The 72,089-nt window shown below is 44.7% G+C and overlaps 1 pseudogene; it reads left to right on the plus strand.

Moving 5' to 3' along the window:
* Window positions 1-27,107: 27,107 nt before the first annotated feature.
* Window positions 27,108-27,708, plus strand: LOC131508091 (transcription factor BTF3-like; annotated as a pseudogene).
* The last annotated feature ends 44,381 nt before the right edge of the window (window positions 27,709-72,089 follow it).

Below are 72,089 nucleotides of genomic sequence, written 5' to 3' on the forward strand. Positions count from 1 at the left end.
TAGGGGTCAGGTAATAGGATCAAAGATAAATAAGAGAATCCCTATTATGTCAAAGACCTGAGAAGCTCACAGTCAGGTATGTGTATGAAAGGAAAGATAGACATTTCATTCATTCATTCATTCATGCTTTGTTATTTCATAATTTCTGCCACCATCAAATGCTGGTTCTATAACCTCTGGTGTGGCTAAATTGTTAAGAAAACAGTTTGTTCAAGAAGCTCTTGCCTCAAAAAATTAAAATCAAGTGAGTTTATGAATAATTTCATACTTCCCATAATATAGCTTCCAGGAACTGGTAAATGTTTTAAAATTTACACAAAGGTGTTCCAAAATGTGTTTGCAATGGGGAAGTGGAACGTCACGGGAGAGATTGGGAACAAGCTTCCTGACATGGAAAGCAGAAAGCCTAGAAATGTGGAGGTTCAAATTATGGAGGAGCACATTCTCAGGGCATTATTACCAATCCAGAAGGTAAAAGATGATAAGATTTTAAAGTAGTCTCTCTAACTGGGACAAATTAGTGCTATATAGCCAAAATTGATTGGGCCCTTTTACTATGACACAATAAAAGGAGAAAAGGAAACCCATCCCTTGGAATTACGTTCTAATTGAGGAATCTGATCGGTGATATGTGAGATAAGTAAAATATGTCACGTGTTAAGCATTGGTAAGCGCTAAAGGGGTTAAGAAAGCAAGTAGGGTGGAGATGACTTTTCAGTAAGGACTTGAATGAAGTGAAATAATTATACAGTTATCTGGGGTGAGAGGACCCCTGGAAGCAGAAGGGTTTGGGGGAAACGGTGTGTGTGGCTTGTTTCAGAAATAGCAAGAAGGTAGTCTACTAAGGCCAGAGTAGACCGAGGGAGAGAATAGAAGAAACTGTAAGAGATGTGATAGGGGCCATAGCATGCAGAATGTTACAGATCATGGTAAGAACTTTAGCCTTTCCCTCTGAATGAGTTCAGAAACCAGTGGAAGTTTTTGAGTAGCGTCAATGCAATCAGGCATACTTTTTTTTCTTTTAATTTAAAATTCAATTAGTTAACATACAGTGTACTGTTGGTTTCAGGCGTACAATATAGTGATTCAGCACTTCCATACCACCCCCAGTGCTCGTCACAAGTGCCCTCCTTAATCCACATCACCTATTTCACCCATCCCATCCCCTCCCCCACCTCCACAGGCATCCTTTCTTTATTGCTTTTTCATGGCAGGAACAGGAACAAGAGTTAGGAGCCTCCTGCAATAACCCAGACAAGAGATGATGGAAGTTCGGGTCAGAATAGGAGCAGAAGTGATGGTTAAAGTGGTGGAATTCTTGGTAAATCTTAAAAGGAAGAATCAACAGGCTTCCCAGACCAACGAAATCCGATGTGTCAGAGAGCAACACGAAAGATAATGCCGAAATGTTTGGCAGAAGCGTCTGGAAGCATAGAATGGCCTCCCGTGGGGGACATTGTGAGGAGAGTGGGTTGGGGGCAGGTGGTGGTGGTGGTGATGGAGGTTTAGAAGCTTATTTTGGAGTAGGTTCAACTGGAGGTGCTATTAGGCATCTGGCAAAAATGTCAGTGGACAGTTTGATAAACAATCCTGGAGTCCAGAGGAAAAGCCCAAGCTGAAGATTTCAATTCAGGAGCCATCAGCATATAGACTGAATTTAACACCATGAGATTATTCACGTGTTCTCTAAATGTGCCCTTTCTGTATTGTTTTTCATGCACTAAGCAGGTGCAGATAGGAAGAGTAGTACTTATCACAGCAAGGAACACATTTATCGGCTTCACTACCCATAGAGGTAGTACAGAATAAAATAAATATTTAAAGAACTGCAAAGAAGGAATTTAGTTAAACTAATGATCAAATGATCCCAAGTGACTCTATTAAAGGAAATTCAGTAGGTCAGGTTTACACACTTTGCACCCCTCAGCCAAAGCTTGAGATGTCAAAGAGTATACTTCAAAATAAAAGGAAAACTCTTGGCAACCAGTCAATCCTGGTATTGGTCTACATTTTTTTTTTTTTTTTTTTTTTGCCATTGAAAAACCAAACTATGTGTCTGTATTCATTTGCCAGGGCTGCCGCAACAAAGTACCACAGACCTTATGGGACAAAAATTTGGCTTATGGGACAAAAATTTGTCGTACAAATTCTGAAAGCCAAAAGTCCAGGGTCAGGGTGTCAGCAGGGCTGGTTCCTTCTGAGGACTGTGAAAACAGGTTCTGTTCCCCATCTGTTTCCTTGGCGTATAGATGGACATCTCCCTGTGTCTCTTCACATTGTCTTCCCTCTATGGATATGTCAATTTCCCCATTTTTTTAAGGACACCAGTCAAATTGAACCAAAGCCCACCTTAACAACCTCGCTTGAACTTGATTACCCCTGCAAAGGCTCTATCTCCAAATAAAGTCACATTCTGGAGTACTGGGGGTTAAGACTTCCCATGTGAATGGGGGAGGGCACAATTCAACCCATAACAAGGCCTATCTATGTAAAATAATAAACCTAAATTATAAGACTCTCTTGAAGCTTAAGTACAGTATTTAAGACAGTCCTGGCACTGTCTTGGTAGACAATCAAATGTAGAGTGGCAGAAAATATGGTTTAAAAAGCAATAGTGATCTAAGTGCAATCCCTGAAAGAACCTTCCATTAACATGATAGCATGCATGAGTTGGCTATAAAAATAATGAAAATGGGGGCGCCTGGGTGGCTTGGTCGGTTGAGCGTCCGACTTCGGCTCAGGTCATGATCTCACAGTCTGTGAGTTCGAGCCCCGCGTCAAGCTCTGTGCTGACAGCTCAGAGCCTGGAGCCTGTTTCAGATTCTGTGTCTCCCTCTCTCTCTGCCCCTCCCCTGTTCATGCTCTGTCTCTCTCTGTCTCAAAAATAAATAAACGTTAAAAAAAATTAAAAAAAAAAAAATGAAAATGTCCCTTAGCTTCAGAGCCAACCAAAAGTTGCAAATGTAAGTGTGTTGGGTGATCCTAAAACCTGGGAAATTATTTAGGTTTTAGAGTTGACATGATATAGCTTCAGAGGTGCACCCAAGAAAAAGAGAATCTTTTTTTTTTTTAAGTTTATTTATTTTTGACAGAGACATAGTGCGAGCATGAGCTGGGAAGGGGCAGAGAGAGAGGGAAACACAGAATCCGAAGCAGGTTCCAGGTTCCAAGCTGTCAGGACAGAGCCTGACACGGGGCTCGAACTCACAAATTGTGAGATCATGACCTGGGCCGAAGTGGGACGCTTCACCTACTGAGCCACCCGGGCGCCCCCAACAAAAAGAGAATCTTAATTTTTCCAGGTGCTTATTATTTTTTTTATTTCTCCAAATTTTTATTTAAATTCCAGGTAACTAACATTCCATGTACTAATTAAAGCTCTCTTGTTTGGAAAGGACATTAATTCAGCTGCTCAGGTTTACACCCTTTGTCTTACTAATTACACAATTACTCATTGATTACAAATCAATCAATTATAATTCCTAACTGATTACTAGTGCCAGTCACTGTGCTACTTGTTGGACATCAGAAGGTTAAAAAAAAAAAAAAAAAAAAAAAAGCAATTGGCAGGATGCTCAGTCAATTGTGGAGCTCAGTCAGTTAAACCTCAGGCTCTTGAATTCTGCTCAGGTCATGATCTCACAGTCCATGAGATTGAGCCCTGGGTGGGGCTGCCTGCTGACAGCCTGGAGCCTACTTGGGATTCTCTCTCTCCATCTCTCCCTGCCTTTTCCCTGCTTGCACCCGCACATGTACACACACACACACACACACACACACACACACACACGTGCACACGTGTGCACGTGCGTGTGCTCTCTCTAGCTCTGTCTCTCAAAATAAATAAACTTTTAAAAAAAAGAGAGGGATTGATTGCTCCCAAGCAGCTTTCCATCTAATGATGGACACATATGTATAAATAATTTACAGACAAAAATGAGATGATACAGGTAAAACTAGAATGCTCCCTAACCACAGCCCTTCCTGGGGCACCAGGGAAGACTTCTTAGAGGAGACGACAACTGAGATGGCTTTGAAGGACAAGAAGCTGTTAGCAAACCAAAGACTAACTAGACAAAGGGGAAGAGAAAGACATTCTAATCGCAGTAATATCATCTGAACTTTTATTAAATGGAGAAAGCAAAAACTTTCTTAAAAAACAGTAAATATGCACTCTTTGGAGAACCATCATATTTTGCTCGACAATATCATGTAAATAATTGAATAATAGAGCTTGGCATTGTGAGGTCTCAAACTCATGATGTGTGTGTGTGTGTGTGTGTGTGTGCGCATTTTATATCAAACCACTTCAAAAGCTCTTAGCACCCCCTATTATAATTTGAAAGATCTAAACCTAGAAATTTATTTCTACCTAATGAGCAATGTGGTCAGACAGATGGAAGAAAGCCATAGTGATGTACACCCACAGGAGCAAAAATGGGTGGGAGGGGATCTTTAGAAAAGCTAGTGGCCTATTATTGTCAAGAAAGAGAAGGAAGTAACAATGGCAACAAGACGTCTGAGAACTTGACAAGCGGTATTCATTCTTTGGCCACCAGGAAGCTCAAAGTGATACTTGCTATTCTACCAAAATGGTGGTTCTGTACATAGAACTGAAGAACTAAAGAGGAGGGGCAATTGAATTTAAGATAGAGTTAGTTTGAAATGTCTTTAGTATATGCAGGTGCAAAAATGCAGTAACAATTTCAATATATGACAGAGCTCCCAGAGCACGGGGTGTAGACCTCTTCTCTACCTACACTGACACTTTGGTAATTTCATCCGCTTTCATGGCTTTAAATGCCATCATCTTTTGTTTCCTCCCAAATCCATTTCTCCAGCTCAGAGCTATCATGTAAACTCCAGACTCATATTGACATCTCCACTTGAATATCTAATTAACATCCCAGATTCACATGTTCAAAAACCATGCTCCTGATATTCTCTCCCAAACCTGCTTCTCTCTACGTTCCCATCTCAGTCAGTGACTGAGAGACCCTTCCTCTCATCCCTACGTCTAGTCACCCAGCAAATCCTATTGACCTTAACTTTGAAATAGAAAAATAATCTGACCATTTTTTATCACCTCTGCAGCTACCGCTCTGGTCCAAGCAACCCTGAGTTGCTTGGGTCATTGCACTTGCCTCTTAACCGGCTTCCCTGCTTTGCCCTTGCCCTCCAAATTCTATTCGCGACACATCTGCCAGAGGTCATGTTATTTCTCTTCTTAATACCCTCAAATAGCCCATTTTTCTTGGAGGAAAAGCCATTAAATGGTGACTGGGTCCTGTGTTATCTGGCTCCAATTACACCTCTGACCTTGCATCTTGTTGCTCTCTCCTCCTTTAATTTGGGGGAGCCGTGGGGTCTCCTCATTCCTGAAACAAACCAGATACAGCATTGCCTCAAGGCTTTTGCATTTGCTTTTCCTTCTGAAATGTTCTTTCAACGGATAACCACATGTTTGCTCTCTCGTCTGTCTCCTTCAGCTCTTTGCATAAATGTCTCCTCCTCAGTGGGGCTTTCCCTGACCACTTGGTAAAAAACTGCAACCCCCACATCCACCCACAGACACGTTTGAACTTCCTTGCCTGCTTTAGTTTTCTCCATAGCTCTTATCTTACCTAAAAAAAATACTGTACATTGTATAGACTTACCATATTGCCGTTCTCACCCACAAGTATGAGCCCAGACAAGTGCCTGGGAGAGTAGATGTTCAATTACTATTTGGTGGATATTGAATGAATCCATGACTGAGCACATAGACCTGGAACCCAGGTAGAAGCGTCTGCCAAAGGTTTTAGAAACAAACGGCAGGGCATCATTTGCAAACGGATCCAAGAGGCAGATTACTCAGAAAGAATGTGTAACCTAAAAAGAAGAAAGGGTTGAAATTGATCTTAGAAATGGATAGAGAAAGAGGAGGTGCAGTGAAGGAAGCTGAAAAGAAATAACAAAAATGTACAAGGAAAACCAGGAGAGAGTGAGCAGCCAAAAAGTAGACGAACTTTGAAAAGAAGTGGTTAGCAGCAGTCAAATGTAGCAGAAAGGTGGACAAAGGCTAGCAATAAAAAGAGTCCGTAGAAATCGCTTAGCTATTTAGAAGGAAATAAATTGCTGTTCATCTTACACCATATGTCCAACTCCAGACAAAGTGTTGAATGCAAAACATCAGTGAAGAAATATGCTCTTAGTAGAAAACACTTTTCTAAGCTTAAAATAAGTTGTATCATTTACAAACATACTAACGGATAAATTTGACTCCATTAAAGTGAAAAATATTCTTTAGATCCAAAAAGAAGCCTAGCCAAAATGAAAATGCTAAAATAAACTGGGATAAATATGTGTAGTAAATCTGATGATTGGAAAATTATCTTCTATTAAAAAAAAAACCTCTGACTATAAGAAAAATCTTAAGATTTTAATATATAGAAGGGTGAACATATAAATAGACATTTCACAAAAGTAGAAATATAAACAGTTGAAAATGGCCTACATGACTAATGAATGAAGAAATACCAGTTAAAAGGATGCTAGAATTTTTTTCTACTATTAACTAACACAGTTTAAAAATAATTATGGCAAGTAAACTGTGAAAAAGAATTACTTAAATTCTGTCAATAGACCTAACCAGGTATAATCCATTTTAGAAATCTGTTTATATGTATTTTACCACAATTAAAAAAATCTCAAAAAATATATAGAACAGGAACCTTAATATGACCCAATAATTCCTTTCAGGAATTACTCTTATGGAAATAAACCCCAAATGAAGCAACATGTTTATTAGAATATTATTTATCGTTGCAAAATAACTGTCCGGAAACAAAATAACAGTTAAAGAAATAATGGCAGACTTTACTAAACTGACAGCTCCTAGACACCGGGAACCAGCCCATTCTTTTTTTTTTTTTTTTTTTTTTTTAACATTTATTTATTTTTTTTTTAAATATTTTTTTTTTTCAACATTTTTTAATTTATTTTTGGGACAGAGAGAGACAGAGCATGAACGGGGGAGGGGCAGAGAGAGAGGGAGACACAGAATCAGAAACAGGCTCCAGGCTCCGAGCCATCAGCCCAGAGCCTGACGCGGGGCTCGAACTCACAGACCGCGAGATCGTGACCTGGCTGAAGTCGGACGCTTAACCGACTGCGCCACCCAGGCGCCCTAACATTTATTTATTTTTGAGAGACAGAGTGTCAGCGGGGGAGGGGCAGAGAGAGAGAGAGGGAGACACAGACTCCGAAGCAAGGCTCCAGGATCCTAGCTGTAAGCACAAAGCCTGACGTGGGGCTCGAACCCATGAACAGTGAGATCATGACCTGAGCCAAAGTCCGTTGCCCAACCGACTGAGCCACCCAGGCGCCCCAGAACCAGCCTATTCTTGCTCTCCACTTCATCTCCATCATCTTCCTGTGCTTCGCACATAGAAAATCCCCCAGAAACATTTGTTGAATTAATATGGTGAAATGTTACGTATAAGAATATTTGTAGAGGGATTAATGACATAGGAAATGGCTTGATATAATAAGTATAAAAAGCAGGATAAAACTTGTGTATACAGTTTGATTTCAACTATGTAAAACACGGATGCTTTTTATGTGAGATCATGAATTCCCTTATTGTCTAAGTCAGTCTGAGTTGTGGCTTTTTATTACACCTGAAAGCATCCCAACTCATCCTCGCACCCACGCAAAAACTTTACTCATAAAGATTTCCCTCCCCATGCTTTCCCAGAGCTTATTAAAGACGAAAGCAGAAAGTAGGAAAAGTAATGATACCATTAATAAAAGTTACCTGACAGCAAGGAAGAAAACAGGAAAATTATTTAAACAAAACACCAAAAAAGCTATTGCAGTACCATAAAAACACAGCCAGCTGGAACATTTAGTGGAGGTTTACAGGCTTCCTAACTTTTTAAGCTATTCTTACAATAATGGATACTTGTAATAATGATCCTGAGTCACCAATAATGATGCCCCATTTGTGCAATGTATTCTGTTTGGGAAGATGGTGAATTATATAACACAGCGTAGAAGGATTTTCATTAAAATGTTTAAAACATTTAGAAGTTCTAGAACTTATGAAATTCTTCTGGAAAACTGAAATCTTCTGGAAAACTCACTTAAGCTAGAACTCCTAATTCTGCCAATGATGTTGAAGAGAGATGAAAAGTTGTTTTCTTCGACGATCTCAAATTATTGTATCTATGTTGGAAATTGGGTTTTCCTAAAATCTGGAGCAGCTAATGGTCACTTGGGACGAAATGGAGAGCTTGTTAAAAATGTAGCTTCCTCAGCCCTTCCTCCAAAGGTCCTAATTTAGTGGGTCTGGAGTGGGGCTCACATAGTGGCATTTGTAACAGACACCCAAGATGATTTGATCTAGACATTCTGAAACAGTAGAATCGAGCTATAAAGATTTAATTTAGGAATTGCTACAGAGCTCTCTACTTTACCACGCCTCCAGCTCAGACCAGGTCAATGCCTATTACTCTGCCCAGAAAGTGGTAGATAGCCTCATTTCCGAAATTAAAAGAAAGTACTGACTTACCAAAAATAATCCGCTGCATTTTCAGGGGAGTTGTGGATCATACCTGCACTGACTTTAGTTAATTTTTTATGACTCCATATTTAATAAAGAACTCCTGCTCTGCCATTACTCACATTTAAAATTTGGGTTAACAATAGACCGTGCCCCAGATTTCATATTTCATATTGATAAAAATGCAATATATGTTATTAATGGTCTCTGGTGTCGGTACAACATTTTTTTCATAGTATTTTCACCAGAGTGCTTTGGCACCTCATCTCCTTTCTCTGACTCCTCAAGCTATTTAGTCCCAACATCTGATACGTGGATGGAGGACAGGTTATTTGTAAGACACAGAAAAACATGTAATGAACATAGAGCAGTCTCGATCCAATGTATGGTATGACTAAAAAGTTTGGGGACACATGAATACTGGGACGTGACTTTGATACTGTTTAAATAAGCATGAAGCTTTAAAAAGTGTCGTGATACCACTTACATGATGAAGAGAAAATAGTCAAACTCTTCGAAGCAGAGAGTAGAGTGAGTAGTACGGTGCTTGCCAGGGGCTGGGAGGAGGGGGAAACAAGGAGGTGTTATCAAAGGCACGGAGGTTTCAGTTATACAGGATGAGTAAGTCCTAGAGATCTCCTGTACAGCGTAGTGCCTGTGGGTAACAACACTGTATTGCATACTTAAAGATTTGCTAAGAAGGCAGACCTTATGTTGAGTGTTCTTATCACAGAATAAGAAGAAGCAGGAGAAGGAGGAGGAGGAAGAGGAGGAGGAGGGAATATAAGAGGTAAAAGTTTTGGTGATGATGGATAAGTTTACATCAGACATGATAGTGATCCTTTCATGGGTATCTCCAAGCCCATCAAGATATATACATTATGGACAGCTTTTTGTATGTCAAAACATTTTTTTTTTTAATTTTTTTTTCAACGTTTTTTATTTATTTTTGGGACAGAGAGAGACAGAGCATGAACGGGGGAGGGGCAGAGAGAGAGGGAGACACAGAATCGGAAACAGGCTCCAGGCTCCGAGCCATCAGCCCAGAGCCGGACGCGGGGCTCGAACTCACGGACCGCGAGATCGTGACCTGGCTGAAGTCGGACGCTTAACCGACTGCGCCACCCAGGCGCCCCTCAAAACATTTTTTAAAATATAAAGGGTCATGTTAACAACTTTCCAAAAAATAATTGTTTAAGTACAGGAATTATCTTATAACGCATTGATTTCCATTAAATCATGTTTTTGTCAGAAGCAAAGAATTTTTTTTTTTGGCTGCTTCCTTCTCTTCTTCTTCTTTATAACAAGTCTGTGATTGAAATGAACATCCAAGATGTTCAACCCAGATATGGGGGGGTCTACCTTCATTTTATGCACCCCCCCCCGGCCCCTGAGCTCAAGTATCCCTAGCAAATAGATTTACCCTCCGTGAGAATCTGCTTTTTCTTTTTTTTTAAGGCTATTTTTTAATGTTTATTTCTTTTTGAAAGAGAGAGAGAGAGACAGAGCACAAGCAGAGGAGGAGCAGAGAGAGAGGGAGACAGAGAATCCCAAGCAGACTCAGCTCTGTCAGTCCACAGCCCGATGTAGGACTCAAACTCACAAACCATAAGATCAAATCAAGACTCAGATGCTTAAGTGACTGTGCCACCCAGGCGCCCCAAGAATCTGCTTTTTCTGGTACCTGTAAATTCTGTCTTATTTTTCCTGTACCATTTATCACTTACTGAAAGTCTACAACAAACTATGCTAGACATAAAAAGTATACAGATAAATAAATATACCCTATCTTTGATTTGCTCACGGCCTAGTAAGGGAGACAGACATATAAGTGAATAATTACAATAAATATTGTAAAAACAGGCTGTTGGATCACCGAAAAAAGAGTGATTAATTCTGCCTGCTCGGTTACAAAAAGGCTTTTTGGAGGAGATAATATATGATCTGGGTTTTGAACAGGTTTTGAACAGGTAGTTCAGGCACCACATACCCTACCCAAGCACGGAGATACCAGAGGGCTTGGAACGTTCAGTACAACTGATGGAACTTGGTGGCCAACTGGATATGGGAAATTGAAGAAAGGGAGAGACTTGAAATTGTTTCCAAATGTCATAGAGGTTTTTATTTGCTATTTAACGTTGTTCTAAATAAATAAAAGTTTAAACTTATTGGCATGAATTTTACCATTAATCTTTGTACTGTGCAATGTCAGTTCCAAATGCAAATATCAGAACATTTAACTTGGAATCACTAAAATTATGCAACAGATTTCTTGGCTTGACCCTGGACGGTGACTCAAGCTGGTCATAAGAAATGAACACAAGCCAGACTCAGGGAAGTTAGAAGGAGGAAGAAAAGATTCCCCCAGGCACGGTGTGGGCCCAAAGGATTTGGGGATACTTGCAGGGTGAATTCAGAGCCTTGCAGGTGCCAGGGGTCCCACCCTGGGACTGGCAAAGTCCTCATGCAGGTGGACCTAACCGCTGCCATGTTTCCTCTCCCACCAGCAACCCCCCCCCCCCCCCCCGCACCCCCACCACCAATGTGCCACACCTCAGCAGGGAGCCAGGAAGTCAAATCGGGCATTTCCCCTTTATACAGGCCAGCTGTCCCAACCCACAGCAGATGGGCCTCCCCAAGTGTGTTGCAACCTCCGTGCCAGGATGTGCTAGGTGTTTGGATCAACGGTGGCTAGAGGCTGGCCCTGGCCAACTAGCCCACTGATGGAGCTGTATTGCTGTTAACCTGGGGGTGGAGTGAGTGAGGCGACAGCCACCGCTGCTGGGCTTTGCCCCCGGATGCCACTGGTTGTGACCTCCACTCTCCTCGAGCCTGCGCTCAGATTCCTGCCAGGGTGAAGGGCAGCAGTTTGGACAGGGGTAGGGGAGGCGTGGCGGGGGCTGGGGGGGGGGGGTGCAGGCAGGACCCAGGGGTGCAAAGGTCGAAGAGAAGGAGCCCAGAACCCTTCCCAGGGAGGTGGGGAGAGTGCACAGAATTGAGATGCCAAACCTCCAGAACGTGCTCCATTGTCCCATTAGGCTTCACTCATAAAACACACATTCAAAGATATTTTAAGAACTTGAAGACAGCAGCTGCACGGCATTAAACCCCAAGCACGGAGGCCTTCTGAGCGTGGGCTCCTGTGTCACCACATCGGATGCAAAACCATGGCGCCAGCCCTAGGCTCCCAACGTCACCCAGGAGGCGGAGGGAGAAGAGAGTCGAGGGGAAAGACTAGGGACAGAGAAGGACTGATATCATATGTTTTCACTCATATGTGGATCTTGGGAAACGTAACAGAAGACCAGGGGGGAGGGGAAGGGGGAAAAATAGTTACAAACAGAGAGGGAGGGAGGCAAATGGCAAGAGACTCTTAAATACAGAGAACAAACTGAGAGTGGATGGGAGGGGTGGGGAGAGGGGAAAATGGGTGATGGGCACGGAGGAGGGCACCTGTTGGGATGAGCACTGGGTGTTGTATGGAAGCCAATTTGAACAATAAATTATATTCATAATAAAAAAAAAGAAGGACGTAGACTAGGGAGCCTCAACAGGAGAAAGGTGGGTGGGGAAAAAAGCGAAAGTAAGGCAGAGATGAACAGGCAGAAGAGACAGGGGTAGCCCAGAAGCTGGCAGAACTCGGGAATCCTCTGCAGCACAGGCTTCCCCTAGCAGGTCTGGAGAGATGTTTGCTTGTCCCGCAAGCATTGAAAAAAAATCTGAGCCAGGGGCGCCTGGGTGGCTCCGTCGGTTAAGCGTCTGATTTCAGCTCAGGTCATGATCTTGCAGTTGCTGAGTTTGAGCCCCATGCTGGGCTCTGTGCTGACAGCTCAGAGCCTGGAGCCTGCCTCGGGTTCTGTGTCTCCCTCTCTCTCTCTCTGCCCCTCCCCCGCTCATGCTCTGTCTCTCTCACTCAAAAATAAATAAACGTTAAAAAAAATTATAAAAAATCTGAGCCAATATCTAAAAATTGGAAACGGTCTCACAAAAACTGAGCTTAAAAAAAAAAAAAAATCAAGAGATTTAACATGTTTCCATGGCCAAAATCGAGCCAGAGCTGAGCAGCAGCTGGTCTCCTAGAAGGGGCACATGCCCACCATGTGACCGCTTTCCAGGGCTCACAAGGCATCCGTAAGCGCCGCTTCACTGAACCCGGTTTTGCCCCTTACTGTAGGCACGTGAGTTCAGAAACTCGGGTCTGCGCCGCTGGGTCCAATGCTGCCAAAAGGTCAAGTAAGAGGGGCCTAAAAATAGGTCATCGGATCCGGCAAGTGGGAAAACCTTGGTAACATCTGACTCGGAACAGCCTGAATGGAGAGATGGAATGGAAGCCAGATGGCAGTGGGCTGGGCCGTGAACGGGAGGTGATGAAGCTGACAGCAAGGGGAGGCGCTCGTTGTTCTCAGAGGTGTCTTGTCCTAAACGAGGGTGACGGGACCGTGGTTCGAACCCACCTAGCCACCCCTCCGGACGTCTCCCGCATCCTCCTTCCCACACACCTTACAACCAAAGAAAGTTGGAAAGCAACATGACTCGAAGGAGGATCTCTGTTTAAAATTTTACATTTTAGAAAAAAAATCGATCAATCAGTTCAAGACCAGCAGTGGAAATTAACTGGGATTTCACCGTTGCAGATGATCATGTCAAACTCAAAGATGCCAGTCATGAGTGTGTATTGCTGTCGGCATTGGTCGTTAGGAGAAATAAAATCAGGCTGTTTCAGACTGATTCCGAGTGTTGTTTTTTTTTGTTTTTTTTTTTAAAGCTACCTTAAAATACTTTATCTTAGGGCAACGGAATTTTTTACAGCAGGTTTCGGGGAAGACCCATTATGTTTGTGTCGCAGAACAACACAGAATTCCGCGTGGAGGCACTACTTCCAAAATCTAGAAAACTATTTGACAGCCCTATATTTTTTTTTCAATAACAAGTAAACTGTTCAAATCCGAAGCTGTTGTGTAGAATAAGCAACATTCCTCTTTTCAATTGTTGAATAAACGAATCTGAAAATAAATGATGACATCTGTTTCCACCCACCGCACCGTTGTTTGGATGTTTTGCAGTCGTGTTTGTTCATACGGAATGTAATTTAGAAGGCTGGTATTTTGTCAGGCACAGAGTTAGCTCTAGATTTAGCAGGGCTCTGCATGTTATGAAAGGTTCAACTGGGCGAAGTATACCCCATCCGCGAAGGGGAACGTACCAGGATTTTGAAAGCTGGATGCCTCTTGCTTGGGGCCACCAGAGATGCTCTGTTCTGATTTGTTAACGGATTTCTGCGGGGCGATTTAGGTCAAGGTTGGGAACTCTTGCAAAGTAATCAGATTGTAACCTGGGCTTCCGCTCGTCTGTCAAAGCACAGGAAGCCTGCTCACTCCCGCTGCGGCCTACCTCGCTGACGATGCAGAGTGTGGTCTGCGGAGTTTACCAGGGTCTTGTGAGACAGGCGGCTTTCAACACTTAAGGTGTGCATTGATGTGATTTTGTGACTTTGAGTGAATGCCAAGTACATGAGACAAGCTACATTTATTAAAAAGGGCGGTGGGGGGTGGGGAGTGGTATAATTCTTTCCTGATGGTTTCTAGTGAAGTTATGGAAAGCAGTTAGCCTTCATTTAATAAACTGCTAGACATCCTTAAGAAAAAACCCTGAGCCTAACTGTAAACCCCCTTAATCTACAACACTGAGCATCACACTTTGACGCTAATGATTAACTTCAGCCTGCACAATAGGCTGCAATTGCAAGTCAGCAAGCTAGCTCTGTACACACAATCCCAGCAGTTGGCCCATCCTAGACTTGGATGAAGACGGGATGGGGAGTTCATGGGTGTGTCGCTGAGGGTGTGAGAAGGGAAGGGCTTTGTGTCAGGCAGAGGAAATGGATGCCAACTGGGCCAAGAGAATGGAAAGACAGGCCATTCTCACTTTCTTACGTTCTCATTATTCAACTACTTTTTAGCCATTAGAATTCTAGATTCTGTCCATTGCATCGTTGAAATTGATGTCTGCAAACTCCATGGAATTTTCTTCAGTATTTATTCTTCTTAACACCTCGCAGGAGGTGACTGTTGTGGCAAGTTCCATTTTTCATGAAGTCTCCCTTGACCTCCAAGGCCCAGAACTGTCTTGGTCCTCCTGCTCCCTACTTTCCTGCTATTTCTCTACTTCCTCCCACCTTCAACCCTCCATCCTTCCACCCACCTGCCCACACGCATCCTTGTGGGCCTGGATTCCTTTACTCTCTGATCTCATCCAGCATTATGTTTTTGGTTCTCTCTTCTATGCAGATGACTACCAAATCATGTTATATAAACCCAGCTTCTTTGCCAAGTTGTAGGCCAATGCCAATGAGCAATTGTATAGTGGAAAGAGCTAGAAAATTGGAATTGAAATCAAATGAGATGACAGATGAAAATTCATAGGGCTATGTAGATGCCGATTCCCGTCTGCCTTCCACAGCTTCCAGGTCACTTGAATTCTATCTTCCTGACCTTGCCTAATGCCGCCACCTTTCTCTCAGTGAATGAGGTGGAAAATTGTGGTGCCGTCTTTGATTTTCGCTGTCTCATTCATCTCACCCAATCCAGCCCCAGAGCCTCTAAATATTATATTCTTGCCAGGGTGAAGAAGGTCCCTCCCTTCTTCCCAATTTATCACACGCACCACTAAACGGAACAATTTTCTCATGACCAGCTCCAGTCATAGCACCTGACTCCTCAGTGAATCTCGTCTATTGATCAAAGCCAGGGCAGACTCTGCAACCCAGTATTTGAGTTCCTCCACAATATATGCCTGCTATGCCTCCCTGGCTTTTCCTCTTGCCACTCTCCTATTCAATCACCATGCCCCAGCCAAATTGACGATTTGTCCAAACACTCCTGCAGACTATCCCACCTCTGGAACTATGCTCATGGTCGCTCTCCCCTACAAAATCCCTGTCATTATCCCTTATCCTGATTTCAAAGCCATATTGGACTGGGTTTGGACAGGAGAATAGAAACCACTCTAGGTGTTTCAAACACAGGGAATTCAATTCAGTCCAGGGAACTGGTTTCAGAGATGCTGGAAGGGTGGGAAGAGCAAAAGGGAGGAGGAAGAGGGCTGAAGGAACAAAAAAAGGAGCCACAGTTGAGCACCCTTGGTCTAAAACCCCTAAATCCACACCTGCTACTCATGCTGCTTGTCACTTCTGGATGTGCCAGAGGGTTCTCCCTGGCCCAGGCTGCAACAGCTCAATGGGGTGTTGCCTCTGTGGGGGCTGCCACAGTCTGGAACACCAAACCCTGCTGCTACTCCAGCAACCACCTCACTCCCGCAGCCAAAGCAGGACTCTCCTGCCGCCTTTGGATTTCCCTCTGAGTCCAGATGGCAAGAGAGTCTGGGAAAGGTAATTTTCAGATACCCCACCCTGTCTCCACAAAGCATAGTACAGAAGGACAGGTGGACTATGACGCTACAGGGGAGCTCCTGGACAAGGACCCAGCTCAAATGCCGAGTGTTTCCCAAAGCACTCCTGGACTTTTCACCGCTTCCCTGCCCCTCCACCGCCCCCAACTAAAAGAAACTTCTCCCTCTTCTGAATTTTGTTTGAATTTTTTTTTTACATTTTTTTATTTTTTTATTTTTGAGAGAGAGGGGGTGGGCAAAGAAAGAGGGAGACAGAGGAGCACAGAGCCCGACGTGGGTATTGAACTCACAAACCGCGAGATCATGACCTGAGCCAAAATCAAGAGTCAGAGGCTCAACTGACTGAGCCACCCAGGCACCCCTGAATTTTGTCTGAATTTCACTGGTCTCTTTGGCTCAACCTAAAGCATATTCCTTGAGGAACTACTCTGCCAGATGCCGAAGAGACAACAGCAAGTAAGACAGACGTGGCTTCTGCTCCCCTGGAGCTTTACGGAGTTTAAAGTCTAGTTGGGAAGGCACAATTAAACATGTAGTTACGATGTGGTTTGATAAGCACCAAGGCAAGGGGGTCTGAGTGTTGGAGCCCACCAGAATGGTGTCGAAACAAAACTGGGAGGGCCAGGAAATGCTCCCAATAGAAACCCACATCCAAAGGCCTGCTGGGGAGAGAGTACACTTCATGTGGAAGAACCAGAGTGTATACGGAGTGGCCAGCACACGGATTTTGAAGTAGAGAACAGGGAGGAGAAGGATGGGGAGAGACAGGGCTGGAGGAGCCGATGGGGGTCAGATCTTGCAAGGCCTGGAAAGCCACACTGAAGAGTTTGGGCTTTATCCTGAAGGCAGGGGAAACCAGTGAAGGTTTACAGTAAGGATCAGACGGGATCAGGTATTCGTCTAGGAACTTTGTGTGGAAAGAACATACTGGAGGACACTCCATTACCCTTGGCTCTTGTTATAGCACCAGCTACCTTTACCAGCTGCCCATCTGCCCTTTTAAAAAAATTTTTTTTTCTAATGTTTATTTCTGAGAGAGAGAGAGAGAGAGAGAGAGAGCATGAGCAGGGGAGGGGCAGGGAGAGAGGGACAGAGAATCGGAATTGGGCCCTGGGCTGTCAGCAGAGAGCCTGATGCGGGGCTTGAACTCAGGAACCGTGAGATCGTGACCTGAGCGGGGATCAAGAGCCAGAAGCTCAACTGACTAAGCCACCCGGGCCTTCCCCGCCTCTCCCCCTCCCCCGCCCCACTCTCCCCATCTGTCTTACGGTGCTTGAGACATATTCGTTCTCTGGAAATCTCCTCTTTTCTTGAGATTAAAAATCTCATTTTTTTTTCTGCTGCCCACTGTATGATTTCATTTATCTGCCATTGCGAAAAAAGGCAGAACTCTAGGGACAGAAAGCAAATCGGTGGTGGCCAGGGGCTGGGAGTGGCCACAGAGGTTGACTACAAAGGAGCACCAGGGAATTTTCTGTGTGGTGGAAATAGTGTTCCACCAAACACTGCATGTGTCAAAATGCAGGGAAGTAGGCACTGAAAAGGGAGTTTTTTTCTGCTTGTAAATTATGCCTCCAAAGCCTGACTTTAAAAGAAAAAAGAATATCTTTCCTTCCTACTGAATCTTACACAAGCATCGCAGCCCTGATTTCTCTCTTGCACCACCTCCTACCTTGGCATTTGTGAAGTCTGAGTACTGGTGTCAATTTCAATCTGTTTTCCAGCAAGTAAAATCTCTCCATGCAGGTCTCCGTGTGTCTGCAGCCACGACTCAGCTCCTGGAGGACGATGGTCAGAGCTTACTTACATTTTGAGTGTTTTTCCTGCAGGGAATTCAGCACTCACTAATGTCGAGGGAGCATATTTCGAGCCAGAGAAGCGATCTCAGTTTTGCTAGATGCTTCCATCGCCTTGGGATTGACTTGTCCCCGGCTTCTCTGGTGCCCATCCCAACCCCTTTCCCTTCCTCTTAGTTCATTTGTTCAAGCCTCCTTCCCTGCCTGCTGCTGTACAGACACGAAAGGTTCTAACCAGGCAACATTCAAAACGAAATATTAAACAGGAAGATAAAATGACTAATTGTTTCAAATGGGGAAAATAAAAAGAGGACCAGCCTTTCCACCATGTTGCCTGGGAAATGAAAGCAGTTGCAGACTTTTGAAGCATCACAAGGATCTCTTTTCTCCCCATTTGGACAAGCAGCAGCCTGAAGCCTGGCAGGCACTGCCTGCTTGTGTTTGCAATGCCAGAAGCCTGTGATTCTAAAAGATATCAGGTTTCTAGAAAAAAATAGAAAGGCTACCTTTGGACGATCAGGGAGGGATTTCCCACCCGGAGTGAGGCCCTAAGGTAAAAGCATTATTTTACTGTAGTCATTTGCCAAACATCTGATTTCCTTGAGTTGCACGGGCTGACAAATCACGTTTTAAAGAACCCAGTTTTATTTTTGTCTTATCCCCGGGAAAAATCTGACATGTGGAATTCTTAATTTTAACTGTTAGGTGTTTAACATCACCCGTGGCTTGCCCAGCATGTAGAGATACTTGTTGAAATTACTTTCGATTCCAGGTTAACAACCCACAGGATAACAAGATCAGGCATTTTGTTTTTGCTAAGTAGCTTGAAGTTGGTATAGATTATACACCTGGCAGATATGTGAGCCTTATTATTTTCATTCCACGGCATCTTTAAACTTTAAAACAGGGATTGGCAACCTGCTGCCATGGGCCAAATCTGGCCCACCACCTGTTTTTGTAAATAAAGTTTTATTGAAACAGCACACTCCCATTTGTTTACATGTTGTCAATGGCCACTTTCCACCCAACAGCAGAGTTGTGTAGCTTGGCAGAGATCACGTGGCCTGAAAAGCCAAAAATATTTACTATCTGACCCTTTATAGAAGTCTGAGCACTGCTGTTCTAAGAGACAACACTTTCCAGAGTCAGTTTCAGAATCCTCACCAGACGTGTGTTCAGACCTTACTTTTGAAGTTAAGCATAGAGAGGTGGCATCCGTGTTATGATAATCTCTCTCTCACTAATACAGATACTTTATTTTGAATGAAAACTAGGAGAAAAGTCAATTAAATTATTGTTTGCCTTTTTTCCCTAGAAAGCAGCTTATGCAAGGTTTCAGTTGGCCTCCTTTGCAATATGTAACATTCATGCCCAGTCGTCGATGTGTTTTCATGCACCTTTAATGCCCCATAACTTAAAACATCTTATCAGAAAAAACAACAATCACCCTTAAACTTTTGGTGGGTTATTGACATTTTTGGGTAGCAGCAAACACGTAAAGATCGTCTCTTCACAGCTGAAAATGTCCAAATGCACATGCACTCAAACTCTATGTATAATTTCAAGAGTTCACGTGGTCGGAAGCCTCCCTGCACAGTCTGGGTTAATTAGTTCTTTATGGAAGGATGAGTTTCTAAGGCAGAACTCCAGGCACTGGCCGCTTTGTGGAGGGGGGTGTGCAGAGTATCAAGGAGATCCCAGGAGCCGTGAAAAATCACACTTCACAGTCAGGCACTTTGTTTTTCAAAACTGAGGTCCTAAAAGGTTTTTAGGCTGCAGGGGCAGATTTATGGCATTGTCCTATGCGGCTTTAGATACAAACGAAAACTTGTGTCTGCCTCTGAATTGCAGAAGCTGTCAGCTGGTGGTTAGGGGATCTCCAGTAACAGACTACTGCAGAGGTCAGAGGTGGTAACTGTGCCAGGAACACACAAACACTGCACAGCCCTGAGAGTTCCATGAGGGCCCCACACTTAATTGCAAGGACCGATCTCCTATCGCTCACTTTTGTCCACACTTTGGTGTATAGTGAAAGTCCGTTTTGCAGAAACATCTTCTCTGCAGAGGCAGATGTCACATACACTCACATAACTAAAGTAACTGAAAGATTGGCCAGCCAAGTTAAAGATGGGAGCCGAGAACTCTCTGGTGAAGTCTCCCCGGCATGTTGACACATAGTGCTTGGAAGTGCTGGCCAAACACGGGTGTTTATCATTTGCATATAAGGATTGTTTATTCATCGATGGAACAGAGCGGGTGATTTGCAAGTACTCGTCAAGTTCAGTAAACAGTTATGTAATCTTCCCCCCAAGTTCAAATGTGAGATTGAGCACTTCTCTGGTAGGGTCGATTTTTTACAGAAATCTCTTTTGTGGGCCATGGCCAAGGTAGGTTGGGAAGCCATAAGTGGATGAAATGGCCCAAACCACTGAAGTCCTATTCCTCGAGTCAGGCTACTTACTGGATGGTTCCTTTACTGTTGATGGATATGGAAGGGGTGCAGAAGAGATCTCCCAAAGGTAAGCTATATGTAGGCATGCTGAGGGCCTGTCCCACCGGAAAGCTCTGGGCTGGCCCTGTGTCAGGTTACACCACTTGCTAGAATAATTCCCGGGAGTGGAAACCCCCCACCTCCTGGGTAGTCAGTCACGGTCTTTGTCCACAGGCATCACCAACTGCTGCCTAGACCCAACGCAGCAACAGGTTTTGGTGCTGATGAATTAAAAATAAACAAACAAGAAATCTTACCTGCCTCTAATAAAACTTTACCCTGAACATTCGGTGAGTCATTGCTTGGCCTAGATAATTTCTCTGCTAAATAGTAATTGTCGCTACCGGTAAGTGATCAGTTTATCCCTTTTGCTGCGTGAGGGAGGGGAAAAATTGGAGAATTTCCTGTTTGAATGTAGCACCCCCTCCCCACCATGTTCCTCCCTCTATGGAGACTGGAAGTGTTTTACAGGAAAGGAACCCGGCTACAAGTTAAGAAAGTGGATGTTGATTTTAGCTCCCTGGTTGCCTCAGGCAAATCTTTTAACCCCTCTGGGCTTGTTTCTTCAGCCATAAAAAGGTCGCTTGGAAGGAGATGATTTCTAAAGAAACTTCTAGCTCTAAATGTGATTTTTTCCGAAGCTTCAGAATACCTTGGGACATTCAAAAGACCTTTAACACACCCACAGAAGGAACTGAGTCCCAGGAGGGACATGGCCTGTATATTACTTAAACAACTAAATTGCAATAAGGCTTTTCCCATTAAGGCACTTGGTGCCAGCAAGCACTTTATAATAACCTTCCCAGGAGCTCATTTAAAGCTCCATTAAAAAGCAAACATATTTTTCAAAGTGAGCTCCTTCTAATTACCTGTTATTTGAGCTTCGTGTTTCCTTCTAATCTTGAGTTCTGGGCATCCGTGGATGCCCAGGCAAAGTTCGTAGCTCTCCAGAAAGGTAATTGGTTTGATAAAAGTTGTAGATACGATGACGAAGGGGTACAAACTAAATGGATTTGTCCTATTCTCCCTGTCCTGTTCTTTCTTCCCACTCTCCTGCATCATGACCTCTATCATTTAAAACAGTAACGTAAAAGCTAACATTTACTCAGTGCCTCTAATTGCCAAACACTGTGCTAAGGGCTAACTCTGAACACAGCACTTAGAATATTCTAAGTCCTTTCCATTTGTTAATTAAGCACTTTCTCCCTATGATCCTATAAGGTGGGTACTTTTATGATCTTTATTTACCAATGAGGAAACTGAAATACCAATGAAACAAATAAGTAACTTGTCCAAGGTCACACAGCTTATAAGTGGCAAAAGCAGGATTAGAGGGTGGTGAGGTTCCAGGGTTCACACTCTTAACTACTTGACCATAGTGCTTTATGCTTGGGCATCATGAATTCGAGAAGCAATTTTTTTAATGTTTATTTTTATTCATTTTGAGAGAGAGAGCACACACATACATGCACAAGCAGGAAAGGGACAGAGAGAGAGAGAGAGAGAGAGAGAGAGAGAGAATCCCAAGCAGTTCCATACTGTCAGCGCAGAACCCTACACGGGGCTCGAACTTACAAACTGTGAGATTATGGCCTGAGCTGGAATCAAGAGTTGGAGGATTAACTGACTCAGCCACCCAAGGCTCCCCAAGAAGCAATGGTTTGTAACAGGACTTTTTAAAATGTCGACCCATCGGGGCACCTGGGTGGCGCAGTCGGTTAAACGTCCGACTTCAGCCAGGTCACGATCTCGCGGTCCGTGAGTTCGAGCCCCGCGTCAGGCTCTGGGCTGATGGCTCGGAGCCTGGAGCCTGTTTCCGATTCTGCGTCTCCCTCTCTCTGACCCTCCCCCGTTCATGCTCTGTCTCTCTCTGTCCCAAAAATAAATAAAAAACGTTGAAAAAAAAATTAAAAAAAAATAAATAAATAAAAAATAAAAAAAAAATAAAAAAATAAAATAAAATGTCGACCCATCAAGTATTTTACCATCTAAGCAAAGGCTAGTCTAGAGATGACTTGGAATGACAGAAGGATCTCCATTTGATTCCAATGATTTCAGCCCAAAAGCAACAGCTACAAAATTATGTGGAACAGCCACAGATGTTTCATTGCTTTCTTTTCATCCCTGCTCCCATAGTGAATTTCTGGAGAAAGTGCCAGAAGAGTCTACTTTAGACCAAGCCAGAGTTCACAAATCAGGCTGCCTCCATTTAAGACAGTTGAGGCTACAGCCTAGGAGGCTAAAATTAATGTCCCTGGTTGATGTACGTTAAGTCAGTCCGAGGGCAGATCACAATGGTCATCCCTTGCGTGCACACACACAGCTTGTGGATTCTCTTTGCCCATTTTAAGGAAGAGGAAACCGAGGCTCGGAGTACTTGCTAATTCTCTTGGGCACCATGCACCTAGTGAGAACCAGGGCTGAGGAACTCTGACTTGCAGCCCAAGACAGTTTCCATCCTACCCTTTAATCCCACAGACATCAAAGTATCTGCCAAACCAGATCTTGGAGAAACGATTTCAAAATGTTTTCTTAGGGGAATCTGCAGAAACGTGTTAAGCAGTCTCTGTCCATCTCACAGCCCAGTAGAATCGTCCCATCCTCAAAACTATGTGCTTGGATTCAGATGTGAGTAGGTGGGAGCCAACCTCATGGTTTTGACCCAAATGGCGGATCTGGTGACTAAGTCGAGACATCATTTGAATAGTCATACATTTGAGTATTTTAATCAAGCGAAAGTGTAAATGGAAGGTTTTCAGTCTTTCTGTTTGTCATTTATGGCGACAGACTGTGGTAAGGAGAGAAAGTTTCTGAGCAGGAGTCTGCCTTGGGTCACCAGACAGGATGGCAAGGTCAAACTGTCCTGGTTAAAGTTAAAAATTCGTTACCTTTCCCCATGATACGATTGAATAAGCACATTAACAGTTTATAAAAGAGGTTGTGAAACCTTCTAGGGAAAAAGCCATTAAGTAACCAGTTTAGGGGAGAGACTTCCTTGCCCCACATCTCAGTAGGGGGCTGAACTGCTTGACGGGGAAGGCTCATTCCTGTTTCATATCTATTATTATTTCTCCGGAAGGGCTTATCTTTTATTGCCAATAACACTTCGCTCCGAGCTTTCTCTGCTCTGTCCTCTCAATTTACGTCACCACCCACACCCAGAGCCATTATAAATATCTACTGAACACCGGGCACTAATCTTTAGTAAGCAGAAACAGCAATGTCTTTTCTGCCTACCAACGGACTCATAAATCTTGAAACGTCATTATGCCAAGCTTTAGTGGGTGTTGTTGTTATGGCTGAATATCTAGCTGAACCTTACCTGACAAAATTCATGTAGGCATCAACTATAACCATAACTTCCAAAGTGAGTGTTTTGTGAGGTGTATTGAAGGGCAATGAGAAGCATTTATGATGGTAACAGCCTACTATCTTAATAGAGACGGTCTTTTTATTTAGAATTAAAAACATGGTCGGTAGAATGCCACTCATTTTTTTTTCTAAATATGTTTCAACTACTGTAAGCAGACTGTAAGCAGACAGTACTATAAGATTGTTTTAAATTGTTTTAAATCTTTAATTTTAAATTGTGTTAAATCTTTAAAAAGATTTAAATTGTTTTAAATATCCTGCTTTTTATTGTAATTGTCATCCTTAACTGTGTATTAGGTTGCTGGACAAAATTGCTCTACGGTTTAAGTGATAGGCAGAATGTGACGTTCTACCAAGAGAGGGAATGGAAATGAACCTTTCTAACAAAAAGATGGTCTTCAAATGAGAGGTCTTTTTAAAAATGCAAATAATCTGGGGGTGTCAGGTTGGCTCAGTCGGTTGAGCAGCCAACTCTTGGTTTCGGTTCAAGTCATGATCTCACGGTTTCATGAGTTTAGTGCGAGCCCCGCGTCGGGCTCTGCAGTGAGAGCACAGACCCTGCTTGGGATCCTCCCTCTCTCTCCCTCTCTCTCTACCCTTCTCCCGCTAATGTTGTCTCTGTCTCTCTCAAAATAAAGAAACTTAAAAAAAAATTTTTAAGGGGCACCTGGGTGGCTCAGCTGGTTAAGTGCCCGGCTTTGGCTCAGGTCATGATCTCACGGTTCGTGGGTTCGAGCCCCACATCGGGCTCTGTGCTGACAGCTTGGAGCCTGGAGCCTGCTTTGGATTCTGTGTCTCCCTATCTCTGCCCTCCCCTGCTCGTGCTCAAAAATAAATAAACATTACAAAGAAAATTTAAAAAAAATTTTAAATGCAAATAATTCTGTCTTCTGTATTTTCCCAGAGGCAATGCAGGTGGCTGTGAGTCCTAGTTCCACAGTAACAAGGAGACTTTGGCTAAGTTATTTAATCCCTATGTATCTTAGTTTCTTCATATATATGGTGGCCATATCAAAAGAAGTTAATTCAGAGAGTTGGTGAAGATCACACGGGTTATTTACCTCATTTGTAACTCAGTAAACATTCAACATGGTGTAGCTCTCATAGTCTGTTACTAATAGTTAATGTTTATTGAGGGCCTAACTTGTATGAGGAGGTCCCGTCACAAGCGCTTGACTCCTCTTAATGATACTGTAAAAACCCTATGTAAATTTAAAAAAATAAAAAATTTTTAAAAAGCTGATCTTGTTCTAAAAAGAAAAAAAAAAAACTTATGTAATCGGTACTATTATCTCCATTTTACAGATGAGGGAAACGCACAGAAATTTTCAGCACAATATCCAATATCACACAACGGCTAAGTGATAGGACTGGGTTTTGGCCCCAGAAAGCTTGGTCCCAAACCCATTTTAAATTAACTAGTATAATACACAATAGTACCTCTCGAGTCAATGTAATTAACTCATGGCAGGTCAGTGATAGAGAAAATTGTTAGAAAAAATTCAAAGCAACGGACAATGGATGTTTCCAATCAAAATACATCCACTAGGGTCTGGAGTTTTTTGCACATGTAGAAAATGTCAGTGGAAAAATTAACTAAATTGATTGATAATGAGGCATTACCTTATCTCTCCAGGTACTCCTGAAAGAAAAGAGAAAAAAAGAATTCCAAACCTTGGGATGTAAAGAGGCAAGTCAAGAATATATAGAAAATGTCAATACATATTTGCAAATGATATATGCAATAAGGGGTTAATATCAAAAATATATAAATTACTTCTACAACTCAACACCACAAAAACCCAATCTAGTTAAAAAATAGGAAGAAGAGGGGTGCCTGGGTGGCTCAGTCGGTTGAGAGTCCGGCTTTGGCTCAGGTCATGATCTCGCGGTCTGTGAGTTCGAGCCCGGCATTGGGCTCTGTGCTGACGGCTCACAGCCTGGAGCCTGTTTCGGATTCTGTGTCCCCCTCTCTCTCTGCCCCTCCCCCACTCATGCTCTGTCTCTCTCTGTCTCAGAAATAAATAAACATTAAAAAAAAATTAAAAATATAGGAAGAAGAACTGAGTAGACATTCTTCTAAAGAAGACATACAGGTGGCCAACAGACACATGAAACGATGTTCAATGTCACTAATCAGCAGGAAAATGGAAATGAAAACCACAAGGAGCTATCACCTCACATCTGTTAGAATGGCTAAAATAAAAAAGATGAGAAACAAGAAGGGTTGGCAAGGACACGGAGAAAAAAGATCCCTCATCTACTATCGGTGGGGATGTAAATCGGTGCAGCCACTGTGGAAAACAGTAGGGAGGTTCCTCAAAAAATGAAAAATAAAACTCTCCGGTGATCCAATAATTCCACTATTGGGTATTTACCCAGGAAAATGAAAACACTAACTTGAAAAGATATATGCACCCCTATGTCTATTGCAGCATTATACGATAGGCACTCAAAGTGTCGAACAATAGACAAATGGATGAGGAAAAGGTGGTATATATAACGGAGTATTACATAGCCACGAAAAAGATGAGATCATGCCATTTGAAACCGCATGGATGGACCGAGAGGGTATTATACTAACTGAAATAAGACTGAGAAAGACCTACATCATATAATTCCACTCTTAAAAGGAATCTTGAAAGAAAATAAATAAACCAAAAGCAGAATCAGAACTATAAGTACAGAGAACAAACTGATGGTTGCCAGAGCGGAGGAGAGTGGGGTTTGGGCAAAATAGGTGACGGGGAGAAGGAGATACAAGACTCCAGTTACAGAGTGAGTAAGTCATGGGATAAAAAGCAGAGTAGAAGGAATACAGTCAATGATACTGCAAGGGGACAGATGGTAACCAAACTTGTGGGTGAACACAGCATAATGCAGAGACTTGGCAAATTCCTAAGTTGTACCCTGAAACTAACACAACATCGTGTGTCAAATATACTTTAATAAAAAAAAATAAGATAAGATTTCCTTTTTAAAAAAGAAAACAGGGGCGCCTGGGTGGCTCGGTCGGTTAAGCGTCCGACTTCGGCTCAGGTCATGATCTCACGGTCCGTGGGTTCGAGCCCCGCGTCGGGCTCTGTGCTGACAGCTCAGAGCCTGGAGCCTGTTTCAGATTCTGTGTCTCCCTCTCTCTGTGACCCTCCCCCGTTCATGCTCTGTCTCTCTCTGTCTCAAAAATAAATAAACGTTAAAAAAAAAAAGATTAAAAAAAAAAAGAAAACATACAAATAGCCAACCAACATGTGAAAAAAATGTCCATCTTGGTCATAATAGAGGTAACAGTAGTCGCCAGTGTGTGCCATCGTGTGGCGGGCAGAGCAGCAAGAGGAACAGATTCAAGCAGGCTTCTGCAGAGTAATATGACAAACTATATCAAAAGTCTTAGCCCCAGACACCATCCTGCGCCCACACGTGTGTGCCCCTAATGTCAGCTGGTCCCCCCCCAGACCCCTTGGGCGCCAACCCGAGTCCCCATTTCCGCTCCAACAAGATGAAAGAAACTCTCACGAACCGGGAGAAACTCGCCAACCTGCGAGCACAAGGGTGCATTGGTGGGAAAGGAACCGCTGGCCCAAAGGAGAAGGTGGTTTGCAGGCGATAAAAAACAAACAAAGCCTCAGTTCACCTTAAAGAAGTTAGGGCTGAACAAGATCTCCGGTATTGAAGAAGTGAGTGTGTTCCCAAACCCTACAGGAACGGCCATCTACCTTCACAACCCTACAGTCCAGGTCTCCCCGGCAGCGAGGACTTTCACCATCACAGGCTATGGGGAGACCGAGCAGGTGACAGAAACGCTACCCAGGATCTTAAACCATCGCGGTGCAGTGGGTCTGACTAGTTTGAGAAGTGGCTCTGACCGAGCTCTGCCCATGCAACCTGTGGCTGGAAAAGCAGCACTGGCTACCGAAGAGGGTGAAAATGAAGTTCCAGATGTTGTGGAGAATTTTGATGCCGCTGAAGACACCACGGGGAGCTGCTATTTTATATTAGGATTGCTTTTTAAAACGTTGTTTATGGATCTCATACGATCTAGATCGCTAGCATGTTTAAGCCCAAGCCCCTTGGGCCTGGGCTTTGCAGTTTTTGCTTAGACACAATTCATTCTTTGCAGCTAATTAAGCTACAGAAATCAGGGAATAAAGTGTGAAACAAGGTTAAAAAAAAAAAAAAAAGGAAGCCTTAAGCAAGCACGTCCCCTGCCCAGCAATTCTACCCCTAGGAGTTTATGTCATACAAAGAAATGAATAAGTGTATTCATTTAAACATTATTTATAATAAAAATTTGGAATCAACCTATGACAGTAAACAGTAAATCAAAAAAAAAAAAAAGAAGAAGAAAGAAAAAAATTTACTTCATCTGTGAAAAAGAAGGAATTTAATAAATTCCCGATCTCCATGATCTGGAAATTATGTTACAGAAGTCCATAAGCATGCATATGAAAAGACTCAAAGAACATACTGTAGGTTAGCAGTCATAATTTCAAAGGTGTAGCGCTAAAAGCAAATTTCGCTTTAGTTTCTTTGTGTTTTCCAGACTTTCTGCATTAAGTACCTCACATTAAGGAAAAATAAGAGCTTTGCAATAAATAGAAATAAATACTTGTATCAGTGTGAAAAAAAAAAAAATCAGGCCCATATTATACAAGATTCTAAACTACAAGTGACAGAAAACCCAGATCAAACTGTCTTGACAAGAAGGAAGTTCTTGCTTTACATGCCTCAGGTATGGCTGGATCCAGGCCTCAGGCAAAGTTGTTTAGGACTTGGTCTGTCTCTCACCATCTCTTTATCCTTTGTCTTTCTTTTTTTCTCTATTGTTTTATTTTCAGGAATGTTCTTTCCATGCACGAAATTCATGGTGCAAATATGCCCATCAAGATGTTTACATCCGCAAATTCTCCAACTGCCATTTTTTTTTTTAATTTTTTTTTCAACATTTTTAATTTATTTTTGGGACAGAGAGAGACAGAGCATGAACGGGGGAGGGGCAGAGAGAGAGGGAGACACAGAATCGGAAACAGGCTCCAGGCTCCGAGCCATCAGCCCAGAGCCTGACGCGGGGCTCGAACTCACGGACCGCGAGATCGTGACCTGGCTGAAGTCAGACGCTTAACCGACTGCGCCACCCAGGTGCCCCTCCAACTGCCATTTTTATAAGAGTTAAAATGAAAGTCCTGGATCTGATTTTCCTTGGCCATCTTGGGATAGTTTACTGATCCCCGATCCAATCAAATAGTCACATGAATGGAATGCCCTGACTGGTCATGCCTGGGTCACATGTCTACTGTGGGAGCCAGGAGGCGGGGTCGGCTAGGGTGGCAGGGAGTGAGAGTGGGGGAAGGGTGGTTTCCTAAGAGACAATGAGGTTCCATGTAGAAAAGGAAGAGTGGAGGATGCTGGTGAGTTAAAAACCATCATAACAGACACACGAAAACGCATTCACGGGGAGATTTCAGTTTCTTTAGATGCTGGCGAGGCACGGCCAGGAAGAGCATTAGTGGCTTTGAATCACTTGGGTCTCGTGTTTGCACTTGACAGAGAATTCAATCGGACTCGGCGTAAGCAACGGTGAGAATTTATTGACTTACACAACTGAAAAGTCCAGAGGTAGGGCTGGCTTCAAGGAAGTCTAAGCCACCCAAGGATCTGGCTCTTCCAGTCTCCCTAGTTTTAAACCGGTGACAGTAATTATCTCCAGATTCCACGCAAAGGCTCCTGGCAGCTCCAGGCTCTGTCCCCAGGGTAGCGGATTGCTCTGGCAGCTCCACACCTCCTATCCTCACGCCACAGCAGGTGTGACCCAGGGACAGAGAATCTGTAGTATTTCCCGGACAAGTCCTGTGAGCGTCACTTCTCTCACTGGCCCAAACTGGAAGAGTTCGAGAAGGTTTGGTGTTAATTCTTTCAATGGTTTGCAGAATTCACCAGTGAAGCCACCTGGTCCTGGATTCTTCTTTGTTGGGAGGTTTTTGGTTACCGATTCCATCTCCTTATGAGGAATAGGTCTGCTCGGATTTTCCGTTTCTTTATGATTTCAGTCTTGGTCGGTTGTATGCTTTCAGGTATTTGTCCATCTCTTCCAGATGGTTCAGTTTGTTGCCACACAATCATTCAGAGCAGCCTCTTCTGAGTCTCTGCATTTCTGTGGTGTTAGTTGTAATCTCTCCTCTTTCATTTTTGATTTTATTTGAGTCCTCTTTTTTTTTTTTTTTTTTTTTGTATGTCTAGCTAAAGGTTTCTCTGTTTTGTTTATCTTTTCCAAAAGCAGCTCTTAGTTTCACTGATTTTTTTCCCCCTTGTGTCTTTTTAGACTCTATTTCATTTATAATTTCCATTCTGATCTTCATGATTTCCTTCCTTCTGCTAACGTTGGGCCTCATTGGTTCTTCTGGTTCCTTGAGGTGTAATGTTAGGTTGTTTATTTGAGCTCTTTTTTCTTGATGTAGGCATTTATCGCTATGAATCATTGGCCCAAATTGGATCACAAGCTCATTCCTGACCAATCCATGTGGCCTGAGGAATGGGATACATCATTGGCTTGAGCCCGTTATAGTCCATTCCTGGAGCTGGGGGCTGGATCAATCCCATCCTGACCACCAATGAGAATGGAAGAGGACTGTATCCCCGAGGAAAATCAAAGCAGGAAGGGAAGTATCCATGCTGAAGAGGAAACTGGCAAATGTCTGTTGCAAGTCTTTAGTAGCCTGACTTGTTTTCAACTCTATCCAGCTGTTCATTTTTTAATTTGATTTTAATTTTTTTTAACATTTATTTTATTTATTTTTGAGAGAGCACAGAGCCTGACTCGGGGCTTCAGCTCATGAACCGCGAGATCATGACCTGAGCCAAAATCAAGACTCGGACGCTTAACGACTGAGCCACCCAGGTGCCCCCAGTTGTTTATTCTTGGATGGGAAATATTTACTAAAACTATATCCTGCCTGTGGCTTAGTGCAGAATATTTCTAACTTGCACGGCTAAACGAAGAAGCATACATTTGTCACAGATCTTCAAGCACATCTCCATTTCAAGCCTTTCAGAAGTGCCTGCTGCCATTAGAAGGGGGGGAGACAATCACAGCATCCTGTAAACTGCCCTTCACAGGGCACAGTTAACAGCCCCAGGCAACTTTCTTCTCCTGGGTTGAAATAACCTAAACACTGTTTTTATTTTTAATATGTATTTTCATGAAACGTTGCTTAGGGAAACATATGGGGCTTTGAAATGTCAGCACACTGGGTGGAAGGCAGGAAGTGTAAAGAGTTTTGTGCTCCTGGCTCTTTTATTTACAGAGTGGGTTCAAAGTCGTGCAGGGTTAGCAAGAAAAACAAACAGAGGGATCCATGCTTGCTTGAGATGACATCTGTCCGCCAGGACAATCACTGGCTTTTGGTTGTGAAAGGTTTGCGGTAGATAGCGCAGGCTGGGAATGAGATGTTTTCTTTTCATTTCCAGCAGAGAGTTTGCACGAATCCTTTCAAAGTCAGCCTCTTCTGCGATAAATAAATGTGCCTCTGCCAGAGAAAGCAATAAGAAAACCTCAGCGACTGACAGCTTAAGAGAGGGGAAAAAAAAACTCACCAAGGCTAATGTCATTGCAAATGAGGGACAGCTTTGAAGACTACATGATTAAAAATGCTCTGCACAGACAACAGCGGGGCTTGGCATCTGATGTGACTAACTGATCTGTTTTCCCACGTGGCGGCTGCTGCAGAAAAATCCCCCATCTTGTCTCACATGAGTCAACTGAATTCTGCAAAAGTGTCATAAAATGTCAGTGAAAACACTTCTGCCGCCAGGGTCCGGGAGATGATGGAAGTGGGGAGAGGAGGGTGACAAAGGGAAGGGGCGTGCCTGGCCCCCAGAGATCTGCCACACGTGAAGAATGGGTCCTAGGCTAACTGGTGCCCAACAGCACACTGGGAGACCACAACCATGGCGAGACCCGCAGTGGCTTCCTGGCTCCCAGCCACGCCCACAGATGATTGACTGCTCATCAAGGATCTACCGGCCCCCCCCCAGCCACGCCCACAAGTCATCGACCACTCATCAAGGACATACAGTCTCAGGCAGTAAAGGGAGATCTCCTTTTTCTGATCCCTGATTCTTGCCACGACCGTTTTATCTGTTGGATTTTCTAGGTCCAAAACTTAGGTCCTATTGAGGTTGCAGGGGCCCATGTACACGGTTGAGTCCCCCAAAGAAACGAGGTCAGCTCTAATGTACACCAGGAACATTACAAAATCTGAATTGACCCGCACTCACATAAATGCCTACAAGGCACAAAGCTTTCACTAACTACTGCATTGACTATTCATAAAAACGTCATTGCGTTTGAGAACTATTTGAAAGTTACATTTGGATTCACTTCAAAACAACTCCCAAGGGTGTGCCGATGAGCCCCTCAAATTCAGAGCCAGTTGTAAATTCACTGAGTGACTCATTACCAAACGATTTCCAAACCAAAATTATAATAGTCCTTTAAAACTTTTTCAGCCAAGATGATGTTTAAAATGCACGATAGGTGCATTTAACTGTATTTGCTAAGACGTAAGGTCGGACTTTTAAGAGAAACAGCAGCTTGGTCGCAAAGGCCCTTCAAACAGTCTGGAAACTGCCGTGTGTTTATTCACACGCATGCGTAAGTCTAAAGGTGGTGCTCTCTTCCATGAATCACATTAGAACCCACGCATCCCCACACCAAATGCAGCACAGGCTCAGGGCATGTAGAAACTTGAGTAGAGAGATTCCCATTCATTTGGTAACCAGTCAACAGGTATTTATGTGCCTACTATATTCCAGGAAATGTTCTGGGGACCGACAATTCAGCCGTGAAAACAAATCTCTGCACTGATGGAGGCTTCAGTCTAATGGGGCCAAGGACTATCGCCAAATAAGTTAAACGTATAGCATGTCAGGTGGTGGTTAAGTGGCAAAGAGAAGAGTAAAGCAGAGAGAGCGTATGAAATCTGGTTTCAGACACAGCTGCAAGAGAAAACCTCATGGAGAAGGGGTTATTTGAGCAGAGAACTGACACTGGTGAGAAAGAAAGGCAGCCATCTGAGGGAAAAGCATTCCAGGCAGAGGGAAGGGCAAGTACCGATGCCCAGAGGCATGAAACGTTTGGGTAGTTTGAGAAAGGGTAAGGGGCCAGCTCAGTCATAGAGGAGTAATTGAGGCTGAGACTAGTATCGGACAATGTCAGAGAGACGTCTGCGAACCCGGCTGGGTAGCACCTTAGGAGCCATCCTAAGGGGTTTGGACTTCATCCTGAGTGAGATGGGAAACCGTCGGAAGCACCGGTGCAGCACAGTGTGTCTGATTTAGATATTGGCAAATGACCTTGATGGCGGTGTTGAGCACAGACTGAAAGTGACTAGAACAGAAGCAGGGCCATCATAGCTTTTGCTATTGCTATGGCTTGTCTAGGGCTATTACAGCCAGCTGGGGGAGAGACACTGGCAGCTTGGACCCCCTGTGAGTGTGGCACGGAAATGACGAGGAATGACTAGATGCTGGCTCCATTTAGACTTTTAGTTCTTACTTAATTTTTCCCCGTGTGATCGCTTCCCTCCTCTCTCCACCACTCTCCACTCTGTTCAGGGAACACACAAGCAACACAGAGCAGGGACGGGCCCCGGGAGAATTCTCTAGGACCCCAGAAGAATCGGCACTCCTTGCAGCTATCCCCAACAGCAGAGATTTCGTCCAACCACCTTGCTCTCCACGCACCTCCTCTGGTACCCAGAACCTTCCTGGGCCTCTATCTTGGGAAAGGAAACAGACACCCAAGGTCAGAGAAGAGTGCTCACAAACACTAAGGAAAAAAACCCCAGCTGTTCTTTTGTTTTAGGAACCAGTTAGTCCCCGGGGGATTTGCTTTGTCCTTGCTTCCGGGAGCTGCCCTGGGAGATCACAACCTGCCTTTGTTAAGCGTTGTCTCCGTGGCATCCATTTTTTGGAGGATGCCACAGCCATTGTTTCCAGAAGCTCAGATAATTTTTCTATATATGGGCTTACCCCTGGGCTTTACCTTGAGTCTGACATCAGGAAGCGCTTAAACAAGATGGCCTTACAGTGTTCTGCTTCCCCTGGGGCTCGGGTGTCGACAGCCAGTGAAGTTCTGGTCTTGAGTCCATGGGCTGTCAGGCAGGTGTGGGGCTGTGAGAGACGACTGGTATCAGGGCAGGGGCCAAACATAAATTTTAAAAGTATAAAAGTGGCACGTGCTTGCTTTAAAATATTCATAAAATGCCACTTTTTAAAAAATAAAAAGGAGGCGTGCCTGGGTGGCTCAGTCGGTTAAGTGTCAGACTCTTGATCTCAGCTCATATCACAGTCTCACACTCTTTGAGTTCGAGCCCCGCAGCGGGCTCTGCGCTGAGAGCACCGAGCCTGCTTGGGATTCTCTTTCTCCTCTCTCTCTGCCCCTCCCCTGCTTTCTCTCTCTCCCTCCCTCTTTCGCAAAATAAATAAATAAACTTAAAAAAAAATTAAAGTAGCTATTTGTAAAACAATTAGTACAAAATGAAAAGTAAGGGGGCACGTGGGTGGCTCAGTCAGTTAAGCGACTGACTTCAGTTCAGGTCGTAATCTCACGGTTCGTGGGTTTGAGCCCCGCGTGGGGCTCTATGCAGACAGCTTAGAGCCTGGAGCCTGCTTTGGATTCTGTGTCTCCCTCTCTCTCTCTCTGCCTCTCCCCTGCTCACGGTCTGTCTCTCTTTCTCTCTCAAAAGTAAACATTAAAAAAATTTTTTTTTTAAGTGAAAAGTAAAAATTCCTACTCTCTGGGTGAAACCATTGGAAATAGCTTGATTTATAGCTGATTCTAGGAGGTCATTGGAAGCGCAGATTCATGGGTCCCCTCTCAAACTGCTTCTTTAGTAGGAGCAGAGCCCTGTATGAATATGCATTTTAACAAGTTCACCTGGTGATTCTATGGACTCTCAAGTTTGTGAGGCCTGCTGTCTTTGACCTTCCTATTACCACGAAACGCGTGTGTACGCATACAGTTTTACACACGCACAGATTCAACAGCCACAGGGATTCATGCGACGCAAGCTGAATGGAGAGGTCTAATTTGCCTCATCAATACATCACTGACAACTTTCCCTGTCGATATTTGTGGCACGATCTCATATTTGCAAACAGCCACTTCCCGTTCCGCAGTAGGGATGGGCACACCCAGCCACTCAGATCAGTGTGGCTTCTGCCCTGGTCCCCTGCCCTTGCTGCGGGGACACAACACACTGGAATCTGCTTTGGGGGATGTTTCTTCAAACCATTTTGGGCTTTTCTTCCTTTCACCTTTTTATTTTGCTATAATTTCAGACACAGAAAAATGGCAAGAATCGCGCAAAGATTCGTCCCTCATATCCCCCAGATGTTAACCCGGACCACGTTTGTTTTGCGCCCACATACATTTTTTACCTGACCTTTCTGAGGGTCAGTTGCAGTCAGTGTGACCAACCCCTCCCATTTTGCCTGGGACTTTCCTGATATTAACGTGAAAAGTCCTGCATCCTTTGGGCCCAGGAAAAATGAGACAACTGGTCACCCTAGTTGCAGCCGTGATGCCCACTTACCTGTAAAGACTTCAGCCTGTACGGACTAAAAACAGGGACACAAGCACCGTGCAGTTAGCAAAATCTGGAAACGAGCGTTGATACCAACGCCTCCTCGGTTTACAGACTACAAATTTTTCAGATTTTGCCCATCATCCCAATAATGTCTATCGTAAAAAGAAAAATCCCAGATCAAGCATTGCATTCACTGTCTATTCCTGCAGCTGAACCACTTCTTCAGTCTTTGTCTTTTGTGACATTAATAATTTGGGAAGCGTATAGACCCAACATTATGCAGCATGTCCCTTAACATGGATTTGTTTGAGGTTTTCACACGATTGGATTCAGGTTATTTACTTTGGGCTACAATCCCACGGAAGTGAGGCATACGGTGTTGCTTAATCCCACAACCAGGTGTATTAACTTCGATCACTTGATGAAGGGGGTTTCTGCCCTCCCCTGTAAAGTTACTATTTTCCCCTTGGCAATTAGTAAGTATACTGTAGAGAGGTATTTGGAGACTATATAGGTATCTTGTTTCTCATCAGACTCTCCCATTTGTTTTAATATCCATTGATGATTCTCACCTGGGTCAATTATTTGTACGATGGGTTGCCCAGTGACCGAATCTTATTTTTGAAAATTTTAACAGGGGAGAATCTTCACTAGAAGAAGTGTCTGGTTTACGGAGGATACAAGTTAGAGATGATTACAGCACAGTGTAGCAGGGGATGGCAAGCTATAAGCCCCTGCGTAAAATCTAGCCCAACACCAATCTTGTAAATAAAGTTTTATTGGAACACAGCCATGCCCATCTGTTTCCCTATTGTCTATGACCACTGTTACACTACAATGGCAGAACTGAGAGGCTGTAACAGAGACCATATGCCTTGAAAAGCCTAACATATTTACTACTTGGTCCTTATAGAAAAGGTTTGCTGACCCATGGTAAAAGAAGGAGACCTCTTCTGAATTGAACTTCAGTGCTGTTTAACTCACACACAGGGAGCATTCATCTGCTCTGTAGGCCCTGGGTGGTGGGTAATAAATAGCAAGTACTGCGTGTTCCCGCCCTAGAACCTAGTAATGCATACGGTTCCCCATTTGGGTTACCATACATACAATGGGGGCGTCAAGCCATGTCTTACTTAAAAGAGATTAACTCTGTTTTTCTTTTAAAGTATAACTATAAATTATCAAGAAGGAAAATTACACCAAGTCATAACAATAAATACAATTACCATGATTAGCCTGACCAAAATCTTTGCACAGGTAAGTATTGCCAAATCCTATAAGAATGTCGTCTTTACTTCTAGCAAATCGTTGGTACAACAGAACTCCAGGGATCAAAGGAATTCGAACAATCTCAAGGTGTGCAACATGAAGACAGAATCTATTTTGGCACCGGATTTGGTAAAGATAAATAATGAGGGCTATTGGGAGGTTGAAAGTATCAATTTGTCATTTACATGTGAAATCACGTTTTATTTCCAGAATGTATCTTGTTTACTAAAGCTACAGGCAGGATTAGGCTAAATTGAATGTGTTGCTCAGAAGGCTCTGTTTTGTGATAGGAAGAGGAAGTTCTGGAAAATCAATTAAGAACTCAAAGTAACTTAATCTTGTTGATTGTTCCCTTTTATGGGGAACACCCATGTAGTGCTGGAAAGACCAGCTCCAGGAAAAGATCAGATTTTGAGGCCAAGCCTATATGATTAAAGTAAAGTAGAAAGTTACATATCTTTCTGATGAATTTTGACCATACATACACACACACAAAAATCGATCTAGATTTTTCTAAAGCCAAAGCAACAATTTCTTATTGGTAGAAACCATCCATAGGAGATTCTTGCTTGAGATGATGTTGGGATAAAGAGGAGAAGAGAATTTTGGAGGTGCCTGGCTGGCTCAGTTGGTAGAGTATTCAACTCTTGACCTCGGGGGTGTGAGTTCGAGCCCCATGTTGGGTGTGAGATTACTTAAAAATAAAATCTTTAAAAAAAAGAAAGAATTTTCATGAGTGATAGAGTTCTTGCTAGAGATTATTACTTTATGCTGTAGGGAAGCATGTGACTTTAAAGCAGATAAAGCAGCCCCTAAACTGGATACAATGTTGAAGACTTGGAAGGGCATAAAAGTGAAACCCCAAATAATTCCAAAATGGTGGAAGATAGAAAAGGAAAAGTAGATTGATTAGTGTAAGATTAAGCACACGAACTTCTGCCAAGACCCTCACTGAAGTGAATGATAGAAATTAAGCTCAGGTAGCAAAGAACAGCTGAGTCCTGAAGTGGACATTTAGGAAGGAGAGAGGGGGAAGACCATGGGCTTTCCTTTTTCAAGTCACATGTGGCCACCTCCGGTCTCAGAAGAGAGCATAGGGATACTTTGTTCTAAACAAATTCTTAGGGATTGAATGTTTGTTCCCCACCTCTCCCCCAGTTCATATGTTGAAACCCTAATCCCCAGTGGGATGGTAGTAGGAAGTGGAGCCTTGGAGATACTTGGGTCAAGATGGTGGGGCCCTCATGATGGGATTAAACCTTTATAAAAGGAGGGAGAGATGTAGGATCCCTCTCTCTGCCATGTGAGGATTCAACAGGAAGATGAGGGTCACCTGCCAATCAAGAAGCCAGCTCTCACCAAGACGCAGAATCTGCCAACCTTGCTCTGAACTTCCCAGCCTCCAGAACTGTGAGAAATAAATGCTTACGCTACCCAGTCTTTGGTATTTTTGTTATAGCAGCCTGAACTGATTAAGACACAAACACTCTTTTCTCCAGAAGAGTTGGGCGGTGGCGGTGGTGGTGGGGGGGGGGGGGGGGGGGGCGGGGGGGGTTGGTGGTGCATAATATTCAGAACAACTCTAGGTTCCTAAGAGTTCTCGAATTCTTTGGACTTCTTTAGAGCTTCCTAGACTTTTCCACGTACATCAATTGGTTTTATTATCACAGCACACCCCGACATAGGCATGATCCGCCCCTTTTAACAGATGGGAAACCCAAGGACCAGAAAAGTGACGTGAGTGCCCCAAACTAGCCAACCCGTAAACCAGGGCCTCTTGACTTCAGGTCAATGCATTTTACAGGTCGCTACAAGGACTCTCGTTTGTCGGTGCATTGGTCCTTGTGCAGCAGGAAACAAGTGTTCGCTCCAGCTGGTTGCAATGCAGAAACTCTAATAAAGGGGCTGCTTACAAGGCGTGGGCAGGGTGCAGAGAACAAGCAGGCAGTGGGTGCATCCCAAGGTCTGCATCAGTGGGGAGTAGTTCTCCTAAGAGCTGAAGGAGGAGACGCTATCATCTTCCCCAGCTCACAGAGTGTTGCAGCTGTGGACGTGACCTGGGCTGCCGGGCAGGAAGTGCCAGCGACGGGCACTGAGGCCAGAAGTAGTGGAAAGAAACTCTCCAACCTCCCTCTCTTGGCCTTCGGTTCTTTCGCCGGTCCCTGCCCTTGGCCATCGAGGGAGTCAGCGAGAATGAGGTCATCCACTTGTGGCCTCCCTGGGCAGAGGGCAGGACGGCGGAGCATGGATCCAGGAAGGGACAGGAAGGAGGCAGGCAATGAAAAGGGAATAGCCAGCGTCCCAACCTCACAAAGCTGGAATAGCCTGAAAAGCGCCTACACTAAAATAAAGTTGAACATAATTTCTATTGGCTTAGGCCCGTAACCCCTCACCTGAGGCTCTTTGGGCCAGATGCATTCTGGAACTCAAAAGATTTTGTATTCTAGAGAAATAATAGCATCCATAAACTATATATTATACAATGCCCCCCCCCCCCCCCCCAGGCAGAATCCAGGGCAGCACCCTGTAGTAAAACACATTCATATGCCTGCAGCAAAAGGTGTGATCATTTGCTCGTAGTGAGACAAATGAATATAAGTGACTTCTCATTAGTCCGGGTCAATTTTTGCTATTAAATGAATTTTGGGATTGTGGATAAGGGACTATTGCCAGTGGTTCAATTTTCAGAAAACATCCTAGGATTTGGTGACCTTTTATTGTCAATATTACAAATGCGTGTTGTCCTTACATAGTCTTTCTTTCACTACTTACTCATAAATATATATATATATATATACACTTAGTCATATATATATATATATCTGGATTCTAGAAAAATGAAAATTTACCTTACACAGACTTTTAAAAAATATGAATTTAAAAATAAAAGAACATGGCAATCCACTTTACAAGAGCCTGTGTCCTGGAAGTGATTCACAGGATTTGACTTTGAATAGCAAGGGCCCTGCTCGTTACAATTCGGCTTTGTTGACAACAACTGGAGTGACAAGCTACTTTTCCTGAGTGGCATTGAGTCCTGCATCAAGGACGGGCCCCTGAAAGTGAAGACAACATCTCCCACTCTCTATCCCCGTGGACCCTTGGCACGGTCTGGAACGGCCAGGTCAGCAGCGGGAGGAATGGTTTCATGGAATTCGGTGGGGATCTCTAGTGGTAATTTTGTTGGCAGGCATTCCTGGTCTCTGAAGCTCTGAAAGACACCGTTCTCAGAACGACTTAACAGGAAGCCTCACCCATTAACAGAGGAAGCTGAGGAAGGAAGAAAAGATGGTGGGGGTGGGGGGTAGGGTCAGTATATCAAACAATAAGCAAAGTCATGTGCCTTGGGACTGTCTGTGTAGTCAGAGGAAACACCACCATCTGTGCCTTCCTTGCTGCACCCCCCCCCCCCCCCCCCCCCCCGCCGCCAACACCCTTCTAGGTATCCGGAACTCTGCTGGCCTGGATCATTCCTCATTTCCCAGGCTGACTCAGAAATGTCCTGCCTTAGGATATTACGCTCTGGAACGCCTCCTGCTTCTGCTTCCCATCCTCTCCAAGTCCGTTGCCCAGCCATCACCGCCCTTCATCACCTTCAAAGCCAAAGTGCACCTCTTTTACAGGAAGTAATCTGGCAGCCGGAAAAGTGGTCTCGACTTTCCTCACGATTCTCACCCTGTGTTAGCGCGTGTGTGAGAGGCAGTGTCTTATTCCGTGTCCAAAATTAAAAGCTTTGTCCATTTGCTACCTTTTTTTTTTTTTCCATTAATTCGTCAAGCATTTGTTCCAAACCTCCTCCGTGTACCTACGGTGCTAGGCTTCAGAATTTGAAGATGAGTAAGATCGCGTTCCTGCATCATGGAGCTTCCAGGCCAGTGGGAGAAAGTAGGCAATATCAGAACAGAGTAATCTGGGAGCACGTAAGAGGGACATGTCACCCAGCTGGGGTGTTTGCTTGTGGGGGGTGGTCAAGGAAGGCTGACGCCTTGAAGGCAAGTGGGAAGTAGACCAATGAATGATGGGGAAGGATGTTCCTGGCACAGAGATAGCATGGCACAGGGCCAGAGGATTGAAACATATTCCAAGAACCGGTCCCTGGAGGTCAAGCGGGACGGTGTAATGAGGACAGTTACTGGGGAAAGTGAAGCTGGACAGTGAGCAGAAGCCTGCTGGTGAAAGGTCTTGTCAACCCTGCCACGGAATCTGGGTTAGTCCCTGGTGGCTTGGAGGTGGCCTATACCGATCAGGCACCCATCCTTCCAGGTATGATCATCTGGTACCTCTGGCTGAGTTCCCACAGAAGCAGGTTCTGAGACACAGATTCAAGGGCAAGAAGGCTAATTGGGAGGTGACTCAAAGAACTGTTAGGGGAATGGGGAAGCGGGTTGGAGAAAGGGCAGGCGGCCACTACGGGGAGTGTTGACAAGCAGGTTGTTGCCGTGAGCAGCTCCCCTCAGACCTCTGGAAAGCTGTAGAATGAGCTTCAGAGTCATTCCACTTGAGGGGCGGAATGTTACCCACTGGATCCCCTTGGTCTTTGCTCAAAGGGCTGCTCTTGGGTGCTTCAGTGCCCCAACACTGCGTCCTCCCTGTGTGAGGGTCATGGGAGCCTTCAGTCAGAGAGAACTCGCAGGTTCAATGGCTTGAAGAGGAAGCCATTGGCGTATAAAGGAACAGCAAGTGACAAGGGATGAAGGGGGACACAAGCATCTACTACAACTGGTTATTCAGATAGAATAATCTGGACGAACACGGCGGGTCTTGGAGTCAAGGCAGGAAAGAGCCCACACAAGGGGGAGAGAAGAGAGTTGTTAGGTGAAGGCACAGTTGACAGAGGTGTGGGCAGTCATGAATGGCAGCCATGAGGGAAGGCACGTGTCAGGAGTCCCAGTACACCAAGGCCTGAAGGGGGGACCCCAGCCTCCTCTCCCCGCAGGCAGGACAGCCCTGAGGCTTGTTCTACAACGCTGGTTTCCAGAGGTCTGAGCAGAAGGCTCACAACGTGCCACGGATGCTCCCTGTGTTGGCCACCTTCCTCTTCCTGGCCCTCTTCCCCACTCCCCTAAACGGGTCTTCTCAAGCCAGTCAACCTTCTTGGCGGAAGATGATGAGAGCTGGAATGGAGGAAGACAGGTTACCCAACAGGAGTGTGATCTGAGGCAGAAAATTGCAGTCCTGACCAGGGACGGCTTGCTGGACGAGAAGCTGAGGGCAGAAGCACCGTGTCGAAGGATCAGATGCTCCGGCCAGAGGACGGACGCTCCGGTGACATGATGTGCCCAAGAGAAGCATCTCCCAGGGCACAGAGTGGGGCGACTGAATCAAGGACAGCCAGTCCACCTCTCACACCGAGACGCAGCCTTTGACCTGCACTATTCAGACTGGTATCTGCGCTGCCCCAAACCCTCATTTCATGGCAAACACTGCTTTATCCAGCCATGCCTTACACTTGTGAGCTTGTCACAATACAGCGTCTAAATCACTTTTCATTGACTGCATACCTCTTCTCCTTCAAAATCACTGGGTCCGCCGGGCAGAGCAGGTATGAATACCAATTCCCTACTGAGCCGGGAGGCCAAAGCTTATCTTTAGCCTCAAGGTTCAGCGTTCGTTCCAGGACACTATGTCCCCCCCCAGGAGACGAGGTCATTGGCGCTCGGCAAGGACCACATTCTGAATGTTTACCATACATCTTTATCATTGTTTAGTTGGTGCTCCAGGGTCAGTAACCAGACTTCTCAATTTCTGCAGGTCCCTGTCACCATCAAATTTCTTGGCTTGATAATGATCTGACTTAAATGAGGTGTGACCTAGGGGGTGCTACAGATGGAATGCTTGTGCTCCACCCCCCCACCCCCACCACCACCAAATTCATGTGCTGACATCCCAACCTCCAGTGTGACGGTATTAGGAGGTGACCAGGGCACGACGGTGGAGCCCTCAACCATGGGATTAGTGCCCTTATAGGGGACTGAAGAGACCAAAGTTTTCCCTTCTACCACGTGAGGACACAGGGAGAAGACAGGCATCTGTGACCAAGGAAGTGGGCTCTCACCAGACATGGAATCTTCCAGGGTCTTCGTCTTGGACTCTTCTCCCTCCAGAACTGTGAGAAAATCATTTCTGTTGTTATTAAGCCACCTGGTCTATGGTAGTCTGTTATGGAGGCCCAGACGGGCTAAGACAGGTGGGTACATTATGTCTCTTTAACTGTGAAATTTCATGGAAAATCTACTTAGGCAGAAGGAGGCTGACAGAACTAAACTTGCGGAATGCCTACTGTGTGCCAGACAACTTGTAAATGCCATCACTTTGCAGATGGAGAAACCAGGGTCCAGAGAGGCTGAGTGACTTGCCCGAGGTCACACAGCGAGTAGGGCATCACCAGGAATGGAGTCTATGTCCCACTGACTCCAAATTCCATATTCTTCTGTGCTTCAGTAAAGGTTTGTAGTGGATGATTGCTAAGAAAATCCATACTAGCTGTTTTTAGAAACACAACAAACAAGGTGAGCAGGCTTAGAGGAATCGTTTTTTGGGGTCCTCAGTGACCCATGGTCTGCCTCCTGCAAAGACGTGTCCTTCAGCTGCGCCGTGAGCAGTGGCTGGGAGCCTGGGCTCTGGAGCCAGACTGCCATCATCACAGTCTGCCTTATTGTTTATGCCTTATTCGCCATGTAACCTTGGATGACTTATCCAACCTCCTAATGCCTCAGTTTCCCCATCAGCAAAGTGGGGTTCATAATAACCCTTAGCCCTGGAGGTGTAATGAACATTCAGTGATGCTCGCGGTGCCCGGTGCACAGAGGAAGTAAGATCAGTTGTGATTACTTATGTCTTCAACCCACGACCTGTCCTAGAGAACGTCGGGGTGGACCTGAAAAGGCCAGGATTCCAGGACCCAGACAGAGGCCCACAGAGCCTGGGTGCTTTTGCGTCCTGGGCAAACTGTGATCCCTGCGGAGGGGAGGGAATGAACTCTCTAAGCCAAGTGGCTCATGGAAGGGTGGGCGGTTCTCATCAGAAACGTATTTTGGTCTGTGGTTTCTCTGAGCCATTTTTATCTTTACCAAATGACCCCCTTGGGAAAATGAGGCAGCTTGATATATATATATAAATAGCCAGGATGTGAGAGAGGAAGTGAGAGGTTTCCCAAGAGAGGGCAGAGCAGTGGTTGTGGGAGCTGGGTGTCAGGCCACAACTACACGCCGTGGGCACCGGCCAGTGTTGTCCCACCGGTGGTGGGGTCTGAACAACTTCCTCCCTCCTGGACAGAGGCCATTGTCTTTGTGACAGTGGTGGCTCAGTTTACGTAGAGCTGCCCTTGGCTGAGGCAGGGCAGTTACCGGTCTCTCCACTTCTAGATGGAGAAGGGCAAGGACTCTGGATCCCAGCACCCCTAGGAACCTCCTGCAGTGTCTTAGGGAGAAGAGGGGAAGCTTTTGCCTTCTCATGGGAGTCAGAGTTTGGGGGAAGGAGGTGTTGGAATTATTCACTCACTCACTCACTCACTCACGCACCAGTCACTGGGTGTTGGGTCATTTTTTCCAGGGCCGCCCCACCAAAGTATGAACTGGGTGGCTTGAACCACAGACGTTTATTCTCTCCCAGTTCTGGAAGTCCAAAGTCAGGGTGTCGGTGGGGCCATGCTCTCTCTGGAGGCTCCAGGGGACAATCCTTTGATGCGTCTCCCGGCTTGTGGCATTTGCTGGCAATCTTTTGCGTTTTTGGGGTCATAGGTACATCAGGGTGATCTTTGCCTCTCATCTCATAGCCCTCTCTTCTCTCTGTGTCAGTGTCTGTATCTTCACATGGCCTTTTATGAGGACACCAGTCATTGGATTTAGGGCCCATCCTAATCCAGTATGATCTCACCTTAGCTATTTGCAGCTGCAAAGACTCTATTTCCAAATAAGGCCCCGTTCCGAGACTCTGTATAGGCATGGATTTGGGGGGCAGGGGACACTGTTCAACCCAGTTTTGGTGTCTTCTTTATGCCAGAAACCCTGCCAGTTGGCCTGGATATAAAATGAGTAAGTTCTCCCACAATCTCACCGTCTACAGAAGAGGTGGACACATAAGTAAATTAGTATAATCCCGTGACCTAAATATGAGCTAATACTTTATACTTATTGAGCACTTACTAAAGGCCTGGCACCATTTTAAACTATGTACATTTTCTGTTGATGAACGGATGGCTAAAGAATGTGTGTGTGTATATATATATATAATGAAACATTATTCAGACATAAAAAAAGAAGGAAATCCTGCCATTTGCAACAACATGGATGAACCTGGAGAGCATGATGCTAAGTGAAATAAGTCATAGAAGGACAAACACTGTACGATCTTACTTACATGTGGAATCTTAAAAAATAAATGAATTCATAAATACAGAGGACAAATGTACGGTTTTCCGAGGCAGGCGTGGGGGGGGGGGGTTATGGAAATAGGTGAAGGGGGTCAAAAGGTGTACATTTTCAGTTATGAGATAGGTAAGTTCTGGGGATGTAACGTATAACATTACGACTATAGTTAAGAATATCGTATTGTAGGGGCGTCTGGGTGGCTCGACCATTTGAGGGTGTGACTCTTGATTTCGGCTCACGTCATGGGATCAAGCCCCGCCTCAGGCTCCTCGCTGAGTGTGGGGCCTGCTTGGGATTGTCTCTCTCTCCCTCTGCCCCTCTCCCTCTCTTGCATGCATTCTCTCTCTCTCTCTCTCTCTCTCTCAAGTAATTTTTAGAAGAAAAAGAATAGTGTGTTGCATATTTGCAAGTTCCTAAGAGTACTTAAAAGAGAACTTAAAAGTTCCCATCATAAGAAAAAATTTGTAGCTATATGAGGGGATGGGTGTTAAACTTATTGTGGTAATCATTTTACAATATATACATATATCAAATAGTTACGCTGTCCACCTTAAACTAATACACGGCTAGACGTCAATTGTATCTCAATAAAACTGGAGAAAATTTTTAATTTTAAAAATTAAAAAAAAAAGGACGTGTAAATTCGTACAATCCTCCTAGCAACCCTAAGAGGTAAGTACGATTCTTATCTCCATGTTAGAGGTGAGGAAACGGAGCTCCAGAAAAGCTGAGTAACCCGTCATGGGTCACACAGCTGCTTCCTTTGGCTCTGGAAGCCGGGGCATTCGTGTCTGAGGGGCTGGCGTGGAGGCGGGGGCTTGTCTGAGGAGAAAGCAGGAGCTCTGGGAGCTCTCGGAGGAGAAAGCCGGCTGGAGGGCAGATGGGGCGAGCCAGTGTGCCAGCCGGAGGGAAGAGGGAAGAGCCAGTGCCAAGGCCGTGAGTCAGGCACAAGCTTAGCATGTGTGAGAGGGAGGAAGGAGGCGGCTGGGCTGAAGCACAGCGCAAGGCAGCGAGGAGCAGGTGAGGTTAGACGCGGAGGCCCTCGGAGCAGAGGGGCCCTGGCGCCCGACTCCATCTTTATAAAGGGCTCCTTGGCTGTGTTCATGGAGAACGGTCAATAGCAGAGCAGTGGGGGAAGCTGGCCCAGGTAAGGGCAGAGGTTGGGAGAAAGGGCTGGGTTTGGGGTGCAGTTGACAGGACTGCGGTTGCATGTGAAGGGGAGGGGGGGATTTCTCAGGAAGAATTAGGGTGCCATAGGGAGATGGGGCGGATGAGGCCAGGCAGAGGTAGTAGCCCGAGTTCAACCTGTGTGTTAGGCATTTGCTGGTCTTTGAAGCCAAGAGGCTGAATCCGAACGGTTCCTCAGGGGTGAGAATAACAACAGCCACTTCTGTGTGGCTCTGCTCCTGGGACCCTGCTTCCCGAACATGGTTGCCCAGTAGAGAACTCCGGAGGGCACGCTAGAAATACAGACCCCTGGGCCTATCTCAGACCCACAGAGTCTTGATATAAGAGGGCCACAGCAGTCTTAGTAGGCCTACTGTGGTCAAGTGGTAAAAGCTCGCTTTTATTAAGCACTTCCCGGGGGGCTGGGTGGCTCAGTCCGTTAAGCCTCCGACTTCAACTCAAGTCAAGATCTCATGGCTTGTGAGTTCCAGCCCCGTGCTGGGCTCTGTGCTGACAGCTAAGAACCTGGAGCCTCTTTGGATTCTGTGTCTCCCTCTCTGTGTGACCCCCCCGCCGCCCCCCCCCCCCGCCCCCGCCTGTGGTCTTTCTCTCTCTCTCTCAAAAATAAACATTAAAAAAATATACCTTCATTAGAAAAAAAAACAAAACAAAACACCTCCTATGTGCCAACACTTTACAAGAATGAAAGTTCTCGTTTTTTTAAATCTCGTAAGAATTTTGTGAGATACCTTCTCCCCTCCATCTGTCACAGATGGAAACAAGAATGCTTAGAGTGCCTGAGCAAGGTGCCCAGGGTCGCAGACACGTGCATTCAAACGTCTGTGGGAGGAGGAGCTGGGCCACGCGCTCTGTGGCCTTCAGTAGATTTCACGAATCTCCTGAGTCTCCAGGCCTCTTTCTTTCTTTCAGCCAGGGGATTTCTCTGGTGCCTATGGCTTAGTTCGGAAAAGCAACGGTCAGCCTCTTGTCCTGAGTCTAGGTTAGAAATGTTACAGCCGTCTGTGGATCTCCTCTTCAAGTAAATATTTAAATCGGATCTAAATTTTTCCTCTTCAACCTTTCTAAATAAAAATAAATCTTGCCCTCTGGACTGTGTCCCCCGCTTCCCGTTTATTTAAGAGCTTCATTTATTGCGCTGAGTGCCCGGGAAGTGGGGGGCAGGAAAATAGCGGATGGCTGTGCTCAAGGAAGCAGTGGAAGGTTCTGCAAGCCCAGGCTGAACCCCCCCTCCCCTGCAGCTGCTCGGGCAGAGCCCGGCCTCGGTCACGCCTCGTCCTTGGGGCGAAGCCAGAGCCCCTTATAGCGAAGCACAGTTGCTACCCTGCTCCTTTGCAACACGTGAGTTTAGCTGAGTTCCGCGGACTTGCCCCAGGGGACCGGCTCTGGAGGGAGTCACGTCCCAGGGGGAGGATGGGGGGTTGGGGGGAACACTCATGATATACTGTCCGGGATCACAGGTTGTAAACTTTTTAACAACGAAAAAAAAAAAACAAAAACAAAAAACGCTGCTTGCTTTTATTTTTTAGGGTTTAGATTCCCCAGGTCCTGAGGGCCAAGTCCACAGAATGAGAAATTAAGATTGACCACTGAATTCCAGAAAATTCCACGTTTCCCACCTCAACCGCTCCGCCTCTTCTCTTTGTCTATAATTTAGCTGCTGTTTCCCAAAGACACGCAGCCAGGACAGATTCTTGGACAGAAGGCCCTGCAAAATCAAAAATGAAAAAGAGCCGTTCCGCTCCCCCCTCCCCGCCCCCCACCTCCTGCCTGGCCGTCCTCCTCCCGGGCTCTGCCAGAACGTCCTGCCAAGAGCCACCCAGGAACAGATTTCCCCGCTCATCTGCTACATCTGGTCGCCCACTCCTGCTCCCGGCTCAGCCCTCCGCAGCCACGGCTGGCCGCAGACCCTGGAGCTAAACCGTGGAGCTGAAGCCTAGGGCTGCGGCCGCTCTCACTTGGGCTCGTTCCGGAAACCCAGGGAGGCCGCCACCCTTGCCCTGCCCAGCCAGGTGACCCTGGGCAGCTCTAGTCGCAGGCCACTTCCTAAACCACCCCCCGCCCCCCCCCCCCCAGCCCAGTCCTCGAAGCTTCAGCCTTTACCATCTATACATTTGCTCCTCGATTCCACGCCCATGACTTCTATTTAGCTGGGAATATACTTTATCTGGGATTCAAGCCACGGGAAAGTCAGGAGGCTCAGAAACTGCCTTGCTGGGGGGCCCTGGCTGAGGACATTATGCTCTCTGAGCCCGCATTTTTCCGTCTTGAAAACAGAGCGATATCTCCTAGGCAATAGCTGTTTGTCAGGTGCGCTGAAACCTGCTGGTGAAAGGTAAATCTTCATTTTAACCGATGAATCTTAATTTATTTTCTTCTTTGGTTCCCCCTTTCCCTTTGTAGTTGTTCTGTCGCATCTTGAGCGCAGCCTTGGTGCCCCCAGGCAACCTGCATAGACTACCTAGTATTGATCTGTTATGGATTGGATGTTTGTGTTTCTCCAAATTTGTGTATTGAAGTCCTGCCTCTCAATGTGATGGGATGAGGAGGTGGGGCCTTTGGGAGATAGTGAGGGTGGAGCCCCCATGGTGGGATTAGTGGCTTTATAAGAGGAGGAAGAGACTTTAGAGCTTCCTCTCTTGGCCAGCAGGACAGAGGTGGGCCATCAGGAAGCCAGAAAAAGCATCTTTACCAGAGATGAAATCTAGCCACACCTTGAACTTGGCCTTCAGCTTCCCGAACTGTGGGAAATAAATGTCTGCTGATAAAGCCATCCTGTCTGTGATATTTTGTTATAGCAGCTGGAGGAGACTAAGACATTAGCCTTTCACTATTTTTCCTCCGTGGTCATATAATCACCTATAAACATCTATGTACGTCTATATAAATACATGTATGTTTATCACCGTTTTATTATTTTTGTATTTTTCTGTGTCTTCCTTTTTTCCTCCAGCACCTAATGGAATCTCTCTTAATTCACTCAGTTTAGCTCCCATTTATCCTTTTTATTTATTTTTATTTTTAATTAAAAAATTTTTTTTAAGTTTATTAATGTATTCATTTATTTTTGTGACAGAGAGAGTGAGTGTGGGAGGGGCAGAGAGAGAGGGAGAGAGAGAGAATCCCAAGCAGACTTTGCCACCCTGAATTTATGCTTTTTTTTTTTTTTTAATGTTTATTTATTTTTGACAGAGAGAGAGAGAGACAGAGCATGAACAGGGGAGGGTCAGAGAGAGAGGGAGACACAGAATCTGAAACAGGCTTCAGACTCTGAGCTGTCAGCACAGAGCCCTACGCGGGGCTCAAACTCACAAACCCTGAGATCATGACCTGAGCCGAAGTCAGACGCTCAACCGACTGAGCCACCCAGACGCCCCTTGAATTTATGCATTTTAATGGTCACATATAACTCAATGGGATAGCAGTAGTATAATTGATGTAACCATTCCCATATAGATGATATTTAGTTTGTTTCCAGTTTCTGGCTGGTTTGTTTATTTAATCACTGGTTACAGTGGAGTCTATTTCTGTGAATATATGTCCTTAGGTCTTAAAGAGATAGATTCCTGGGAGTACAATTCCTGAGTCAAACACATACGTATTTTTATTTTTATTTTTTTTAAATTTTTTTTTTTTTTCAACATTTTTTATTTATTTTTGGGACAGAGAGAGACAGAGCATGAACGGGGGAGGGGCAGAGAGAGAGGGAGACACAGAATCGGAAACAGGCTCCAGGCTCCGAGCCATCAGCCCAGAGCCTGACGCGGGGCTCGAACTCACGGACCGCGAGATCGTGACCTGGCTGAAGTCGGACGCTTAACCGACTGCGCCACCCAGGCGCCCCAACATACGTATTTTTAATCATAAAAGATGTTGCCATATTGCTTTCCAAAAAGATTGCATTAATATGTATTTCCAACCAGAAAGGTACTGTATAGTCCCTATATCCCCTTTAGCAACAGAGATTTTTGGTCTCTCATTTTTCCATCCGATCAGTGTAAATTGATATCCTCTTGTGGCTTTACTCCCTATCTCTCCGATTACACATGAGTTTGAGCTTCTTTTCATATATGTGTTGGGCGCCTGGGATTGCTTTTCTGTGAGTTGCCTGTTCATATCCTTTGCTCAGTTTTCTGTTGTGGTGTTTATCCCTGACTTCCTTGTTTTGTAAGAGTTCTTTGTATATTATTATTATTATAGCTGTTCACACTTTGAACTTTGACTTGCTCCCCGGGCTAACGTTTATCTATTGACTTAGTTTATGGTGTCTTTTCCAAACCAAAGCTTCCGATTTTTATCTCATCAAATGTGTACATACGTGCTTTATAGCTTCTGAATTTCCAATATTGATTAAAAAGCTCTCACCCACCCTACATTTTACGTGTGGTGTTCTAGTATTATTGTTTTACTTTTTACAAACAAAACAACGAATAAAGGGAAAAAAAAAGAGACAGAAACAAACCAAGAAACAGACTCTTAACTACAGAGAACAAACTGATAGATCTTCAATCTACCTAGAACTTATGTTGCGTATGGGGTGAGAGAAGGGCTCATTTTATTTTCTTCTGGTTGGATAGTCATTTATTCTTCCATCCTTATTTAATGCCTAATCCTTCCCCCACTGGATTGAAAAATCACTTTTTAAAGACAGCTTTATTGATTTATAACAACATGGAGGGAGCTAGAGAGCATAATGCTAAGCAAAATAAGTCAGTCAGAGAAAGACATACTATACAATTTCATTCATATGTGTAATTTAAGAAACAAAACAAATGAATAAAGGGAAAAACAGAGAGAGAAACAAACCAAGAAACAGACTCTTAACTATAGAAAACAAACTGATGGTTACCAGAGGGGAGGTGGGGGGGAATGAGTGAAATAGGTGACGGGGATTAAGGAGGGCACTTGTGATGAGCACTGGGTGGTGTATGGAATTGTTGAATCACTGTATTGTACACCCGAAACTGTTATTAACTATACTAGAATGAAAATTTTAAATTTCAAAAAAAGGAGCTTTATTGAAGTATAATTTACATGCTATGAAATTCGTCCATCATTAAGTGATTTTGGTAAGTTGATAGAATTTTGCAACCATCACCACAATCCAGTTTTAGAACATTCCCATCACCCCAAAAAGTTTTCTTGTATCTGTTTACCCTCTAGCCTAAGCAACCACAGATCTATTTTCTATGTCTATTGATTTGCCTTTTCTAGACAAGAAGAGTCACTTTTGTCCTACTTGAAACTATAAATATATGGTTAGGACTCTCTGCTTTGTTCCATTGATTCATTCATTTATCCTTCAACCAATTAGAAATATAAGCAAAGAATATGAAGAGTTTTTGAAAAGGAATTACGAATGGCTCTTAAAAGATGCTCAATCGCACTCTTAATAAGACGGAAAAAACAAGGACAAATGAAAATTATGTGAGATACCATTTTTCACCTCTTAAGTTGGCAATAAGCCAAAAGTTTGGTAACATAACTTGTTGGTGATGCTATGGGCAAGCAGATTCTTATTCATTTCTGGTAAAAGCATAACCCCTTGGTGCAACCCCTACGTCAGGCAATTTGGCAGTATTTCAAATGTATATTCCTGGCGATGGTACTTTTGGGAAATTATTCTACAGATATATTTAGGAGAAAAGGCGTGCACACACACAGACGCACACACTCACATTGTAACATTGCTGGCAGTAACAAAACATTACAAACAACCTCAACGTTCAATAATAGGGAACTAGTTAAATAAATTATTTTATATCTATACAATAGAACATGAAGCATCTATGTAATAAACAACACAAAGCTCTTTTGTACTACAAATACCTTGGAGATTTAGTAAGTAAAAAACATGATTCAGAGTGTATAATATGATACCCTTTATGTAGAAAATAGGGAAAGAACAAGATTCTGTATATCTATCTATCTATCACCTGTCAAAATTCTGGAAGGATATACAAATGGTGAGGGGTGAGATAAACTTGGGCAGATCTGAGACAAGGACAGGAGGAAAGTTTTCTCTGTAAAATTTTCCCCCTTAATTTTAATTTATATTAAATTTCTACCTATTCAATATTTTCCCTTAGTTCTTCTCAGGCATTTATCCTTGTGCATACATTTTAAAACAATTTTATCCAATTCTCACCTTCCTAATGCTGCTGGCCTTTCAACTGTAATTGCATTAAATTTACATCTTAATTTTGGGAGAATGGACTTTTACATTATGTCGTCTTCTCAACCGAGACTGGGAAGCTTTTTTTCTATTTGTTAGATTTATGTTTGGATATTTTGATCAGATGTTATAGCTTCATTTAAGAGTCCTTATTAAATCAATTTCTAGACAAGTCTTTAGTTTATTTTGAATGAAACATATTTACTACTTTTTCACCCAGGTGTTTATTGCCAGAAGACAGAACATTCAGTTCTTTTATTAATTCTAGTAATATTTTATAAGATTATCTTGGGTTTTCTAAGTACATAACCATATCATAAACCATCAGACTCTTTCAACATTTATATCAGTTATTTCATATTCGTGTCTCAATGCATTGGTTAGAATCCCAAGATAATGTTAAATAGTAGTATTGATTACGGCTTTCTGTTCAAGTTCCAGATTTTAGTGAAAATGGTTTTAGCACTTGCCATGTGGGTTAATATTAGGTTAAACCACATGCAAATGTTGTTTTATAGGTTTAAAAGAGTTGGACATTGGTGATCTCACATGATTTGATATGTTTGCAGTTGGTTCCCACACGTCTTTGTCTGAACTTTTTATTAGAAAGGGCCATTAGGGGTGCCTGGGTGGCTCAGTTGGGGTTGTCTGACTTTGGCTCAGGTCATGATCTCCTGGCTCATGGGTTGGAGCCCCTCGTAGGGGTGTGTGTGGACAGCTCCAAACCTGCTTCGAATTCTCTGTCTCCCTCTCTGCTCCTCCCTCACTTGTGCTCTAGCAAGTGGACACTATCTCTCTCTCAAAAATAGGAAACCAAAAAAAAAAAAAAAAAAAATGGCCGTTAAATTTTTATAAATGTGTTTTGGGCACTAGTTGGCAGGGTCCTTTGATTTTTCTCTTTTAATATTCTTGGTAGACTGTTACACTGGTGACACCAACAAACTACATTTTCCAGTATTCTCACTTCTGTATAGCTTTTTGTGTGACTTCAACCAATCATCATGATGGTTGACCAGAGCTGGATAAGCAGCCAGATGATGCAACCAGAGCTTGATAAACCCCTATACAATGGAATTGGTCCTTTTAGAACAACCCTTCCCCCCTGGCAGCCAGACACTGTAAGTGTAACGAAGCTTGGGCTAAATTACTAAATGATGAGAAGCCATCTTGGATGTTCCAGCCTAGCTGAACTCCCAGTTGAAGACAATCGTGAGTCGTTCAGTTACACTGTATGAAGCAGAACTTCCCAGCTGAACCCAGCCACACCACAGAATCACAAGAAATAATACATTGTTATGTATTTAGGACACTAGGTTTTGGGGTCATTTGTTTAGCATTAATAGAAAATTGGAAAAATGTTGTAGTAGTGAATTATGTTGACAGATTTTCTTATAGTAAACTAACCGTGAACTGTTAGAATAAACACCACTTGATTGTGAAAATATTACTTTGATTCATTGCTGGCTTCTATCGGCTAATTTAAAAAATTTGCATGTTTAACTGATTGGTTGATTGTCTTTTTTGAATTCTGAATTACAGAACTTTCTACATTTTTCTATGGCCTAGAATTACTAAAGTAACATTTAATTATCCCTTTACATTTTTTTGTTGTTGTTGTTTTGTTTTTAGGGGCACCTGGGTGGCTCAGTTGCTTAAGACAACTTGATCTCAGGTCAGCATCTTATGGTTCCTGTTTAGGATTCTCTCTCTCCCTCACTCTCTGCCCCCCTCCCACTTGTTCTCTCTCTCTCTCTCTCTCTTTCAAAATAAATAAACTTAATTTTTTTTATTCTTCTTGAGATATAATTTGACAAATAACAGTATATAAATTTAAGGTGTATAACATGTTGATTTGATACATTACTACTATAACATCAGCTAACGTTAATTACCCATTTTTAAATTTTGAAAATGTTTTTAGTTCTTTTATGATTAATGTTGATATTTTGTAGTTTATTTAAAAATCATACATTTCTCAGGTTTTCCATTGTGCATCCATTTATGGCTTTTGATATCTTCTGTATATGTGGTTGTATCTTCTTTTTTATTTATAAATTTTTATGCTTCTATTCTTTCTTTTATCCTTAACAAAGCTCATATGATCTATTAATCTTTTTATTTTTTATTTTTATTTTTTTCAATATATGAAATTTATTGTGAAATTGGTTTCCATACAACACCCAGTGCTCACCCCAAAAGGTGCCTTCCTCAATACCCATCACCCACCCTCCCCTCCCTCCCACCCCCCATCAACCCTCAGTTTGTTCTCAGTTTTTAACAGTCTCTTATGCTTTGGCTCTCTCCCACTCTAACCTCTTTTTTTTTTTTTTTTCCTTCCCCTCCCCCATGGGTTTCTGTTAAGTTTCTCAGGATCCACATAAGAGCGAAAACATACGGTATCTGTCTTTCTCTGTATGGCTTATTTCACTTAGCATCACACTCTCCAGTTCCATCCACGTTGCTACAAGAAGCCATATTTCATTCTTTCTCATTGCCACGTAGTACTCCATTGTGTATAGAAACCACAACTTCTTTATCCATTCATCAGTTGATGGACATTAAGGTCTTTCCACAATTTGGCTATTGTTGAGAGTGCTGCTATAAATATTGGGGTACAAGTGCCCCTATGTATCAGTACTCCTGTATCCCTTGGGTAAATTCCTAGCAGTGCTACTGCTGGGTCATCGGGTAGGTCTATTTTTAATTTTTTGAGGAACCTCCACACTGTTTTCCAGAGTGGCTGCACCAATTTGCATTCCCACCAACAGTGCAACAGGGTTCCCATTTCTCCACATCCTCTCCAGCATCTATAGTCTCCTATTAATCTTTTTAAATGATTCAGTTTTTTTATGTATTCTTTCACAATTTTCTTGATTTCTATTTTAATGATAGATTTCTGTCTTTATTAATTTCATTTTCCTGGTTTCATTTGGCTTATTTTCTTACTTTTTAAAAACTTAATTTCTAGTAAGTTCCAAGAATTGACAAGATAAGCCCCCAAAATGTGAAAAGGTAAGCAACAATAATTCTTGAGTAAAATGGGAAAATTTCCTTCAACAATAAATTGAAATTAGTAGTGTAGAATGGACATTAATATTTCCTTTTGCTCATGTAATATGCATCCCCCTTCTTCAGGCAACAGGACATCAATTTCCCTTGGGGAACAACCTCTCCCTTATCCCCAGGCTAGAAGGGAGGATCTCAGTTCTAAGGTCACGGTGGAGCCACAGGACACAGGCCTAGCTAATCAGAGTTCTGCATCTACCTGGCCACAGTGATTGGTCCAGGAATGGGCACATGACTCAAGATGGGCCAATCAAGTCTCTTCCCAGGGTTTGCTGGAACTACTGGGAAAGAGACTCTCTCTGTCCTGAGATTTCAGGTGCTAGGGAAGCAAGGGAGTCTGCAGCGGCTGGAGGTGGTCTTTGTCACCACTAGAAAGAGCCTGTCTGAGAAAGAAGTCAAGGTAGGGGATCAGAGACAGAGAGACAGATTCTTAATGACATTAGCTGAACGCTTGATTGCTATGTCTGCAGTTGATTCGTCCCCTTTGAACCTTCTAGTTATGTGAGCAAGTAAATTCCACATTTGCTTAGTTAACTTTGAGTTGGGCTTCTGTTACACACCAAAGGAGGAATCCTGATAGACACCGGAGGGAGGGTGGGATGCTCAAATCACATGGCTGGGTTCCCTGGCAAACAGCTCTCATTCTTTGGTTACTTAGGGGCTTTCCAAAAGCCACCTTTATTGTCTTCATCACTTAAGAAATTCAAGGGTTTCAGGAGCTCTGTGCCAGAAATGGGGACAAAGCCCGAATACGTGTATCTGTTCTTGTAAATCACAATATCACAGAGAGGATAGAGACTTGTAAATAAAAAACAGGGTGCCTGGGTGGCTCGGTCACTTGAGCATCACACTTTTGCTATTGGCTCTGGTTATGATTTCACAGTTGGGAGACTGAGTCCTGCTACAGAGTCTGCACTGAGCATGGCGTCTGCTTGGGATTCTGTCTCTCTGCCCCTCTTCTGCTCATACGCTCTGTCTCTCTCCCTCAAAATAAATAAAAAAAAAAAACCCATACATTCTCCAGAGGAAAAGGAAAAATTTCTGTGCATCTTTAAGGTTTCAAATTGTATGCTTATGGCTACTTCAGCCAATGAACTCTCGAGTTTCTGGTGACACACAATTACGATAGAATTTCTCCCAACTTAAGGAAAACCATCCCGACCCCATATTCTCCTCTAGATATGGCCTCTCTATTTTGCTTCCTTTATAGCAAAACTCATTCAAAGTGTGTCGACATTTACTGTTTCTACTTCTCTTCCTCCTAGTCTCTTCTGATGGGATGGCTTTATCAGGATTCTGCTCCCATTTTGCTCTTTGCTCAAGGACCCAGTAGCTTCCATGTGGCTAAATCCAATTAACTGCCTCAGCTTATTTGTTGCAGGAATCTGATGTCGTTTATCAGTCTCTTCTGGGATCACGCACCCTTCACTTGGCTTCTAGGACCCATGTTCTGCTGGTCTCACCTCTCCCAGTGGCCACGCCTCAGTCTCTGTTGGTCCTCCTCATTTACCAGACCAGTTCGTTTTGGGGGGCCCCCAGTCTCAGCCCTTTGATGTCATCACTATCCACGTGTTCTGAGTGGTGATCTCAGCCAGTCTCACAGATTTAAATACCATCTATATGGTGACAGCTTCCAAATTTATGTCTCCAGCCTGGACCTTTCCCCTGAATTCCAACCACATACTTGTCATTCTCACTCGGTTGTCTAATGTGCATCTGGCTTCACACACCCAAAAAGGAAACTCCTAATCTTCCCACAATAAGCCAGCTTCTCTCCCATCTCATTAAATGACAACCCCATCTTTTATCTTTTTAGGCTTCACACTCTGGATTCTTCTTTTACTCTTTCACTCTTATACTCCACATCCAATCAATCAGAACACCGTCCTGGATCTATGTTCAAACTATATTTAGAGCTTCCACGGGTACCACCCTGGTCTAAATTTCCATCATCCATCATCTCTTGCTCAAATTACTATCTTGGGCTCCTTACTGGTCTTCTGGCTCTATCTTTGTCGGGCCCTTTGCTATCCAACAGCCAGAACGATCTTTTCAATACGTGTCTTTTCTTGGAATCCTCCAATGGCTTCCCAGCTCACTCAGGGTAAAAGCCAAACTCTCATCTGATTGTTTTCTAGCCTTCACTCGATCTGGATTCTCCTACTCACCTCGTGCCAGCCACACTGCACTCCATGCTGCCCCTCAAACACACCACGTCTGCTCTTGGTCCAAAGTTCTTCCTTCTGGAATGCTCTTTCTCAGCTCTGTACATACTTTCCTCCCTACCTTTTAGGTCTTGGCTTAAATATCCCTTTTCAGTGAGTCTTTCCCTGATCACCTTATATAAAATGGCATCCTCCTATCACCTCTCTTGATATGTACTATTATTCCTCCACACTTATTTTTTTTCCTTATGTTTATCACCACTTAATGCATCATGATTTAACTTACTTATTTATTCTCTATCTTCCTACATTCTAGAGTAAGCTCCATGAGGGCAGAGACGTTGTGCTTGTTTTGTTAACTGTTGTATCCCTTGGTTGATAGCAGGTGCTCAAAAATGTTATTTGAGTGAATTCAATCAATGATTAAAGAATACATCACACCAGTTTGTTCCCTACCATTATAGCCCTTCTGTAAAATGTTTGAGATTCTCTGCGAGAAACAACCAAGGGCCACGCAGGGTTTGGAACAGGAAAGAGATGGTGACAAAGGCAGATTTTGAGGCAATTATCCTGTGGAAAGTGTGCTAGATGGATTTGGGAGTGAGCAGGGAGGCGTGAGGAGGAAACTGGGAGCAGGTTGGCTAGTAGGAGGTCATCGTAATAGTAAAACACACACACACACACACACACACGCACACACACACGCACACACACACAACACAAAAACCAAAAAACAAAAACTGATGATGACCTTGGGGGTTAAGCCTTTGTGACTGGGACAGAAAGACAACACTGCAGGAGAAATACTAATGTCTACTGATGTAGGCTCAGCTATGACCTTCCTTCCTCCCTTCCTTCCTTCTTTCCTTCTATTCCTCATACAAGCAAATTATTTTAATAATTATGTGACTGGAAAAGAGACGATAGTATTTTTGCGTAAATAACTTGGTTAAAGAAAAAAATCTCTATTTCACCCAGATTATGTCTCCTTGAGAAAAGTGGTTGCCATTTCTTTTTCTTCAAGAAACATAGAAATGTTGTAATAAATGCCTCAATTTATTTTTCTACAGTGCCATTTTTACCCCCCAAATGCAAACTCTACAGCTGTAAAGTAAATGTATGCATATATATAAAGTTCATTATTTTTATTTATTTTGAGAGAGAGATGGGGAACAAGTGGAGGAGGAACAGAGAGAGAGGGAGACACAGAGTCTGAAGCAGGCACCAGGCGCTCAGTGCAGAGCCCGATGTGGGGCTCAGACTCACGAACTATGAGAGCATGACCTGAGCCAAAGTCAAGATTTGGACGCTTAACTGACTGAGCCACTCAGGCACCCCGTAAAATATATTTTTAATATTATCTTGGTAATAATCTAAGAAATAAGACTCCAACCTAAGTGAAAGAAATCAGACGGAGAAAGACAAAAACTATATGAGCTCACTTATATGTGGAATCTAAAACAAACAAACCAACCACAAGACAACCAACCAAACAAAAAAAAACCAAACTCCTGGAAAAAGAGATCAGATTTGTGGTTACCGGAAGTAGGGGTGGGGGGATTGGATAAAGGTGGTCAAGAGGCGTCAACTTGCGGTTTTAAGATCGATACTAAGGGTGTCACATGCAGCGTGGTGACTACAGTTAACTCTGTTGTATAGTATGTTTGAAAGGTGTTAAGAGAGTAGGTCCCAAGAGTCCTCATCCCAAAGAAAAAAAGATATTTTTCTTCTCTTTTCTGTGTGTGCATCTATTTGAAATGATGAAAGTTAACTAAACTTCTTGTGCTGATGATTTCACAATATATGCAAGTCAAACGATTCTGCTGTGCACCTTAACGTCCCGAATCTCAAAAGAAACAGGGAGAAAAGACTCTGGCCCACTACCTTTACAACCCTTTTAGATAATTATGTCTCAAAAAAAAAAAGATAATTCTCTCTCTTTCTCTGTCTCATTACCTATCTATCGTCCAAATATCATGATAATAGCAATTATGTATATAGCTCATGTATATACGTTCCAGGCACTGTGTTGGGCACTTTGCATACGTGAATTCGTTTAATTCTTGCAACGACTTTATGAAGTAAACTAACTGCTGTAGAAACCCAACCCAGAGTCTCAGGATCTCAACACAATGAAAGCTTTTTTTCACTCAAAGAACAGTTCAGTGCAGGTATCTGGCCTTCCACATGGTGATCCAGGGACCCAGGCTCCTTCCACTCGGTGGCTCCGTCATCCCACGGGGCTTTAAGTTCCTGTTAGACACCCTCAGCCAGCCAGTGGGGAAGCCAGAGGATCACCGGGGAAGTTTTGCTGGGCCAGGCCTGGATCAGTGCACATCCCTTCCCCTCACATCCCATTTACTGAGGAATTCAGTCACACAGCAGGCCCAAGGGCAAGGGAGGCTGGGCTGGGAAGAAGAGCCTGGCTGTGTGTGAATAGTTGGCGCACGCCAGCCTGCCAAAGGTGGGCCCTGATGTGCTATTCCCCACCAGAGAAAAGTTCTGGAATGTTAAGAAACTCGCCTAAAGTTGTATCAGTAATAAGTGATGGAACCGGGATTCAAACCCAAGTTGGTGGCCCCCAGAGCGAGGGCTCTTTATCGCTTCGACCGCGGTGAGGTTCCACAGAGGTGCGGTCCAAGTGGCCACCGCTCTTCCAAATGAATGGGGACAAACAACAACAACAAAAACAGCAGTCACCCTCAGACCCCAGAGTACTCCCGTTTCTCCCCCCTCATCCTCAAGCTGCTTGTGTCTCCTGAGCGGACAGCTAAGGGGGCCAGAAACTCCCCAACAATCCCCCCTCTCTCCGGGTGCTGGGTCCTCAGTGAGGCAGCCTCCGCAATTGCACATGCCTGTCACCGAGACTATGTTGTCCTGGTCACTGCCTGCCTGATGGGGGAGGGGCCGACTGGAAGGAGGAAAGGGGCCCGTGGCCCAAGGACTTTCTGAGTGGTCTCTCTTGACGCATCTAATTTCTGTCTCCAGGGCCATGTTCAGAATAACACGGACTGTCACCCCACTTCAGGCCCCCTCGTGGGGTCAGGGCAGCGGGAGGGCGTTGAGCCCGCCTCTACCCTCTTCTCTGCTGCCCACCGGTGGAGTGACTTCTCGAGAGTCAGTCGTGCTCTCTGGACCAAATGGATTCAAGACGTGCAGGAGGTCTTAGAATGGAAAGCAGCCGGCGAAAACCGTGGGTCGTCTCCTCACAAAACGCACATACCCGCCCAATTCTGCAGACTTTACAGGCTCCCTGAAGGGTGTCCCCGCACGACACCCTTGAGGTCAACCCTGTCCGTTGAGGTCAGCCGGACTCTAGGCTCTCTTTCGCTCGACTCCCGCTTCCAGAAAGCAGGGGACAAAGAACCTCTCCCCTTGCCTTTGCTGCCTCCTGTGGAAGGAAACCTTCCAGGCACCTCGTAGGTTCCCGTGTCAGCCTCCATGTGGTCTGCGTGGTGGCGGAGAGCACAGCCTGTCCCCACAACAACCCCAGGCGTCTGGCTGCTGGAACCGAGCCCCCGGATCTGCTGGCAGACGGCCTTCTGCACAGAGCCTTGAGAGAGCATGAGTCACGGCCGACTGCTCCTTCGGATTCCCAGGTAGCGTGGATCTGACAGGGGAGGTTCAGGGGCCTCGTTTCGCGTGGTGCCAGCTAATCTTTAAAAGTCATTCGCTTCTTAACGGTCAAGAGAGGGTTTGTGCTCGCAGTCGCCTTTCGGCGGCTGCCCTGGGGATGGAGGGGACAGCTGGCTGCCCCTGTCCTGCAGCTGTCTTGGGCACAGGAAGTCCAGAGACTACTTGTCATAGGTAAGGAGAACTATAAATACTACAGAAAAAAAATGAGAGCCTCCAAGTTCAAAGGAAGTCCGGATGTGATCAAGGTCGGGCTGAGGAAGAGGAAGAAAGGGGGCCCAGGGGGAGCCCTTCTGCTTCCTTCTGAACCCTCAGTCTTCCTAACTGACCCCCAGGGGAAAGCCGGAGCTTCTTGGCATTTCAAGGCCTCTCAACTCAGGCGCCAAGTCGACTTTCTAAGCCCATGAGCCCGTGGCTCTGGTTAGCCTCTCGGAGCACCGCTGCTTTGCCTCCAGATTTTCTAGGTACTCTTCTCATTCTCCAGTTCTTCCGACAGGTTGCCCTTCTCCTACTTTCTGTCCTCCGTCTTTCCTGAGGCCTGCTTCTCATTCCATGTCCACTGGAAGACTTTTCTAGACCATTACCAAGGCAAATAAGCATGGTTGTTCTCCATTGAGTGCCAACCATACACGGGTTGCTTCGCAAGCCTTACCACCTGCGAATGAATCCCTCAGGAAGCTTCCGAGGCAAGTATCGTCGTCTCTGTTTTATAGGCGAGGGAGCTGGGTCTGAAGGGGTTCGTTAAGCCTCCTGAGGCCATTCAGCTGGTAAACCACAGAACAGCAGCTCTTCTCCAACTGGCTTCAAAACCTCCGTGTTATGCCGCTGTACCCAGGCCCACGTTCATCTACCCACCCACCTCTCCATCCACTCACTCAACTGATGCCTTTGTTCCTCCCTCAAATACCTACATGTAGCAAGGCAGCTCTCTCCCTCTTCCAAACTCCTGGGGCTCTCAGTATCTGAACCCCAACTATAGCACCACACTGTCTACACTTCTCTCCTAGTGTAGACATCTTTTTTTTTTTTTAATGTATTTATTGTTTAATTTATATCCAAGTTAGTTGGCATATAGTACAACAATGACCTCAGGAGTCGATCCCTTAGTGCCCCTTGCCCGTTTAGCCCATCCCCCCTCCCACAACCCCTCCAGCAACCCTCCGTTCTCTATATTTAAGAGTCTCTTATGTTGTGTCCCCCTCCCTGTTTTTATATTCTCTTTGCTTCCCTTCCCTTGTGTTCATCTGTTCAATATCTTAAATTCCTCATATGGGCAAAGCCACATAATATTTGTTTTTCTCTAATTTCACTTAGCATAAGACCCTCCAGTTCCATCCACGTAGTTACAAATGGCAAGATTTCCTTCTTTTTGATTGCCGAGTAGTACTCCATTGTATATATATACCACATCTTTTTTATCCAGTCATCCATCGATGGACATTTGGGCTCTTTCCATACTTCGGCTATTGTCAATAGTGCTGCTATAAACATTGGGGACGTTATCTTCTTAACTAGATTGAAAGTGCTGAGGACAGGGATCCGGTGTCCCTCGTAAAGTCTGCCATAGCACTTTGGGCAGATTGGATACTTACTGACAACTGGCCAATGATGGAACATTTACTCTGCTTTTATAGGCAGCTGAGAATAGCCATGTTCCCAGATGACCAGGAACCAGGATGCCATGTCTTCAGGTGACCTGAGCCAGGGGAAGCCATTCACATAAGGTCAACAAAGGGCCTCTTGCCGGTGTCCTGAGCCAGAGTCTCCAGTAACCCAAAAGAACCCTGGTTTTATACTCTTCCCAAAACACATTCTGCAGCGAGCACGGAACTTCAGCCTTGAGACAGGAAATGTAGTGTTCCGTTTCCTAGGCGACCGTAATTCTTTATCTTTCCATCCTGCCTGCCCCTTTATATTACAATGGGATCTCTGATAACTGGAATACAAATCCGAAATACTCCTCAGTAGCCTCCAAGGGGACATTTTTCAAAGCTGCTAGAGATCCTGGTCCTCTGCAGCACAAGGTAAACGAAATGATGAAAGTAGCAGTTGTCTGAACCTAACTCTGTTCCTGTTTACCCAGACCCATAGACGAGCGGCCATTGTAAGTCACCCGGTGCCATAAGCACTGGGTGTCTGAGTGTTGACGGAATGCCGTGGTCCCCAGCCACACCCCTGCCCCGGGGCTGGCTTGAGTTCTCCTCCCCCTGGTCCTGCTCTGACTTCAGGCATTATTCACACCATGCTGTATTAGGATCATCTGTTTACTTGAGTACCTTCTCCACTAGACTGTGAACTTCTTGACAGCAATCACCATGGCATCATCGTCATTATCATTGTCACCATCCTCGTGGTGATAGTCAACATTTTCAGTGCTGACTGTGTGGTATGCATTGTGTTGACCGCACACGCATTTTGGAATCCTGCCAAAACAATCCCGTGAGGTAGGCGCTCTTGGCGTTCTCCAGGGCCATTTTGATTTTCTTCAGTCCCAGCATGCACAGTTCAGCAAAGCCTATCTTACTGTGAAAGCTCTTAAAGACAGAGAAAGAGAGGGAGAGAAAGAGAGAGAGAGATTTGGGAGAAATATTTTCCCCCTTAGCTCAAAAGAACTTGTCATCCCCGAGATACAAACTTTTTGAACTGGATTGTAAAGATGGCCAATCCAATGCCAAAATAATAGATTGAGGGGGCAGGGAGATAAAAGGCAGAGCCAGTGTGGAACTGACTCTAACAGGCTGTGTGGCCTTGGGCAAGTCCCCTCACCGCCCAGAGCCTCAGTTTTCAAACATGCGAAGCGGAGGTCATAAAATGTCTCGTGTTCTTGGGAAAACTAGGGAGAATGTAGGCAGTGCCTAGCATGGTACCTGACACAAAGTCGGTGTTTACCAAATTGTGGCCATTATCTTTATTTTCATGATCAGTCCTCACTCTTTAATATTAGAGGGTGATACAGCCCGAGGTTTAGCCTGAATGTGTATCAAGGTAGTTCTTAACTCTCCGCAAATAATTTGCCAGTGATCCCCAAGGCAGAGGACTACTTCTCTCTGCACAAATTCAGAGTGCTCAGTAATGGGACATGAACGTGCCACGCAAGCGATCTAAGGATCCTCAAGCATGTTATTTTGATCTGGAGTTAAGTTCCTTAACGTCTTCAGAAGATTCACGGGACCTCTGTTAGACTGAGGTCACCGCAAACACTCCTGTTCCGGGTCAAGAGTGAACATGACCACACAGAGCTCTTGCTTGGCAACAACTAGAGGCCTTAGAAGCTGGTGGGGGGAGGCAGAGGCAGACAGAGAGCCCATGGGGATGTCCCTCGGGTGCATCGGAAGGCCAACTTCGGGAATGCCCATAACAAGGGTTTCTGTTGCGTTTTAGGTTGTAGTCGGGTGGCTTGCCCAGTCATCCACTGGCCCAGGCACTTGCCAGAACTGCCTGCAGAGGCAGGGTGATGAGGAAGCCAGCTCCAGCCTGCCATCCAGGCTGGGCTCCCGCCAAGTGCTTTGGGCAGTCACTAGATGACTTGGGGCCCGGGAGATAAGAGGCTTAGATGCCAGTCTTAAATCTCCCTGGCTTTTCCATCCTGGATTTACGGAGCACAGAAATGCTCGCAAAGCCACAGCCTCCGAGATTCTTTACTGGGAGAAGCCCTGGGATCCTTGCTCTGCTGCCGTCAGTAACCACAGCCTCTGTCACAGCCGGGGCAACCGAGAAGGAAGAGGGTCGGTGCCCCTCCCCCCCCGCCCCCCCCCCCCCAACACTTGGCATGAACAAGTTCATGTAGGTTGTTTCCTATACCTGGTGAAGATAATGAGCGAGCTCTTACTGAGGGTGGAAAACAGGAGAGGCAGTTTGAAGCCAAAAGCATGGAGTGGCTAAACATCTCAAGGTTAACACACAGGGCTCCCGGGAGGAAGAAGGGTGTGCTCAGCTCTGGCCTGGCTCCCAGGTGACCGGAGCAGGAGCTCGGGGTGGGGAAGCTTCCTGGAGAGCGCAGTCCCAGAAGGCATGCTCCAGGAGCATTTCCGCCATGGCCTGGGCCATACCTCGTAGGGGATGTAGGAGGAACAGCCGATTCTCTAAATTAAAAACTGTGGGAGAGCATTCTGTCTAGTCGTGTTCACTCTGCCTCCGCCTTTCTGTCTTGTGCCGCCCTCATCTAGCTACTATTTTTTTTTAATTTTTTTTAATATTTATTTATTTATGAGACACGGAGCGTGAGCGGGGGAGGGGCAGAGAGAGAGCGAGACATTGAATCCTAAGCAGGCTCCAGGCTCCGAGCTGTCAGCGCAGAGCCCGACGTGGGGCTCGAACTCACGGGCTGCGAGATCATGACCTGGGCGGAAGTCCGACACTTCACCGACTGAGCCACTCAGGCCCCCCTCATCTAGCTACTATTTTGACATTGCATTGCCAATCTTTCCACTTCACTTCGGAAATCATACCCACTTTATTTCTCAGAGACGACAAGCTCGTTTTCATTAGAGGGAAAAAGCAGGATTGGCTAATGTTTCTACCAAGTAGTTTTTCTTTCTTTCTTTCTTTCTTTCTTTCTTTCTTTCTTTCTTTCTTTCTTTCTTTCATGTGCTTTTTTATCCTGGAATAAGATATTCCAGTTTGTTCTGATCTTCCTGATCTATTCAAAATGTTCTCACTCCTCATGCCCTTAATTAAATCTTCAAGTTGGAAACTACGTAGTGAGATTCGTTATTCAAAATACCAAGAGAAAACATAAGTAGGCCTCATCTTTTGCTGTAACAATGCCAGTTTTCCATAATCTGACCTTCACTTGACATCAGCAGACCAGAACCTTTCTTCAAAGCAGCGTATATATTTTTATAACCGAGATGCGCACGATGACGACAGAGGATTATCTTCGGTCATTAAAGATGCTGGAACATTCTTTATTACAGATGGAAAAAATAGCCCTGCGGTTAGTTATGATTCCTGTTTGCAAAGCTGACTTGAGCTGTCTTTTGTTGTTATAAGGTGTGGACTCCAACTGTAGGATTACAAGTACCTATGTTCTTTAGAACCAATATTTAAAAGCAGATTAGGTATGTGACTCACACATTCTGCAGTCATATTTTGCAGAATAGCGAGAACTATGTGCGATCATAAAAAATGCAAATATACTCACAAACAAGAAAACCCTCTGGATACTTTTCCCCGAGCAAGCCGTATTTATTTTCGAGGGAAACCTAAGGATGCATTGCTTTCAGGACATATGCTATGTTTTATTCTCCCATGATCTTTTCGTTTGTTTGTTTTATAAGAACCAATGGTGCTTTTAATCCATAAATCATTCTGGAATATGAATGAATAAGTGACCAGCTACAGGGAGAACTGGCGTTGCCACAAGATGCCAGGGTCAAAAGAAATTTAGCTGGACAATAAAACTTTTGGTCACCCTTCAACATAGAACATACATTAAATTTAAGACAAAGATGCAAAACTGTGCAAGTAATAAAGACTCTTAACTCCAGTTTGGATGTTTGGCTGGTGACAGCTTTCAAGCTCGTCCGTCCCCTCTCCCTTTCTGCCCCAGACCTGGGCAAGCTGACGAGAAAGCGCAGGGTCGCCATTCCATTGGCATCAGAGGGCGGGCAAACCGTGCAAGGCCTGGGCTATGCAGGAGCCCTCACCCCAGCCTCCCCCTTCTGACCACAATAAAAACCAACGCCAGTTGCCTTTCCCTGCTCCCTTGAGCCATTCTTGGACTTCCCTAGAAGCCTGCCCTGCACCCCTCTTCCCCAGAAATCTGATAACGTAACAAACCTTTTCATATCCTCTCGGGATGTGTCTGTGGCATCACCTGTTTTGACATCTGAACCAAACTTTGGTTCACCTCTGCAGGGTGATCACAACAAAATGGTACGATCCCGTTAAAAAGTTCTTAGGTACATTCACGTATTAATAATCCTCCCCCTCAGCAGAAAAAAACAACCCACGGAGAAATATACTGAAACATGAACCGTGGCTGTCTCTGAGTGGTAGGATATGGGTATTCTCTTTCTTCTTCACATTTCTCTGTATTTTCTAAAATTCCTGCTACAAAGATATGCTTTTTTATATGTATGCAAAAAGCCGTGTAGCATGCAACAGAGTCGAAAATGTTCTGCTTTAAGAGAAGAGAAGGAAAATGCTCAAATCATTTTGATCCATTTTAACTTTGCCTAATCCTGAATTACATACACAAAGAAACAGAATCAAGGCTCACATGATCTGTTCTCTCTTTTAAAAAGAAGAACAAGGAAGCATAAGTGCACGAAGTTAAGTTTCACTTTTTAGGAAAGTTTTAATCTAATCTTTGAAACTATTTGGATGAGAGTCAGCATGGGGAAACATTTCTGCGAAAAAAAAAGAAAAAAAAGTCTTTATCCTCAGGACTCAAAGGCTGAACTGAACTCTTTTAAACCTAGAACCACTTAAAAATGTTAATTAAAAATGTATTAACATAGCATCTTGCACATGCGTGGCCATTCCTTGTCTTGCAGATTTCCATTCTAGGGACAGTGAGTCATGTTCTGTAAATTTCCTATTCAATCGATTGCTGGTGGGGGGAAGAGGCAGACACTCGTGACCTCCTGGGAAGAGTCATTACTTCCCCCATCCTAGAGCTGAGGGAAGATGTACAAGGTCACAGGACTAGAAAAGTGGCAGAGCTAGTCCTCAGAGCCAGGCAGGCTGATTTGAAATCCCCAACCCCTCTTCCCTCCGGATGATCCTGATTTAAAAGGGGCTGAACAAACAATGAAGTTTTTCAGCAGAGCAGGTGTCCTCAAACTCGAGCCTGCCCCGGAATCGCCTAGAGGACTTGCTCAGGCACGTGCTGGATCCCACCACCAGGGATTCAGGCTCGGGAGATCTAGGACAGTGCCTGAGAACGTGCATTTCTGACAAGTTCCTGGGCCATGCTGATGCTCTTCCCCCGGCAACCACACTGAGAACCAGAGCGGGGAGAGCAGAATCGTAACTCTGGGGCTTTACAGGGCAGGTGGCTCCAGGCCTGAATCTTAGAGCCCTGAAGGAGTTCCTCTCATTCGTTGGATGCTTACGGCTGCCACAGGCTCTTAGTGGTCCCACAGACACTGGCAGTCCCAGAGCCAGCCAACCTCCACACCTGGCTCATTTCTCTGCGTGTCATGGAATTTCCTCCAGAGAGGCTTCCTCCTCTGCTCCCTCTTAGTTAATTAGCTGTCTCCCTAGGTGAGGTTTCGCTAGACCAATTACTTATAAAACAGGGAATTTCTTCTTTTGTTGCAGCCCTCAAAACAGCTCCCTTGAAATAGTATTCCGGGGGTGTTATTAGGGTTGGGGAAGTGAAGACAGGAGCTTACATCTACTTAGACTACTTATGGGAGACCAGAGGCCAATCCCAAGAGGCTGGGCCCAACCCACAGATTGTGCCGTGCGTGCATGGCCACTTACTACTAGCTGGGACAAGGGTTTTGGAGAGGCTGTTGAACCTTCCCTGGGGAAGGAAGCGTTCCCTTGGCTACCTTTTGGGGGAACAATAAGGATTAATTACACGATCAGCAGAGAGGAGAAATCTGCTCAGCCTTGAGCTGCATTAATTCTTTTAGGTCCCAGAGTGGCTTTCTCTGAATCCTTAGAAACTGGCAAGAAATTAAATAGAGTCTTAAGGATCTGGAAGAGAAAACAGTGTTATTCCAGAGGGTAAACACGTTGTGTCCTGATGACTCATTTTATCTGGCATGTGGGAAAATGCCTTGTAAGCAGTGCTCAGGAAAATATCAGTGAACAAAGCCCCCGGTAAAAAACACAGGATGGAGGATCCCAACGTAGAAATTGAAATTTTAAGACGCTCCGACTTGGCTGCCTTGGCAATGGGCACCGCAAGGCCTCGGCTTTTCCCTCCCCACCCCTCCTCGTTCTTTCCTCTGTCAAACCTAGAGACAAGGGAGTCGGTTTGCTCTGTGGGAGAGGCGAGCTTCTGGCCCACTGGAATTCTGGGTGAGTGTCCTGCCCCCTCAGGAACGGGGCCAGCGGAGGCTGTCGGGGGGGGGGGGGGTGGGGGTGGGGGATTCCTCAGCCTCGGTATGTCCAGAGGGAAGACCTTACTCAGCCTTTGCTTCGCAAGCAACCGTCCCCACTCTGCCGCGGGCCAGGGGATTTGAGTCAGAGCTCCGGGCCTCAGCAAACCCAACCCCGGGCTGCCTCAAACAACCTGCTGATGACAGTGGCTAGCGTCTTGCCAAGGGAGAGAAATATGCAAATTAAAAGCTGGAGGAAGAACAGGGCAAGTCGCGCCAAGCTGCGGTCGTCAGCCCAAATCTTGCACATCACGGATGGAGTCAGGCCGAAAACCAAATCACGTTCTGTCCTGCCGTGTCTTTTAGGCACTCAGGCCTGTGGCCCTTGTTCTCCTGGCTTCTGTTTCCCAGTGTTCTGGCCCGAGCTTTTGCAGTTTGGACGGAGTCCAAAGCCCACGTAAGCATGGGGGGCAGGGGGGGAGAGTGAGCACTGTCTCAGGGAGCCCCGGGGAGCCCAGAGCCAGGAACCCAGGGCAAAGTGCGGAAAGGAGAGACTAGGGAAGGAGAAAGCAGGCAGCCAGGGGAGAGGCGGGCAGCCAGGGAGAGGTGTGTGCCTGCAAGAGTTCTTGGCCTGGGACTGCAGTGCTGCCCCAGGAACCAGCTAGGAGGCGGCTCAGCCGGGCACCAGGTGTGAAGTAAGCTGGAAGGCCCTAGAAGAGAATGCGGCACCCCTCCCCTGCCCTAGAGTTCCTTGTCTTATGGCCCACAGAGATCAGCAGGCGGGCCTGTGCCCTCCAGGAGCTTGCTGGATTCTGTGCTATTTGTACCCGTTGGCCTTGTTGAAGGAAACCGCAGGCAGTTTCATTTGGCACCAGAAACTCCTCGGAACCAGCAGCAGCCGTCATCTGGGAACTTGCTGGAAATGCAAAATCCCAGACCCCACCCTCCATCCGCTGCATGAGCATCTGCAATTTAAGATGCTCCCAGGTGATTACTAGGAACATGAAAGAAGAGAACTGCCTTGACCACTGGCTCCCAAACCTGGCTGTACTTTGGCAGAATTTTAAAACTACATTGACGAGCGCCTGGGTGGCTCAGTCGGTTAAGCGTCTGACTTCGGCTCAGGTCATGATCTCATGGTCCGTGAGTTCAAGCCCCGCGTTGGACTCTGTGCTGACAGCTCAGAGCCTGGAGCCTGTTTCAGATTCTGTGTCTCCCTCTCTGACCCTCCCCCGTTCATGCTCTGTCTCTCTCCGTCTCAAAATAAATAAATGTTAAAAAAAAAATTTCTTTTTAAAAATATATTGATACCTGGACTCCACCCCCAGAGATTCTGATTTAATTGGTAGGGTTGTGGCCTGGGTGTCAGGATTTTGATTTCGATTTTATTTAAAAAAATTTTTTTTAATGTTTATTTATTATTGAGAGACAGAGAGACACAGAGCATGAGCAGGGGAGGGGTAGAGAGAGGAGGAGAACAGAACCCAAAGCAGGCTCCAGGCTCTGAGCTGTCAGCACAGAGCCCGACGTGGGGCTCAGACTCACAAACTGTGAGATCATGACCTGAGCCGAAGTCGGTCACCCAACCAAATGAGCCACCCAGGCACCCCTGATTTTATTTTATTTTTTAATGTTTATTTTTTTTGAGAGAGAGCGAGAGGGGGAGGGGGCAGAGAGAGACGGAGAGAAAAGCCCAAGCAGGCTCTGGGCTGGCAGTGGAGAGCCTGACATGGGGCTCAAACTAACTCACCAACCATGAGATCATGACCTGAGCCAAGATCAAAAGTTGGACTCTTAACTGACCGAGCCACCCAGGTGCCTCTGGGTATCAGGATTTTTAAGTGATTCCAGGGTGATTCCAACATGCAGTAAAGTTTGAGAAACACTGACTAAAGTACCTTGAGATTTTTCTCCTAGACCACTGCTTCTCAACTGTTAATGCAAACAGAAATTACCAGAAATCTTACAAAAATTTGGATTCTCATTCAGTTGTCCTGAAGAAAAGGAGATTCCGCAGTTCTAATGAGCGCCAATGCTCCTTAGATGCTAATGCTGCTGGTCCGAGGACCTTACTTTGAGAAGCAAGGTTTTAAGACATATGAGAGTGACCATTGGAAAGAAAGGCAGTGAAATAAAAACAGGGAAAGTCCAGCTTTGTGACACCTGGCCTGGGTAGCTAGTGTGGGAGAAAGACCTCAGGATCCAGAGGTAAGCAGACTGGAGTTCTACCTTCCCCTTACCAGCTGTGGAAACCTGAACAACTTATGTAATTTTTCTGATCATCAGTTTCATTAATTGAAAAAAGGGGATAAGAAGGTCTATCTAATAGAGTTATATAAAGATATACAGGGTTTCCTGTAGAAAAACAAAACAAAACAAAACAAGGAAACACAACAAACACTAAAAATTATATCAAGAAAATTTTCTGGAAAAAAAAATTCAAATTATATGTTGAAAGAGCACACCACGAACCTCAGAAGATCAACAGGAAAGAACCAACATCAAGACATATTTTAATTACTTGGCTTTAAAGAAAGTGAAACAAAGCCTTAGAAAATAGAGGCAAAAATGGCAGGTGACATATAAGGAAAAGAGAATTAGATTATCATCTCATTTTGGGGCAGAAGGAAAGAGAATAACATATTTAAGATATTCAAGGAAAGAAAATGGGAGCCAAGGATTTTATATCCAGCTAAACTTACTTTCAGGTAAAAAAGGATGCATACAAACTGTAATCAGCATGAAGACTTGGGGATTATTGTCCCTCTCTCTCATGAGCCCTTCTTGAGGAATCTACTAGAAAAAAAGCTTCAGACAACTAAAATGATTAGCAAGACACTGGCTTAAGTATTGATGGTGAGCACTCAATAGAGTTACTTGTAGAACCAAGACTAAATAAGGGTTAAATGGAAGAGGGGTATGGTATATTCTGACTATATATGGAACATAGTTATGGTGCAACTATAAGTAATAGTACAAGAAGGAGGTGAACATACGACAAAGACATTTAAGAACCTTCTTGTGTTAGGGT

The sequence above is a fragment of the Neofelis nebulosa genome, chromosome 3 (assembly GCF_028018385.1).
Source record: "Neofelis nebulosa isolate mNeoNeb1 chromosome 3, mNeoNeb1.pri, whole genome shotgun sequence".
In the NCBI taxonomy this organism is placed as follows: domain Eukaryota; kingdom Metazoa; phylum Chordata; class Mammalia; order Carnivora; family Felidae; genus Neofelis; species Neofelis nebulosa.